Source organism: Bidens hawaiensis, unplaced genomic scaffold (assembly GCF_021521415.1).
Source record: "Bidens hawaiensis isolate Kalapana, Puna unplaced genomic scaffold, B.hawaiensis_p1.1 tig00010732_1, whole genome shotgun sequence".
Taxonomy (NCBI): Eukaryota; Viridiplantae; Streptophyta; class Magnoliopsida; order Asterales; family Asteraceae; genus Bidens; species Bidens hawaiensis.
In genome coordinates, this window is record NW_027491822.1 from 771,878 (window position 1) to 843,966 (window position 72,089).

General features: G+C 36.3%; 6 protein-coding genes and 1 pseudogene across 8 annotated transcripts; all 7 read right to left on the reverse strand.

Annotated features, from left to right (window-relative positions):
* Positions 1 to 14,777: 14,777 nt before the first annotated feature.
* Positions 14,778 to 17,986, reverse strand: LOC143536053 (uncharacterized). Of its 3 annotated transcripts, XR_013135818.1 has the most exons (4): positions 17,156 to 17,986; positions 15,951 to 16,379; positions 15,089 to 15,346; positions 14,778 to 15,010 (listed from the first exon to the last, which is right to left on the reverse strand). XR_013135818.1 is itself a non-coding variant. In XM_077030137.1 (3 exons), the coding sequence occupies exons 1-3, from the start codon at positions 17,763 to 17,765 to the stop codon at positions 15,177 to 15,179; spliced, it is 1,209 nt and encodes a 402-aa protein (XP_076886252.1). In that variant the 5' UTR covers positions 17,766 to 17,986; the 3' UTR covers positions 14,778 to 15,176. The 3 variants fall into 3 exon arrangements, 2 of the variants coding, with proteins under 2 accessions (XP_076886252.1, XP_076886253.1); XM_077030137.1 differs by having other exon boundaries at positions 14,778 to 15,346; XM_077030138.1 differs by lacking the exon at positions 14,778 to 15,010 and having other exon boundaries at positions 15,197 to 15,327; positions 17,156 to 17,985.
* A 2,228-nt stretch (positions 17,987 to 20,214) lies between these two features.
* Positions 20,215 to 23,245, reverse strand: LOC143536054 (replication factor C subunit 3-like). The gene is made up of 8 exons (XM_077030139.1): positions 22,186 to 23,245; positions 22,070 to 22,102; positions 21,281 to 21,458; positions 21,022 to 21,203; positions 20,789 to 20,925; positions 20,607 to 20,702; positions 20,460 to 20,529; positions 20,215 to 20,378 (listed from the first exon to the last, which is right to left on the reverse strand). Exons 1-8 carry the CDS (start codon positions 22,225 to 22,227, stop codon positions 20,235 to 20,237), a joined length of 882 nt encoding a protein of 293 aa, XP_076886254.1. The 5' UTR covers positions 22,228 to 23,245; the 3' UTR covers positions 20,215 to 20,234.
* LOC143536100 (uncharacterized) lies at positions 22,348 to 23,514 on the reverse strand. The gene has a single exon (XM_077030170.1). The coding sequence runs from the start codon at positions 23,512 to 23,514 to the stop codon at positions 22,348 to 22,350; it is 1,167 nt and encodes a 388-aa protein (XP_076886285.1).
* Positions 23,515 to 28,363: 4,849 nt separating this feature from the next.
* On the reverse strand, positions 28,364 to 28,720 carry LOC143536101 (uncharacterized). The gene has a single exon (XM_077030171.1). It carries the CDS (start codon positions 28,718 to 28,720, stop codon positions 28,364 to 28,366), a length of 357 nt encoding a protein of 118 aa, XP_076886286.1.
* A 743-nt stretch (positions 28,721 to 29,463) lies between these two features.
* On the reverse strand, positions 29,464 to 31,176 carry LOC143536077 (phenylcoumaran benzylic ether reductase Pyrc5-like; annotated as a pseudogene).
* A 13,404-nt stretch (positions 31,177 to 44,580) lies between these two features.
* Positions 44,581 to 51,087, reverse strand: LOC143536076 (eugenol synthase 2-like). The gene is made up of 5 exons (XM_077030157.1): positions 50,898 to 51,087; positions 50,663 to 50,797; positions 50,229 to 50,466; positions 44,844 to 45,047; positions 44,581 to 44,758 (listed from the first exon to the last, which is right to left on the reverse strand). The coding sequence occupies exons 1-5, from the start codon at positions 51,078 to 51,080 to the stop codon at positions 44,592 to 44,594; spliced, it is 927 nt and encodes a 308-aa protein (XP_076886272.1). The 5' UTR covers positions 51,081 to 51,087; the 3' UTR covers positions 44,581 to 44,591.
* A 6,037-nt stretch (positions 51,088 to 57,124) lies between these two features.
* Positions 57,125 to 58,792, reverse strand: LOC143536075 (eugenol synthase 2-like). Its single transcript, XM_077030156.1, has 5 exons — positions 58,549 to 58,792; positions 58,336 to 58,470; positions 57,902 to 58,139; positions 57,406 to 57,609; positions 57,125 to 57,319 (listed from the first exon to the last, which is right to left on the reverse strand). The coding sequence occupies exons 1-5, from the start codon at positions 58,729 to 58,731 to the stop codon at positions 57,153 to 57,155; spliced, it is 927 nt and encodes a 308-aa protein (XP_076886271.1). The 5' UTR covers positions 58,732 to 58,792; the 3' UTR covers positions 57,125 to 57,152.
* Positions 58,793 to 72,089: the final 13,297 nt, after the last annotated feature.

Sequence of the window (72,089 nt, forward strand, 5' to 3'; positions counted from 1 at the left end):
AAAATTCACTAATTTTTTTTTTAATTTTTATATTACAATATGGTACTCATATAAAAGATAAAAAGACACTTGTTATTATGGTGAATTTGTTTTTCAATAAAAACGTCGTAAAAAAAGTTATGGACATTTTAAAATGATAGGGAAATTTGGCATGTGTCTTGCATGTGGAGAGAGAAAGTCAACAAATGTGTTATTCCTTTTATGTCTTTTACCTTGTGTTCACACTTGATTTTCCCCCTAAACTAATCTCAACCCTCCATATTCAAAATCAATGGACAAGATTACTTCTTATCCTTCCTACAAAAAGTATATTTCACATTATAACCTAACCCTATATATATATATATAGAAGTATCGTTTGAAAACCCTCTTGAGTTGAGAAAACCCGTGAAATCCCTATGTAACATCGTTTTTTTTTTTTTGTTACATGTAATATATGTTGTTACATTTAATACAAAACATCGAAAATATAAAAAAAATGTTTTGCTATTTTTTTTTTATTTTTTTAGTAATTTTTATATATGTTTTTAGGAGAGAGAAAATGTAAATAAACTTTTACATTTTTTATTAACTTTAATTGTGGATCACAAGATTAAATTTTTAATTAAAAACATGTGGTTAATAATGAATTTCTAGAGTTTTCACAACTCAAATAGATTTTTATTCTAACCTAATATATATATAATGCAAATCACATAAAAGAAAAGTGTCGATTTAACACACCTTCAAAATCATCCACTTTTTTTTGTTTTGTTTTTTTACGTAACGTGTTATCATCTAAAAATATATGATGTTATCATATGTAGATATATATAGCATGTTAAAACAAATTTACATTTAGTTGTGTCACATGACACGGTCTTGAAAGCAAAGATCCGTCTCAAGGAGGAGGAGAAAGCTTTGACGAAGATAATGATAAATTAAACCATCAAAAGAACCGAAAAACTATATTAGTAAATAGTTTTTTTTATTTGCATTGGAAAATTATAAATTAAATTTATTTATATTAAAAAATTACAATGAACTTGAAAAGTTAATAAAACTAACTGAATATGACAAACATAAATAGCTATGCCAATATTTTATTGGAAAATTATAAAAAAAATGAATGGAAATTAATTTATTATGATACTATAACTCTTCATATGTTGACTTGTATAATATAGGAGGCTATGTGCTTCATTTGAAAGTGCTAGAAAAATAAGAAGCTAGGAAATTTAAGGAAAAAATACATGAATGCATGAGGAGTTATCGTGAAGAAGAAAGCTTTAAAGACTCATATGTTGAGTACATATAGAGATGGGTTTCTCCTTTCGATTCCACCACCGTTTCACTCTTTTTATTATTCCCACAAGTTCTAACACTACAATTTAGCTAATGTAACCTCGAGCGTGTGGACTCCGGCAGTACAAAATGCTTCGGCTGTTGTACCCTGAGAAACAGACACGTTGTCTAATGTAGAGGCGCGAAATCTGTTTTAAGGGAAGCGTGTTGAACACGTGTCTCAGCCTCAACCGTCAACATTAGTTTGTTTATTTTTGTAGCAAAGGATCATACAAGAAAATACACATCAAGCTCTCATTGAAGACTACACAAAAGATCGTTCGAGAATACGCGATTCAAGAAGCTTAGTCGATGACCAATGTGATGAAAACACAAGACGAATCTATTACATGAATTACCTGATGAAGACTTATCTTATCTATTTTGAGTATAGAAAAATTGTATATTGTATTCATTTTATTCAATTTTGTATATGGTATTGTACTCCTATATTTCCCATTACTAACGAGAGTATCGTTAGTGTTTATTTTATTTTAATAAAAAGTGAACCATGTCCTATAATATATAAAATAGAGATAAATAAAGCAAACTTAAAAGACAGACAGGATACTTGGCTAACACCCTCACAACTTAGTTTTGTAAGTTTCAAATTTGGATATAAATTTTACAATTGTGTTTTGGTCTCATTGAGTTTAATTTTGAAAGTTGGTAAGTCTTGGTTCGATATTTTTATGTGCTTGAGGTTCAATTTGTAAACAACCAAACCTATGAGATTTATTTTCATAAGTTTATCATTAAATTAAGTCATTTTTTATTAACAATTCGGTATGTTATTAATACTTATGGATGCTCTAAAGTCTAAACAGATCTAAGTGTGACATTTTGGTCCTTATCTCTTGTTAGGTATAAGTTTCTATCAGGCTATCCTTCATGGAGGGGGTAAAGTTGCCCCTCTACGATGTCGCGTTACTATCAATGAGCACTGGGGGCAACAAAGCTTATCCCAGTGTTATACTTTTATGGTTTATTGTCATGAGGGGCTTTAAGCTCTTTTTTTCCAATAAAATTAAAAAGAAAGACAACACTTAAACTAAAATAAAAATAATAAACATACAACCCAATTAAAAACATAAAATAACCGACTTAATTAACTAAAATAAAACTAATACTCGCCGTCCTCATCGTCGTTCACGTCCTCTTCCTCATCGTCGTTCACGTCCTCATCCTCCTCTACGTCCCTGGCCTCCTCTTCGTCCGCGTTCGTGTATTTGGCTAGGATTCTTTCGTTTTTCTTCTCCAAAAAAGCCCGCACATTTGATTGTAGATGAGATAAATCCTTCGTGAGAAACTTGAAATCCTTTTCTCGTTCCCGTTCCAATTGCATTTTTTTTCTCTCATCGTGCATCGATTTATATTCCGCTTGCACTTTTTTCCTCTCTTCGTGCATCCTTTTATTTTCCTCCTTTGTTTCATTTTTAACCTTGACAATCTCGGAAAGTTTAAGCTCCAAATTGTCAAATCCCGAGCTCACTTCGGAACTCATTGAGGAAGTCGTTTTAGACGAAGACCCTCCACCTCTTGTCGGTGCCTTGGCTTTATCTCTTCCTACCGGGCGTTTTAACTCAACCGGTTCATCAAAAAGAAAATCGGCATCTTTATCGTTTAAGTTAAATTGACAACGAGCATCCTACGTGGCTTGAGACGACGATTAATCACCAAAGTAGACGTTGTCTTTGACCGTTTGGACGGTCAGGAAAAACGTGGCGCGATGGGCGCCCACTTTGGTGAGTTTATGCATATCTTCCAAGCTTCCAATACATTAAAATCGGTTTTATTTTCAGCTCAGTGTTGTTTTAAAGCAAATCTATAGCGTCAGCATCGCTCATGCCGCTTCTTCTACCGCTTGTTTCACATCGGCTGCACAAGTTGGCGAAGTTGGTTACTTTTGTTCTCATTATGTTCCATTTGCACTTCGCCGTTGTGGTAGTTACCTCAACCCATTATTTCATAGAACTTTTCACGAATAGTCTCCCAAAACTTAGGGTAAGGTTACCGTTACCTTCGATCGAGTCTTCAGACGAATCAATCCACGCACGGGCCAATGCAACCTCCTCTTCTGGTTCCCACTTCTTCCGATCAATTTTAGTTTTGCTTGTTTCACCTTGAAGTTTTTTTTTTACTTCGTTTTTTTTTTGGCGTGGTAAGAGCTACTTGGGTTTCGGGTACTTGGGTTTTGTGGGGGGTTTTGGTCACTTGGAGTTCGGGGTAATTGTGAAAACATAAAGGGCATTATCGGAGACATATATTGCATTCCCGGTTGTAGTACCATATCAAAGAACGTTTGTGGCGTTTGCGGGGGTGGCATTGTTGGTTGATAACCTTGTTGGTTGGCAAAAAAAAAAGGTTAGTAGGGTCGTTGTTGTTTGCAAGCAAACTGCTCCACCAAATTTGAATGGGATACCACGGGTTCAGGTTAGCATCTTTATATTGGGTGAGAATTTCCTTGTTTCATTGTTAACATTCTCCTTACTTCCATCTTTAGTGGAAGGATTGCTTTGAGAGTTTGCAAGTGTTTCTCTTGACATAGTACAATAAAATTTTAAAGATAAGTTAAATATTCGGGAATTCAAAACATATCTTTTATTTATTATATTGTAGTTTACAAAGTGCACAATATTATTAGAGTTACACTTATTTACAATTACTACGGTTCTTAATGTTTATTTCTTCAAGCGAACGATCAATTTCTTGATTTTGCTTTCCTTCTTGGTATTCTCGTTTGTCTCTTTTTCTTTTTCCTTTTCTTCCATCTCTATTTTTTTCTTAAGCACTTTGGCTATTTTTGTAACATCGAATTGATAATGAGTTGAATCATCTTTGATGTGGTACATTCCTTCTGAGGAATTATAGTTCGTATTTGGACGTTCGTTTTGAGTGTGAGCAAAATAAGGATCTTGGACTATCGGAAATTTAAAATATTCCTGTCCCTGATGATTTTCTTCAGGATAAATCATTACTTCTTTTCCCTTTGTCATTATTGGTTTCTTGGATCTACTAGATCATATTCCATGCATATTCTGATTTGAAATGATCTGAGCTAATGGGATGTTAGTATCGAAGGAATCTGAATCTTCCTCCTTTGTTGTCTGATATGAGTCCTCATCACCATATATAGGGATTGGGAGTAAAGTTGTCCCTATACATCATTTTCCTTTACCTGACGGAGGTTGGAATAATCCTCGACTAAATTGACGATAGGACGTTTGTGCGACATTGTATTAGGGATAGGAGTGTGTTCCTATCTTATCCGTAACAATTTTATTCAATGATTGTATTTTAGATACTTTTAATCAAATACCTATTTTGCTGGAATCAATTATATGTAATAAGATTGAATGTTATCCGTAACATGCTTGATCATTCAATGTTTATATTGGTTGATATTCTTAACTGAATACCAATGATTTTATCATACACTTATTTCTGATCAAAGCCTAGGTATACTCAATACCTAATTCTCTAAGACTGTGACTCTGATATCAACTTATCACACCCTAACTTAGGGCCTAGGTGTAACACCCGTTAGTTAGTATCTGTTTTGTAAATGATGATTTGGTGGGTTTTATGTGAAAAGACGACATTCATGCGAAAATTTTCTAGTCAAACGAATTTCGAAAAACTCGATTTTCAACTTTTTTGAAAAATTCACAGTAGAGATAAAAACATGATCAAACATCACTGAGGAGATATTTTTGCGGAGACAATTTTCACACAAAAAATAACGTGATAGATTTAAATGCAAAAATGTCATATTGGTCAGCCTCGTTACACGTGTCACACTTTTATTGGCGGCCAAAAACTATCAACGCAAAACCAAATGCATCGACGTCAACAGTTTTGGTTAGATTATTTTTAGAAAATTTTCAAAATTCGGATTATTTTGGTTTCTCTCTCGTTTAACCTATTTTGATATTTGTCCTTATTTTATACGTTTGACCAATAATTTCAAAAACCAAGCCTGTTGAATTAGTACATAAACAAAATATATTATTAACTTGTAGACACATATTTATTTCCTTATTTATTTTCGTTCTGCTTAAAAAATAATAGTATCAGAGAAGAGTATCAGATAATCAACAGACTGTAGTCCGACCGGGGGAAATCAAGGTTTGACGCAAAGAGTACGGATTCAAAGGATAGACGCAAACACTCCTGACACCCCCTCACTACCATAAAGCTACCCAATCAACATAAATGTGTTAAGATATATACTTCTTTTTTCTAAATAAAAGTTAATAAATCAAAGTTAATTTGACAAAAAACGTTTTATTTTTTTTTTAAGTTTTGATGTATGTTAAGTATTTATTAATTAGCTCAAGTGCTCAATTGATATTGGAGGGGAAGTGAAGATCTTGAGACCACATGGTATCTTGTGACCTGATCCGTCATTGAAAGGAAATAAGCAAGTTATGAAATTCTAAATCTTAAATATATATTGAAATATCTCTATTTCTTTCAAGTCATCAGATTGTTTTATTTGTAAATGGTGGCTTCTCATGCATTTGACCCGAATTTACAGGTATGGGTCTTATTAAACCCAAATAGCCGTTAAACGGGTTATAACATCTTATTATATTAATTATTAATTTCACTAAATATTTGATATGAAAATCTTATAAAATAGGATATACTAAAAAAGTAATATCTGATTTAAAAAAAGATATCTATAATATATATAAACGAAACCCTAAAATTCTATGTGTCGCGATGTGGTCGCTCCCCCCTTTTATGGAAGCCATCAGATTGTTTGATTTTTAAACGGGGGGCCTCTCATTGATTAACCCAAATTCATGGGTATGGGTCTTACCAAAACCAGGTAGCTCTTAAACGGGTTATAACATCTCATTAAATTAAAAATTAATCTTACCAATTATTTGATATGAAAATCCTATAAAATAAGAATATATTAAAATTTAATATCCAATTTAAAAAGAAAAATGTATTATTTATAATTAATAAACAATTTTATAGTAAAAAAACATAAGTAGGTCATAGGTCACCAAATCCAGATAGCTTTTAAATGGGTTATAACATATCATTTATCTATGAAACCCTTTCATCATCAACCCCTAAGTATAATAAAAGGTCTCACCAAACCTAGATAGCTCTTAAACATGTTATAACATCTCATTATATTAAAAATTAATCTCATTAAATATTTGATATGAAAATCCTATAAAATAGGGAGATACTAAAAATTAATATCCTATTTTATTAAAAAAAGATATTATTTATAATTAAGAAACAATTTTATAATAAAGAAAATAAATGGATAATGGATATCACCAAACCCGGATAGCTTTTAAACCGGATTATAACATATCATTTATTTGTGAAACCGTTTTATTATCAAACCTCAAGTATATTAATTATTAACTTTCTTACAATAAATAAAATTAAAATCCAAATATAAATATATAAATATTAAAAACGAATAATGTAAAACAACCCCGTAATACGGGGGATAAAATCTAGTTATTTATAATTATGAAACAATTTTATAGTAAAAAAATAAGCGGGTCATTGGTCTCATCAAACCCAGATAGCTTTTAAACGGTTTATAGCATCTCATTTATTTGTGAGACCCTTTAATCATCAAACTCTAAGTGTATTATTAATTTCCTTACAATAAATAAAATTAAAATACAAAAAAAATATATGAATATTAGAAACGTAAAATGTAAAACAAACTCCGTAATCAAACCCTAATTTAATTTCTCAATATGGATTTAATTACATTAGCGATTTTTTTTTTCTTTTAAGTTTAACTTAAATGAAAAGTTTCACAAAATAATATCCAAATTATAACAAATGAACATAAACGAGTAAGTATAAAAAATAAAGTAGATAATTCATTCAATGTTTCACTAAAAAATAAACATAACCCAACATACATTAATTAAAACAGGTTCAAGTATATTATTAACGTTTTACAATAAATAAACTAAAATCCAAAAAAAAAATACATTCACAATATTATAAACGACAATTTTAAACAACCCCCGTAATACGGGGGATACAAACTAGTTACTATTATAAACTCGAGCTCAACTCAAAACCGTTCAGTAAACACCGCAACATTCAAGTACTTAGCAACTACCAATATACATAAGAGCATTCCCCACACGGGTATAAGGTAGACCAGGCCCAACACGGGGAGTAACGACCAAGCATAGGCGGTGTGCCCACTAACTGCCCACATATGTAAGGATCCAGACAAACGTACACGATAGCCTGAGGGCCAACGATTATTTTTGCTTATAAAGTTTTAGGGATACTTGGTCCCATGTAAAAGTTTGTTCATGACTCGTTTAAAGAGTAGTAAAAGTTTAAGCGTATTCACCTTTCTATTTTTGATCAGTTTCATGTACTGATTTCTGTCTGCATGTTACCTCGAATCTATAGTACGGAAATAACTTTTGTAAATATCTATACTTGCTTGTGAGTCTAGTTTTCATATCGTATGGTCATGGTTTCAAACCTCGTTAAAACATATAAGTTTATTAACATGTTTAAATTAACATTTTTTTATTAAAATAATGAATGTCAGTTTGATACGGACCATCACATGATGAGACGGTCCGTCTCAACTAGGGTTTGACTTTCTATTGATCTCGTATAAAATTTGTGACAGGGTGTCATATGTGGTTTGTGACGAACCGTCACACTGATGAGACGTTCAGTCTCATCAGTCTAATCAGGCTCATTTGCTTAAAAATCATTTTAAACAGTTTTCCGACATCCGTTTATGTATTCGAAGTTCCCTATTTGACTTATGAAATATGTTAGTATTATGCCAACATAATCTTGTTTAGGTTTGATTTCCGAAGCCTCGTTTGTGGCTTTAACGAGTGAAAACAAACTTTAACGATTGTAGGAACACATTTACCTTGTTTCTATGAGTTGGGGAGCCTAGTAACAACTTAGGAACCACTCTTAGACCTCCGAAATGATTTGGATAGAACTTCTAGCTCCCGGAAAACACCTTCTTGTTCGCTAAATTTGTTTAAACACCTTATAATCTTAAGAACAAGCTTTTTAGGAGCTATGCACTTGATCTAGGATGATAAACTGAAGTTGGAACGGATTACGAACGTCCATGGGTATTTATAATAAAAAGCTTGGAAGTGTGCACAATCCGCTCATGACGCATTATGGCATGCGTTGTTAATTTGTTTGCTGACTAAGTTATGAGACGGTCCGTTTAATGATGAGACGGTGCGTCTCATCATTTTTTCGCGAATAAGACAAACTTGAGACGGGGTGTCTCAAAATTGTAGGCGAGTTAGAAGACCTGTCTCAATAAATATCTTAAATGGATAAGGCTTGCTCAATACAGACCGTCTAATGGATGAGACGGTCTGTCTCATGCTAAGTTTTGTAACAATACAGTTTAGTCCTTGTACTTCAACTTTGCCAAAAATGACTAATTGGTCCCTCAAATTCTTAAGTAGGCAAAATTTGACCGAAACTTTCGGGATGCTACATCCATCACCGTCGCATCACCATCTCCGTCACCATCGCACCACTAGCACATCCTCGTAGGCAAATCGATGAACAAGCGTTTGAAGTTGAAGGTGCTTAGGGGAATGAATTTAATGTTTGAAGGTAATTGATATATTTGGGGTAAGTTGAAGGTGCATGAAGGTGTTTGATATATGTGAGAAAGCCCACCGGAAGCATAGTGAACTTCAAACATTCATTCCCCATTTACAATTATTATTATTTTTCTTCTTTTGATTATTATTCAAGTATAAAATGACTATTATGCCCTTGCCGTTAACAAGTCAACTAACAGTCAACAAACGGAAGGGTGCTAAAAAGCCTGCTAGAAAAACACAAGAACATATATCACTCAATTTAAAAATTGAACCTGCATAGTGCACACACCCAAATAACATAGAGAAACAAATCATAATTTTCTCAATAAAAACAATAAGAAAATTAAAATCTCATCACAACTTACACTATTCCAGAAAGTATTGTTTCCATTTTTTTTCTTTTTAGATTAACGTATGTTAAATTATGTGCAAGATAGGTTGCTTTGTTTTCTTAGAAGTATATATTAATAACTTTTTTAAAAATATATTAAAATACATTGGCAGCTCATAAAGGACTAATTATAAACATGGTATTTTTTACATATTGTACGTAAAAAAAAGGATTTATTTTCACCTGGAGGGTGAAAGTAGAGTAGAGGGTAGACCACATGGGAAATTGATGTCTGTGTATATTGCAGGTCACAGTATCAATGCCCAGGTGGCAGGCAACCAGTCTTCACTGATTGACTTCTCTTCACTTCAACCTTCCATGTTTTTCTTCTTTCTTCACCCTTTTTATACGTTATTATTTCCTCTAAATATTTAATATCACGTAGAGGTGTTAATTTTCGATACCACATTAAAATAATTAGCTTTTTATCATACGCAACTAACTTGTTTAATAACTAGACGTATTACATTTAATTCATTTAACTATAGAGGTCATATTGAGGCGAAATGTTTAACTAGTTTGATTAAAACAAAAGGTTAATTAAATATATGCTACTTGCTTAACTTGATTTTTATAACTAACCAACTCACCTAATTAACACATTTACAACTTGATTATCGCTCATCAACTGGTTTGACAAGTTAAGATAAATAAATTAAATGAGTTGTGTTCGGATTACAAGTGTGTAGGATGCATTAGAGGAATTAATATTCAAATTGGACTAAATAAATCGAAATTTGATTAAACTTCAACTTTGAATCAAATTAATTAGCTACCGATTCAAATTCAACTTTCAAATTTCAATTGATGTCGAATTTGTGACTTTCCAAGCGGAATTCTTAATATGAGTCTCTTATGTTAAATCATATATTTTTTTTCTATTAACTCGAATTAAATTTACTTTCGAATTCAACTCATTTTTTTAAATATAACTAGAATTTAGCTTCTAAATCTTAAAATTTGAATAACCCAATTCCATACACTTGAGTAACTCAAATTTTGATTTGTTGAAAATCCGCATGTCAGGTTGATCTTTTTGACATTGTAGAAATATGGAAAAAGTTCGTGTTAAACAGTTTAAGCCATGATGCTATGTCGTGAACTTTCTCGCTATATCAGACACTTCAATGTTTATTCTATGCTTCTGGCTAGATGTATTCAAGTAAAAACAAGACAATACCATCAAAAACTCCAACATAAGTCGCATGACTTTTTTCATTTTAAAGTTATACATACATTGAATGCATTAATATATCTGTACATTTTTATCATTTCACCAGTTTTTTTTTTATTTTTCTAACAGGTAATATACTTGTTATATATCAATTTTTGTTATCATTTAAAATCTCATAAAACTTTATATAATTTACAAGAACTAGCTTTAAATAATTTTGCAAAACTAGAAAAGAAAAGATTGAAAATGGCAATTAAGTATATTAAGTGAGCCAATATGGGCTCCATTTTAGTCCACACTTTCGGCATTTTGACCAAAGGCCCCAAGAGTGTATAAAAAACTATAACTGAATTTCCGTGATATGAAAAAAGTATTAAATATGAAATTAAAGAAAGAGAATGATTAAGAAAAAGTATATAAATACATTTATTAAATTTAATGGCGGTGAAGAGAATTTAGAGCCAGTGAAGGTTATGCATGGGTCCCAATTAAACGCCATTTTAATACTACTTTTATTAAAGTTTGAAAAAATTATGTATAACCAAACAAAATTTGTACTTGATATTAGGGATGAGCTCGGTACCATATTGGTATCGGTACTGAAAATCTCGATCCCGAAAATCACAAATTTTGGTACCGGTATTTAAGGTAAAATTCGGAAAATACCGGTACCGTACCGTACCGGTACCAATACCGTATCGGTCCCGAAAACTCAAAACCTTGGTACCGACGGTACCAAATCGGTACCGGTACCAATCGATACCATACCGGTTTTTGCTCATCCCTACTTGAAATTGCAAGTTAAACCGGCAATAGCAAAACCAGGGTCACTATTATCCGGCTCGGTTCGGTTCTACGTTAAAGCTTAACCTATAAGGCTATAACTGATATTTCAATTCTTAGTTTTATAAGCAGTTGCTTTTGGCTTTAAATGGTTTAAATGGTTTGATAATTTGGCAATTAAAAATTGTGGTTAAGTTAATTCGGTTAATCATTTATTATCTGCGAATTAGGTGTTGGTGAATTCGAATTAGCGGTTAGCATAAAGCGGGCCGACCCTAAAACCAGGATAAAATAACCTGACTGACTCAAAATCCGAACTGTACGGTCTTACTGGTAAAAGAAAATCCCTTGTAATTGGTTTCGGATTCAAACCTGACCCATTTAACTCTACAAGACCCAATTTTCCCTATGTATTCCATTTCATATATTCACCTCCAATATATTATGACAATTCCACAAATTTACGTCAAATATATCAAAGTTCTCATAACAAATATATAAAACTTGCTTCTATCAAATTATGATAACTTCAATATGACTTGGGCTTGCAAAAAAGTTTCTCTGTATTTCAAAGCCCAGCTACATATAAAGAGATCAAGGGAAGACCCGACAGAAAAACCGGCATAACCCGAGACTGATGTCCTCCGAGTCCGGTTTGGTCCTCGGGTCTCAATATTCACATTGGTTTCGGTCCCTGGCCAGTGCGGTTCCGACCCCTTAGTTACCTAATATTTCAAGCTAATTTCGGTTATTAAAAAGATCCCAATTGTGCATACTTTGGCAAATGTTTAGAAATCAATAAGTTACTTTCATCAGTCAATAACATTTTAGAAAATATTGAGATCCACATATCACGCAATCATATTAAAAATTTATAATTATAAAAAAAAAGAGCAACTTTTGTTATTTCATGAATATCAACTACTCCATGACTTAATATGCATAAAAAAATCTGGGCCTATACCTATATCTATGTAAAAATATATTATATTTTACATATTTTTTAAAAGCAAAGTCTGGACATTTGAGATCACTTTGGCAAATAGACCATCATCTCGCTAGAAGAACAGAAAACGTGGTGATCTGATCCACTCACACAGGAGAAAACCCATAACTGAGAAAATCTGTATCTCAACTTGAAGCAAATTACTACAAGCATGACTCGAACTCACTATCTCCAGTAAGAAAAGCTTATAAAACTTCTTTGACATAGTTTTGATATATAAAAATCTAGTAGCTTATTAAAAATACATAAACAAATTAAGTTAACTTCACACCATTTAAAATTGGTTAAAAATTGAATCAGTGACGTTAACAGAAAACTTGACATTGATTGCAAAGATACATGTATTTAAAAAAAAACTTGAAGATCCATTATACCATGATTTAGTCGAGTGAATATTGAAGGCACAATGAAAAATATTACATTGTTACTTTTTATGATATTAACCCTTAATAAGGCTAATTTTATAAACTTTCACGTAAGTACAACAACAATGCAATAAAACACTTGAAACATGAAAGTTTTGTCTCTCTCACACATGCACAACTGCACAAGTAACCAATGCATAGTAGAAAACCGTATGAACACTTGTTTGTGGTGCTTTAAAAATATGGCGAGAAAGAGAGAGAGAGAATCACGCCTTACGTATTACAGTTGAATTAATAAGCAAATGTGCTATTATGTTCTCACAATTCTCTAGTTAAAACTGTTGGATTTTATAGACCGGTTCGGTTAAGTCAACGCGACCGACCGAGTTATGACCTGTAAGAGTTACACCTTGAGTAACGAGCATAAAATCCGCTTAAATTAGTTAACCGGTATTGACGATATTTAACGGGATTATTATTTATACTATATATATAAATAATAATTTTTTAAGTTTATTTATTAGATAAATAAGATGGAGCGGGCTTTTAAACAAGTTGGGCTTTAGGGCTAGGTTATGTTTTATTATTGATAATTAAGATTATCATTATAATATATATATATAATAATATATACATTAGAATAACCAAGTGGGTCTTTTCTTGGATGACACATTTTGGTTTTCACAAGAAAACAAAACCAAATAACTAGTGCAAGGGCAACCAGTTGTCAAGCAAGGAGCCATCCACCACTGTGCACTACCTGCCCATAGCCACGAGTCTGCAGTTGCTGCTGCCCTCTGATTAACTGTTGCCGCTGCCGCTGTTACGCGCCACCGCCAACGGTTCCCGTGTTCTTTTTGTCACCTAGCGTAACTCGTTAACTCTCGGTGTCTCGACCGGTTATTCATTAACCGAGGTAAACTTAAATATAATTGATTTATAATAATTATATTTAATGGGTTGTTTATATCACTGTGCTAGTATATTTTGTAACCGGATCCTGTCGGGTTTAGTTTCGGTGCTGATTACTCGTTTTATTCCGCTACGCATTTATTAATTAATAAGATTAATTATTATTTGTCATGTTTATTAAACCGGTTTTAATAAATAAAATTTTGACTGATCACCACTAAAACCCAACAAAAACTAGTTAAACTAATTATGTACCGGATGACCTTCTATATGTATGTATATACATTGGAGGATTTAAGTGAGAACGAGTATATATTAAAAAAAACATTTTAAACATTTTAACAAGTTTATAACCGATCAGATTTTACTTCAATGGTTGGAAACTCATGCTTTAAGATTACATTGATAAAACTGATTTTCATATGCAACTTATTTATTCCTGTCTTCACATATCCAATCTATGTGAGTTGTGATCGATATTCTTGATGTCTTCATTCATATGTTCTCTTGAGTCTTGATTCTCCTCTATGATCTATCTATTGTGACCGGACGTTCGCCATAGACAAAACTTTGCTGATAGTTTATGCTGCCAACTTCTGTATGTTGGAACTAGGTCAACGATGTTTTGGCTGCATCATGCACTATATATCGGATTCAATCGAATTCTGATGATTCGTTCTTGATTTAACTCTATTTTCCATAATTATGGTTCTATTATTTCATGCTAATATACTCTATTTCTTAATAATTCCATAAAGAGTATTCATCAGTAAATAAATAGTGTATTAGCAGTATACATGTATTAACCAATACGCATATACAATGAATCGATGCATCATACGTCGAGAACATAGCATACAGAATGAATAAGCACATTTATTTTGGTCACCGAAAATCCCAAGACAAATATCTTTCACTCGCTTGAACTTGAAGCCAACAACGTAAAGATCCGAATTCTCTAACCAAACAATACAAAACAGTTTCCCAAAAGACAAAGCCAAAAAATTTCTTTCTCGAATATGAAAACGAGACAGATTGTTGATTAACGAAGGAAAATAAGTTTGTGTGATTTATGATGAAAAATCTACTAGTTTGCATAAACATATGTGGTTTCGTAAAAGTTTTCTTGGCGTGGCAGAGCAGAATAAACATGAGATATACGGTTTACTCAGCATCCATAATAAACTACACCCTGTTTTATCTTAATTACAAAACTATCATCGTCACGAAGCAGATCCAACGATAATAAAGTGGTTCACAAACAAATCCCAAACCATGCAAAAATTTTCCATCCATCATCATCATGCTTTTATTACTGCCAAAAATGTATGTAAATCCATTTTATTACCTCTGCACATGCATAATATGTACATATATTACCTCCTTATAAGGCTTCAAAGTGAAAATCCATGTAAAAACAACCTCCATGCTAATCTGCATCACTTCCATAAATCTTAATGTTAACAAAACTACATTACGCATATGTGAACTTAAGGCGACATACCAGTTTACCGGATCAAATGATGACGTGGAAGCTGATGTGTCAGATTGTTCTCTGTCTTTACATATCATCTTTGGCATTACCCAACGAGGGTAGTTTTTACTGAACGGAATGTTTGCTTCCGGAAGAATCTGTGGAAGAAGATCCTTTTCCAGTTGAGAGATAAGACCATGCTAAAGCAATACCTCCAAGTGTAATTGCAGAACCAATTGAACCCCAAATCCACCTCTGTCTTCTCTTCCTCCTTAGCCTAAGTCGACGCATCGTTTCTAAATCATACACGATTTAAATTAATAAAAACGATTATTTTAACAAAATAGACATGGACTTTGATACTTTTTAAAAAAAAAAGCATATCCCAAATCAACCAATTAGAGGACAAACAAGCAGAGCCGGCTAAGAAGGCTAAAATTTAGTTGGCACAAAAATCAATGGGTCACAAAACAGCTAATCTGATAATTACACGTGCAAAGTGCCAGCTAGATCCGAGCCAGCAGCTAAAAGAGTTAGCCCGCAGCTAAAGATGCTAAATCTTAGCCGTCGGCTAAGAATTAGCCCCTCTCTTCTATGCCGGCTAATATAACTGGCTCTTTTAGCCACTGGTTAAGATCTAGCCGACACTTTACACGTGTAATTACTAGATTGGCTGTTTTGTGGACCCATTGTACTTTTGCAGGGCCGGGTAAATTCCAGCCGACTTTACTTATTTGGCGTTTTCTGATCGGTTGGTTTTGGATGTCTATTTTTGAAATGCTAAAAGTCGATGCCTATTCTGTTAATTTCTTGGGCCAAATTGGCTACTTTGGTGTTTATTCCTAATTTTTTTGATAATAAGAGACCTGCAAAAAGTAATAGAAGACTGGACTTTCTCACCAACATTTTCTTGATTCCTTTGAGACATTTCATGATTAACAGCTTCATAGTAATGCAGTCTATCCAACAACCTATTTATTTCAAAGGTCTTTGACTGCAACTGGGCTTCCATCTCAACTTCCAGCTCAGCCCTCGCAGTTCCTCGTCCAACAGCATTGTAGACAAATCTGAGAACATTGACCTGATGGCAGAGGTCTTCACCAGGGTCAATGGCTGACTCATCATCCACCAATGTAGGGTCTACAGGAAGAGTTAGCCCAACGAAAGATAATTGTTCCCGGATTCTTCCCCATTGGCTTCTCATGTCATTTAGACGTGTTTCTGCTTGCTTCCGTTTTTCCATCTCTATCAAAAAGCCTGATTTTAATTCTTGTAATTCACCCTGGATCTTGGTTGCAGTGTGTTGAACTCCAGTCTCGGTTGCTAGTTCTGTCGAAATAATGTAAATGAAACCATCACTTAGTGTCTGTAATCTTGTAAAATGGGCATGTTTTTTTAACCTTAATTGCATGTTAATCACAAGAACTTAAGATACATATGATTGGTTCATAGATCTATGAATTGACATAAAGAAAGAGTTGCCATAATATGCTAGAATAGTGCGGAATACAAGTAGAACGATAAGAATGTAAAAATGTGTAATCATGAAAAAATAGTCGATTTGGGTTGATCAAAGTCAAACGAGTGAAAACTCGCACAAAGTGTATTTCTAATGCATATAACGTTAAAACATAATGAAATCATTTATTTCTGTATTTCTAACATTAAAACATAATAAAAACATTTATTTCAAAAACTCATATTATCATTGAAATAATACATTTAACTTTAGTAATTAGTAATAACGGAAACGGGTCAAATGTGTTGATCTAAGTATCTAACTTTAGTATAAAAACTTGGGTTAAACTTAATCATTTAACGGCCAAACAAGAAATTATTATAAAAGAAAGCGGGCCAAATGTGTTGACCAAATGGGTCAAAACTTGCCGAAAGTATACTTAAAATACATATAACATTAAAACCACATAAACTCATTTATTTCAAAAACTTAGATTATCATTGAAATAGTACATCTTTTGTCATCATAAATAACAATTAACACCTACTATTCACAAAAATATAGTATCAGGTCAATCCAAGCCAACCCGTTCAAACCCGTATAAAAAAGCAACTATATTTATATATGTATAAAGAAACCAGATTACCTTCCCAAGCATCATAAAACTCAGCAACTACTGGAGTGTTGGTATTTAAAGACCGCTCTACTGCATGATTACTAGTATCCCCATCAGTGTTGCTTCTAACACTCATTGAATTATGAGGATCAAAAAAATGATCTATCTCACCATCTCGTTCCAACGTATCAGACTTTCTTGAAGCATCATGTTTATCTGCTTTACGCAGCAACTTGACATTTGCATCTTCGACATCACCGGTAACAGTATCCGTGATGCCAAAAATCTGTCGAGATCCAAAATCAAGATTTTCATTACTATAAAAATTGGCATGTTTATCCTTGAGATCACCAGAAACAGCATATGAGATATCAAAAGCCTTGCTAGAATCAATATCCTCCGCCTCTACACTTTTCTTGATCTTTACGGTATTTTCATCTGTGATATCAGAAACAGCTTGATGAAGAACAGTATCATCCTGAGAATAAGTCTTTGAGAGGCACGGTCCGCGCCTCTTGTGGTCAACGATGTAAGGCGATGTGGGAAATGATAAGGGGGAATCTGGAAGCGGAGTCGGTTCGGGAGTAGCGTAAAGTGCAGGTGAAATTTGAGTCCAGTGATGCTTTCTTTCAACAGTCATTGTGGCATTTTGTCATAATCGGCTTTCTATCAGCACCTGAAATTACACTGCTGTTCCTCCTCTCCAGTTTCGGTTCAGGTTTAGATTTCCTTGATGCACCCAGCTTTGAAGCTTTTGGCTCTATCAAAGTATCCAAAGCTACTGTTGTAAATGTAGGCATTGCACCATGAAAAGATCTGCATGATTTCAGATTTTCAAAAAGAATCAAAATGTTGATTTCAAACAGAAACAAAATGAAATCTGTTAATCTGATTGCTTGCACAATATATTCACAATCAACATCTTAGCACTGATCTTAATTAAGGGTGTCAAACCGTGTCGGGTGGAAGTCTGCACCTGAATCGGACCCGTATTATTATTCGTGTCAAAGATTTCAACCTAACACGCACACACATAAATTCGGGTCAACCCGAAGTTTAACCCATTTATGAAAAAAATTAAAAGATTTTTTGAAAAACAAAATGAATATAATTTTGAGCTCTAGCTCAATAGTCATTGGAGGGAAGTAAAGATTTAGGCTGGAGGCTGCAAACTCTCAAGTTCGAATCCGATCCCAACCAGGTTTTACTGCAGTGGCCTTCAGGCGGCGGGCTTTCCCTGAAACAGGAGATAGTGGGCTTAGGCTACCTAGCGGGGGGCTTTATTTGTTGATTGTTCAAAAAATAAAAGAACATAATTTTAAGTCGGTAGAGAAAATGAATAATATGAATATTTTTTCTTGAAAATGCATTGGAAATTGCAAAAACAAAAACAAAGACAAAAATACAATTATAAAAGCTTTTAAAATTTTCTTTTTTTTTTGTCCGTTTGAGTTTCTGATAAACAATTTGCATTGACGTTACATGATCGGAAAATGAAACAATCGAGGAGGCCACTAATAGATTAATCAATTCAATTCATGCATACTACAATTTCATAAACAAACTAATCGAATCTGAAATAATTACACAAGGCGGAAACGAGAAACGAAGAAGATTAAGATTATTATTAATATTCATTCATCCCATGGTGTTGGTGGAGAAAGTTTCCAACAAGACTCCTTCCTGACTCTAGCCAGCCACAAACCTATATCTTTAAACTTACTTTATTAACCACCACTAACTATTAACTCATTTTATTATTATTGTTGTTGTCAAAATAAATTAGATTATTGTTATTGAATATTAAACTTAACTTTTATCGTTACTTAAGCTACTATACTATTAAAACAATACATTTTTCTATAAATAACATATATTTTTATAATTTCTTACTAATAAAATAATTCAATATTAAATTAAATTACATCCAACTTCTAACATTTCTCCTTAATATAATAAATCAAAATTGAATTAAAATAATCACACTTATCGATTCGATCAGTTCCACGTATACTTAACACAAATTTGTTTATATCTTATTATTTGTGTTATTAAACTGTTTTTATTAGTTGTAAGTTTTTTGATCCCGGCAGATTTATGTAAAATAATCCCTTAAATTGGTGATTATTATATAAATCCATAAGGTATGCTATTAAACTATTATTAAATTCATTCTTTTTGTTTGTATTTTTTTAACCACCCATGTATCACACGGGTTCTAACCTAGTTTTCTTTAAAATAATATTTCATTATTAATATCCTCCTCTGATGCTTTTGAAAATTAACAAATAATAGGGGTGTGCATGAAACCCAAAAAACTGAAAGAACCGAAAAACTCAAACCGAAATAAAAACCAACGGTTTGGTTTAATGTTTTTGTAAAAGCCGAACTTATGGTTCGACTTTGGTTTGGTTTTGGTTTTGCATGTAATAAAAACCAAACCAATCCATATATCTAGATTTTCAACGTTTAATTTTTTTATTGAGTTATTTATAAGAATTTAATAAACATGTAACTCAAATATTTTTTCTTAAAAGTGTATAGTAATCATTTACTTACTAATTTACAAAATGGTTTATACCTAATTAGATTTAGTGGGACCAATATATTTTATGTAAAGTTATAGTAGAAGTTGGGAGGTTAGGAGGTATGAAACTATGAACTACACAATGCATTACAACTCATGCAAATGAATCATAGAGATTCTTTGAACCCAGTCTCCATCGAACATGATCATCGGTTTAGTATCAAAGAGTTACAAATTGGTAACATAAACTCACAACTTCATAACAACCAGGGCAACATTATGCTTACACTTGAAAATCAAAGACCAAATAAACGACCCTCTACTTTTTGTTATTCATGCTTCCTTGAGGTTCAATCACTGATGACTATGTAAAGTCTTCCTGTGTATACTCATGAATTTTGCAACAAACTCTGCAGGAGCAGTAAACATATATAAACAACTTTAAAAGCATAAAGTGCTTTAACTTATGCATTCATTTATCATCATAAATAATATAGGATGTATTACTATTTATCTTTATTACCTTCTAACTTTAGTAAAGCACCGGTTCCAGTTGGGAGTCTCTTATCCTGTAGGTTGGCATTAACTTTTGGTCAAAACATATTTGACCAAACCTAACATATAAATAAGGTAAATGAACAAGAACTTTACATAATAACCATGCCAATAATATAATTCCCTTTTGATATTAGCTTCAACTCCCTTGAGGAACTGTTCAATGAGTTTCTGCATAATGGAAACATTGTAACTTCAAATTTTGAAATGATTTTTTTTTTAATTTTATTAAATCAAAGGTTGTAGTTTTACCAGTAGAATAAGTTTTGGATGAACAAATTCCACCAAAAGTTTCTGTAGTTTTGCCCTTGTGAGAACTAGCCTGATAAAAACAAACTTTAATGGTGTTAGCTTGTTATCAAGTTTTTAAAAAGTATAAAATTTATTTTATAAACTTGCCTCTTGTGTGACGGATCAGCTAAAATGCCGGAAGCAAGGTCGATAAGTACCTCTTCCCATCCTATTGCAATTGGCTGATCTTCAACAAATGGATAGCTGCATATGTGGTTGACTTTTAGATTCAGATAAAGAATATTTTTATACATACAAAGCTATTATCTAAATAATATGTGTTATCTTACTTGTGAGACTTGCAGGCTTCAAGAGCCATAATTGCTTTCCTCAAATTCTGTTTGGATTTATTAGCAATCTTTGCAGCAAATTTCATCGGTAAATCAAACTTCTCTTTTCTTGATATCTGAATAAGTACTTCCATGATCTGAGATTTAAAACACGGGAAATCAAATCATATAAAGTTGGAAACTTTAACTGTAGAAACTACATATTTTGTTGTTTTTATATTAGTGGAACTTACTTCGCGAGTTACAAGAGCATCAAGCTTAATAATATGGCACTGAGTTTTCACTGATTCAAGAATGTTGACATCATCTTGACAACAAAGAATCAGTTTACAAACATCTGAATAGCAATCAATTATCCACTTTATTAAGTTTTGACTGCTTTCATCGACTTTGTCAACATCATAAAGCACCATTACTGTAGATAAAACAATAGGATGTCTTTAACTTCAAAAAAGTTGGACCTTTTAAAATAAAATATTAAAATGAATGTACCTGTATAATCTGGCTTTGAATTAACTATACTGGTTTCAGTAGTTACTGCGTGATCACTACCTATTTGTTTGACTGAAGCCATAAGAGCATATCTAGCATTAGATTCCAAGTGCATATTTAGCTCCATATGGTGAGGACTTGATGTTACAGGAACTGCTACTTGGGTCAACCTTGTTTCCTACAAACAATAAGATAAGACGTATATAATCACGCGGAGAGAAATTTGATAAAACCAAGGATGCAAATGAAGATTAAGTATCAATCGTTACACCCTTGATGACTATTAGTGAATTCCTGACACGACACGAACCTAACATGAAATTTGCAGTTTGGGTTTAGCTAAACGGGCCGTGCTTTTGTCTAACTTGGCAGGTTGACCCGTTTAACCCATTTATTTCTCTTTTTCTAAAATGTGTTTATGTAATAACTTCAACTATTTGAGTGTTTTTGTCATCTATTTAAAGTTTAAAAATAAGTTGCCATATGGTGAAAATAGTTGCTTTTAAAAAGATAAACATAATTTGTAAATTTAGAACTTTAACGCATTAATATGCAATTTGTTATAAATAAAATTCTATTTTTGGGTTAAACTGGTTGTATTTGTGTCAACCTGTGAATACACGCCTCGTGTTGGGGTTCATGTGTGTGACACGATTCTCGGGTTCGTGTCTGGTTCGACCCGCGAACACGGCCCGTTTGGCAGCCCTGCATTAAAGACATATAGATCCAAGCTCTTGTATGTTTTGTCTTCAGTATCAAGCCATAAACACATCTTAAAAACTTACACACCTGAATCTGGAAGTATCTTAAATCATGAGATACCTGCAAAAAGAAGCGCAATCTAAAGTATCTGTACACAAATCATAAAGGCTAAAAATTGTTATTCTAAATAAAAATAATATTACATTCCGGGCAGCATCCCCATATATCTCACTTAGTAGAGCCATTGCCAAAGCTTTCTTCCCAAACCCGCGAGGTCCCTTCAAAATAATATGTGGAAATATTTCTTGCGACACCTAAAACGAAACAAGGTAAACATTTAAAACACCAAATTTTTAGACATAATTTCAGAAAATAATGAATGCGCATAATCTACTTACCAGCTGTTTAAGTTGCAGTGCTTGTTGTTTATGGCAAGTGAACTCGTTTAATGATAAAGGCTGATACTTATCCGCCCAAAACCGCCTTAAGTTTTCAACCACAAAAGCTTTCTTAATAAATGAAGCTTCATCAAAGGCTCTTAATCTTTCTGGGGACTTCTTGGAATTTTTACTACATCCTATGCAAGAAAACCAAGTATCTGTATGGCTTTTTCGCCTATTTGCGGTGAACGTACAATAACTCCAGTTCGACTTCCCGTTCACATCTCTTAAATTAAAACCTGCAGTATTATGATTAGAAATGAGGTTCGACTTATAAATCCGAATTGGTTTGGGCTGTTTTTCTATGAACAATTTGGGATCCGGGCCGGGACGATTTTCCAACCCTATAGTCTTGATATTCTGGTCTGACACTGCAGCATGGTCTTGAGAGAAGGAAATGCCATCATCTGGAAGAGAATCTTTGGTATCAAAAACGGGTTCACATCGTGCTGGACTTTTGACCAATTTTGCATTTGCAACCGTCTCATTGATCTCAACTTCTTTGTCTTTCGGTGGGGTAATACTTCTGTGTGATGGAGGCGTTCTACTTCTTCCCTCTCTTCTTTTCAGCCGTTGATCATGCTTTAAGTTTTGATCTTTGTCCCTTGATCTAAGTCTAGGTGCTGATAATGTTCTAGCGTAACTCGGCTTTTCAGAACTTCCAATATTATAAAAGGCAGCAGATTCTTCATCATTATCCGACAGATCATCATCTCTAGTGGGTACGAAAATTGAAACACGCCTCCTACGTTCAGATTTTGAAAAGGGGCTGATACTTCTCCCGGGTGGAAGAGGAAGCGGGCCCGGAGTTGGCGATTTAGAATTCCTATCGCCTTTTCGGGTCTTATAAGGAGATTTGCTGTGTCTTCTTGGAGGATCAAACTTTGAAGAGTGTCTTCTTGTGAGTCTTGATAGATTCAAGTTCCCGGGTCCATCAGAATCCAATTCTGTGGTCTTCTTATTGGATTTAATCCAAGGAGGTTCATGTAACTCAGTTTCGGTATCAGACGGTTCATATCCGCTTTTTCCATGTTTCATGATCGATAACGAATGCTTACGCGACACTCTGTTATATGATTCTGGACTCTCCATATGCAGACAATTAATATGCTAAAAAATAAAAACCCACAAACTCTAGACCAAAATAATAATAGTTACAAGGGAAAATCTGGTTATAAAAAACTTGGTGGACAACAAGAAACATTCGATGTCTACAAAGCAAAGACATCGTTGAAGACAATGTGGGAATTGGGTAGGCACAAGATTCAGGCTTAGAGTTTAAAACTAGTGAATATACAATCAGCATGAACATGCTGTCGTTGGGTAATTGCATAGGTAAAGACAGTATAGTTTTTAATCAGATTCTGGTTTGTCTGTAGCTGTTAAAAAAGGTGCCTTCGGGATATTGTACTATTTTTATGTGATGGTTGAAAACACACATAATTATAAATATATACAGAGGTTTAAATCAGAGTTATAAAAATATATTTAGAAACCATGTTATTCATTGCTTAGTAGAGGTGGGGAAAAAACCGGTTGTATCCGAGATATCGAATGCTCATGTACTAAAAATTGGGCCTCATACAAAATTTTTTTCCCTCAAAATATCGACGATAATTGTAATACGAATAAACAAAACAAAGTTATTTAGTTATTGTAGCAATGACACATATACAAAAAAAAGTTAAGCGATAAACAAAACAAAATTAAACCAGTCGAAAGACCCTTGCCAAAAATGCTTCGTAGCAAAGTTGTTGATCAAAGTCTCACTAATAAGGTTTAAAAGAACTTATATATATACATTTTAAAAAAAAATTCCGTGCGCTTATCGAGACCATACCCTAGATGCTGGCTGAGCACTGTATGGGGTCAAAGACGACCCTGAGATTAGCCTACTTTGTTAATGTAATTGAATCAAATGCCTTTTCTCATTAAACAAAGGAATATAAATAATATTACAAAGGTACACAAAATAGGAAATAAAATCATCCTAACTATATAAAATATATTCACAATATATGTCGTCTAATAGTCCCCCACAGTCGAAGCGGTAGCAGGAGGACGAACGCATAGACTGGATCGAAAACGAGTAAATAGTTCCTTAGGTAATCCTTTGGTGAAGATATCTGCATATTGAAATTCTGCAGGAACATGTAGAACCCGGACATGACCCACCTGAACCTTCTCCCGGACAAAATGAATATCAATTTCAACGTGTTTTGTTCGTTGATGTTGAACCGGGTTACTCGAAAAATAAACGGCAGAGACATTGTCACAATAAATAATGGTGGCCGAACGTGTAGGTATGCCAAGTTCCAATAACAGGTTACGAATCCAACTTGTTTCAGCGACTGTATTAGCTACACCCCGATATTCTGCTTCAGCACTAGAGCGAGAGATCGTAGCTTGACGTTTAGACGACCATGATATCATATTATCACCAAAGTATACACAATAACCCGATGTAGAGCGGCGAGAGTCCGGGCATCCCCCCCAATCCGTATCAGAATACGCAGTAAGAAGCAAAGATTTGGAAGGATGAATATGAAGACCAAACTCAATTGTACCCTTTAGGTAACGAAGAATGCGCTTGAGAAATGCCATGTGGGGCTCACGGGGATCATGCATAAAAAGACAAACCTGCTGAACAACATAAGAGATGTCGGGTCGCGTAAAAGTCAAGTATTGTAAAGCCCTAGCTAGACTACGGTATAACGAACCATCAGCAATCGTCGGATCACTATTAGCACTCAATTTAGAGTGTGTATCGACGGGGAGTGGTAAGTGGGTGACACGTTGTCATATTAGCGCGAGAGAGTATGTCCTGAATGTAAGATGCCCGAGACAAAAATAAGCCCCCATTCTTCTTCTCAACATTAATACCTAAAAAATAATGCAAGTCACCCAAATCAGACATGGCAAACTCCTTGGAAAGCATACCGATGATAGCATTTAGTAAGGCGGTACTGGAAGCGGTAAGTATGATATCGTCCACATAAAGCAATAAGTAGGCCAGATCGTTCCCTTGCCGATAAATAAACAGAGAAGTGTCACTCACACAACTCTTGAACCCACATCGATTAATGAATGAAGCGAACCGATGATACCAGGCCCGAGGCGCCTGCTTTAAACCATACAAAGACTTTTTCTGTTTACAAACATAGTCTGGTTGGTCGGGTCCGTGAAACCAGGCGGTTGAAACATATAAACCGTTTCATGTAGGTCACCATGAAGGAATGCGTTTTTTACATCAAGCTGGTGAATTGGCCAAGCTCGAGAAACAGCAAGGCTTAACACTGTCTGAATCGTAGTAGGCTTAACTACTGGGCTGAAGATCTCATCACAATTAATCCCAACCTGTTGAGTTTTGCCATTAACTACTAAACGTGCTTTGTATCACTGCAAAATCCCATTCGCATGAAATTTATGTTGATATAACCACATACAACAAATAATATGTGCATCGGCCGGCCTAGGTACGAGATCCCAAGTCTCATTGTTCAATAAAGCACTATACTCATCTAGCATGGCGTGTTTCCAATTCGGGTCGGTTAAGGCTTGGGTGTGAGATTTAGGAATTGGTGAAATAGGTAGAGCGGGTTGAGTGTGAAGATCAAGGATGACACGAGGCTTAGCAATGCCATGTTTGGAACGAGTAGCCATGGGATGGTTATTGGCAGAATGTGTTGGGTTTGTGGAAGTGTGTTGGTTGTTTAGTTGGGGCATTGTGGTAGGTGGAGTGGGTGGGATTGTATCTGGTTGGGTCTGAGGAGATGGGTGGGAATTATTGTCGGCCGAAACGGAATCGGGTGTCGGGTCAGTGGCTGGGGTGATGGGGACATGGCGGTGGAAAAGGGTTGTTGAAATAGGGTAGGAGATGGGGATGGATCGAGAAAGGAGTAATATGGAGATGGTTGGTTATGGGTTGAAGCATAAGGAAATGTTTGCTCGTCAAACGTCACGTGTCGGGAAAGAATGACCTTTCCGGTTGTAAGATCGAGACAACGGTATCCCCGATGGTCAGTGGGGTAACCGAGGAACACACACAAGGATGACCGTGGTGCCAGCTTGTGTGGGCGAGTAGCTGTGGTGTTGGGGTAGCACGCACACCCAAAAGTGCGTAAATGGTCGTATGTTGGGTGTCGGTTATAAAGGGAGGCGGTTGGGGTGAGGTTTTTAAGTAGTGGGGTTGGAAGAATGTTACGAAGATAGGTAGATGTGTGGAGTGCTTCGACCCAAAAATTGCAAGGTAAGGAGGCACGAATTAGAAGGGTGAGCATAATTTCGTTGAGGCGCCAGATCATACGTTCAGATTTACCTTTTCGCTGTGAGGTATATGGACATGAGAGACGGAATTGCAGACCGTGGGAGGCTGCAAAAGATTTGAATTGGTGATTGTCGAATTCTCGTCCATTGTCACTTTGAAAAGACTTGATGGAAGTGTGAAATTGGGTTCGAACGAATGCATGAAATTGTGTAAATTTATTGAAAACCTCTGACTTAAATTTAAGAGGATAGACCCATGTAAATTGTGTTAAGTCATCAATAAGAACCATATAATATTTATAACCTGCATGACTTTGTACCGGAGATGTCCACAAATCACAATGAATGATATCAAATGGTAATAACGTATTAGAAACTGAATCAAGAAAAGGTAATTTCCTATGTTTAGAAACATTACATGAATGGCAAACAAAAGACGAACAAAGTTTAGTGCAGGAAATAAATTTATTTGAAACTAAAAAATCCATAACAGGTCTTCCCGGGTGCCCGAGCCGATCATGCCATGATTTGGAAATGGTAGAGGTGAGAAACGTGGATGCTTGTTGACTTGGATTGAATGTATAGAGTGGCCATCACTGTCGTGGCGGGATATAAGCTCCCCAGTCGGGTAATCCTTCAAAGAAAAACCAAACAGGTCAAAATCAACGGAAAGCCAATTGCCGATAGTAAATTGACGGACAGAAAGTAGATTTTTGATAATTTGCGGGGCGTAAAGAATATTATAAAGTTTGAGGTTTTTATTTAGGTGAGGTAAGGTGGTGTGTCCTGATCCGAGAATTGGAACATGGTTGCCATTACCAACAAGAATAGAGTTAATTGAACAAGTTAACGGTTGAGAGATGTTACCTTGATTTGCGGTTATGTGCGATGTTGCTCCTGTGTCCATAACCCAATTATCCTGATTAATATTTATTGCCCTGAAAAGCCTGACCCAAATTAGTGGGTTCAAATCCATTAAAATGTGCCTGTGGACTGGAGTGTGGGTTGTTATTGGATGAAGACCCATGAGAACCTGATCCAATTTGCTGATTTGAAGTCCATGATGGTTGAGCCCAACCAGGTTGGGCGGGGAACGGACAAGGTGGTGGCGGCATGCCCCACCAATTAGGCCAATTGGTTTGTGGTTGGCCAACAAAGTTTGGGCCATAGTTATTTTGGTTTTGTGGACCAAAATTATTTCTGCTTCTATTTGGATTATTGTTCCAGCGGTTATTGCCTCTGCCCCGATTATTCGAACTCCAATTCCCACGAGATGAATTCGGTGCTCGAGAATCAGATTGGCGAGTGCCAGTGTTATTACTCGTGCGTTGACCAGTGGAAGGATTGGAGGCAATAGCAGCTAAGGGAGGGGTATTGGCAGTGGCCAGAGCATCCCGAGCAGCTTGGCGTTGGTGTTCTCGTTCCAACATATCTCGAGCCTCTTCCCATGACGGGGAAGAATTATTAATTATAGTACTAGTAACATCGTATTCAACCGGTAACCTGCGAACGAGTTGAAGAACTAGTCTCTTTTCGGTGACGGGTTGGTCAACGTCCCTGAGTTGATTTGCAAGCTCCTTTAGGCGTTGACAGTAGGCCTCAAGCGACGGCATAGATTTAAGTGTTAGAGTTGTGAACTCATGTTCAAGGGCCCCGGCTCGAGAACTTTTGTTGTTTAAAAAAATTGTAAAAAAATTGCTGCAAGACGTTGCCACGCCTCATAAGCCGTTGATTCGGCTTCAAGAACACGATTTAGGATATCGACATGTAGTGTGCCATAAATCCATTGAAGGACTATGGCGTCAATTTCTGACCATGCAGCAAAAGCTGGATCGGTAGCAGCAGGCGGATCGGTTCCATCAATGTGTGACATAACTTTGTACCCCTTGGCATGGAGTTTAAAAAGTTTGACCCACGAAGAGTAGGTAAACGTTTTTCCGTCGAGGACGTGAACTTTGTTTTGAATGTTTGTGACCGTATACACGGGATGAAGAGTAGTTGGTTTTTCTGCAGGTGGTTGATTGGTGCTCATGGTAGTGAACAGGTTGAAGAAATCGGTCGAAACCGATGAAGAAAGCTAGGGCAGAAATCGGTTGGAACCGATGAAGAATGCTAGGGCCGGCTGAAAAAAAAAACTAGAGAGGCTGTGATACCATGTTAATGTAATTGAATCGAATGCTTTTTCTCATTAAACAAAGGAGTATAAATAATATTACAAAGGTACACAAAATAGGAAATAAGATCATCCTAACTATATAAAATATATTCACAATATATGTCGTCTAATATACTTGAAAACCGAATCGAATCCGAATCGGTTTGAAACCGATTCTGTAGAAACTAGCTTGGAACCAACTGAAACCGTAGGTTCAGGACCGGTTCGCAATTCTCTCTACTAAAACCGGTTAACCGAACCGAAACCGGCCAAAACCGGTTGGTTTCAACCGAACCAAAACCGACCATAAACCAGTTTTGACTTTTGTTGACCAAACCAAACCGGTTTAAGGTTTGAAACCCGTTTTTGCACCTCTATAAATCAGCTGAGTGCGTACGCTCATTACTGTATGCTAATTTTAGTGTCATTAGGTGATTATGGTTTCGGTAGTCGTTTGGCATCTATGGCTTTAAAAGAAACGTACATCCTAATAAATTCCGCTAATTACGCCCTAAAATTTACCCCATATTTATGCCAAGAATCTACAATTCCTCTAAAATCATGAATCTTTTATGTTAACACCCAACCATTACTATATAAAATCCAGTAAACAACATCATTGTGTTTCAACAAGGAAAGGTACAATCATTAACAATGATTGTTCTGATACATGAAAGCAATACTATTTTGCAATTTGAGCAAGATACTCATCAATCGTGGTGTATTTTATCTCTGGATAAAGCTCGCTAGCCTCCACACCAAACGAAGGTTCGATCTCAAAGTTTGTTCCATCTCCATGGAGCCATACAGAATGCATTATGGACAAAAGAATTTTGCTTAACCCAAATGGAGCCTCTGTAATATAGCAACTTATTATTTTCCGGTATATATTTTTTCTTTAAAATCAAATCATTTTAATTAAACGTGTTCTTTGATCCAACTCACCTTGAATATTTTTGAGAACTTGCTCTTCGGGAACATATGTTTTCTCAAGGGTCTTGCCAATCTTGCTTTCCCAAATGGAAACAATTTCATTGAACGACAATGTGTTGCCCGGAGGTCTGAAAATCAATGTCTTGTTCAATGTACGCGGGTCATCAACTGCTTTGATGGTAGTCAAAGCTATATCCTCCTCTTTGACAAATACAACTAGATAGAATAAAACAGCACAAAGTCACTAAGAGATTGGTTCTTAGTAGTCTTTTGGTATGTTCTCTATAATATCAGGTGAATATATCAAATTTGAATAGAAAAAAAGGTTGGAGCTTGGGCTCCCAATATTTATGCCTTTGGTCTTATATGTTTAACTTTGTTTAATTTTTAGATTTTGATAAGGTAAAGTGTGATTGTGATTGTGTCAATTAAAAATCGCATTTCTTTTTTTTTTTTTAACGAAGACCCAGTTTTTAAATCCGCTTTTATGCCTCTAAAAGGTTGAGTCAACTCCAGTTCTATGTACCACTGTCCTTTGCTTTATGACTAACTAATATTACTTGATGCATTAACGAATGTACCTTTCGATTTTCCATCTCCTAGGATGCTTATCTTCTCTTTAGGGGCGGTGTTTGTGTCCATTTGCCCCACGGTTGGGGTAAAAAGTAGCCCGCAAAACCATTGCTTGACACGAAAGTGTGTGGGATATCTGCGGCTTCGACAGCTCTACGAATGCTCGCCTTTCTCCCAAACATGCTCTTCGCTGGTTCGACCGCATTGACATGGTCGACGTCGGTTGTAAACTCCGAAGGTAGAAATCTCTACATAAATAGAGTATAGGTTAATTATGATACTGAGTTAATATAGAGCCAACAGACTCATATATAGTTTTGCACCAACTAAACAAAAACAAATATTTTCATAGTATACAATCAACTAGTCAACTAGATATTTTCGAACAAAACAGAAAGTTACCTTTACATTTCCTGCTTCTTTAATCGCTGCAATGAGCTTGACTTGATCAGCTATCAGTTCATCGTCTATTGTCGAGATCACAACATCGACTTGCTTGATTGCCTTCACTAAACTTTCATGATCATTGATATCTCCCTGAAAATGGTTCATGAAAAACACAAGTTTGCCTCTTAAATGGTCAAGAAAACAAGATTATTGAGATTAATTCACAAAACAAACACACAACTTAAGCCTCTTATTACAATTAGAATTGTGGCACCAAGAGTTTTGAAATTGTCTATGAGCTTGGATTTTTCTGGATGCGTGGTTGTGCTTTCCCTGACCAAAACAAAAGTCGGGTTTCCCTCTTTTGCGCTCGCCTCTACGATGAACTTTCCGATGTACCCGGTCCCTCCTATGATCAAGATCTTGCTTTTCTGTGCCATTGCCGGTGTAGATTGAATACATAGAAACCTTACGTGATTGTTATATTAAATAAAATATAAATTGCATAGAAAGTTGACCGTTGAAAATTGGTGTAGGGTGACAAATGCGACCAATGCTACATCAGCATTTGCTTCCAAAATACTTGTTTAACACATCTCAGCATCTAAAAATTGACATTTATTTAGTATCAACATTGAAACAATTTACATGTATATATATTTTCAACAGTATGCCAATGAGAAGAACAAGAAACAAAGAAAGTGGAGGTGAAACTTGTTTAACTAAAAAAAATAAACAAAGTACAAATTTGGGTTCTTCATCATCCATACTTGTTTAATCTAATAGGACCATTTCTAACTGAAGGTAAGTATCCTAATCTACAACTCCCATATAGATAATGATGGAATTTGGATTAATGGAGTTTGAAAACAAATCAAAGATTTATGTTTTTGTTTATTTAGTAAGAAGTATGAAATCAAAAAGGATACAAAGAACACGCCTATGAGACTACAATTCATGGAGAATTGTAGCTCACCATTACGAAACATCAAGTCTCAGGGGATTCCATTTTTCAGCCTTAACCGTCATTTTTGGGACAAAAGTTTCTCGGCCAATCCAACCGGTTCGACCAGTTATACCGGTGAACTGGTTGCTCGTCCGGTTCGCTGTCCGATCCGGTTATTAAAGCATTCGTATAAACTAATAGAATATTTATATAAATATGATGTGATATCATTCTATGTTCAAAGTATTTAAATATACTATAAATTTTTATAAAAAAATTATGATTTGACCACATTTCCGTGATAGTTTATTGAATAAAATGTATTTTTTATAAAAAAAATTATGATTCTATAAATGAATAAAATGTATATATATGAAAATCAAGGTATTGCACAAACCTTATTGTATGCACAGTAAACTCAAAAGTGGAGGGAATTAAAATGAAAGATGTCGTAATTTGGAGGCATCCATAACAACTTATTTAATAAACGGAAAAGCGATACTAATAAAATCGATAATATGATTGCGACTAATGACAAATACAGATTGGAACATTGTGAAACTTTTCCCCATATCAGCATATCTTGGCTTGGGATGTTCGGGTGACAATGCCCGGATGATTCAAGAAAGAAGTAGCCAAGTAGGCGCTTTGAATTAGTTAAACGTGCATAACACCGCACACACTTAAAAAGGAAAAAAATAACATTTCTAAAGGCACTCAGGAGTCAGGATGAAACTTAAATTGCCTTTAAAAACTCATGGAATTAAAAGACAAATTTAAAACCTATGTCTGCACTCAATTGACACTACAAATAAAAAGCTATTTAATGGCACACAAAAGTGTCACAAGAAACCAAAGAAGTGCTACTAAAGAACCTTGTTGGAATGAGTGACACAAAAAGTGCCACTAGAAGCGCTACCACTAAAGCCTTTTAGTGGCACTTTTGTCGTCTGCCGCTACAAACTTTTGGGCTTTAATGGCACTTTTTTCCGTATGCCATTAAAAACATTTTGGACTTTTAGTGGCATTTATTCGTATGCCATTAAAAACATTTTGGACTTTCAGCGGCACTTTTTTCCGTATGCCATTAAAAACATTTTGGACTTTCAGTGACACTTTTTTTCGTATGCCATTAAAAACATTTTGGACTTTCAGTGGCATGTTTATTTGAACGCCATTTAAAACATATTGAACTTTCAGTGGCATTTTTTCCATATACTATCAAAATCATTTGAACTTTTACTGGCATTTTTTTCGGATGCCATTAAAAACATTTTGGACTTTTAGTGACATTTTTTCCATATGCCATTAAAAACATTTGGACTTTCAGTGGCATTTTTGTTCGTATGCCATTAAAATTTTTTTGAACTTTTAGTGGCATTTTTTCGTATGCCATAAAACATTTTGGACTTTCGGTGGCATTTTTTTGTATGCCATTACAAACTTTTGGGTATTAGTGACACTTTTTTGTCCGCCACTAAACCTTGAACTCTTAGTGACACTATTTTGGTCAACCACAACAAATATTTGGGATCTTAATGGCACCTTTTAACAACATAAAATAAAAACAAAACCATCAAATATAGAAATCATAATATCTTTACCACAATTAAAAGTTCAATCACATTCCAAGTACATATTAAATGTCTAATAGCTCTCAAGTTAAGTCAAAATATCAATCATATAAAAAGTAAAGTAACAAATATTTGAATAAAAACTAAAAACTTCACCACTTGTTAGCCCCTTTCACCATCTTCAATGTTCATACAAGGTACCTAATAAAAAAAATAAAAAATTTTCAATATGTAAATATATAGACACTAAATTGTGTAACCGGCTTAATTATTAATCTAAAATCGATAATAACCTATTAAAATCAACCATATCAACGCTTGCGAGCTAGTCAGGATTGGCTTGTGAAAAAGCTAAGCTAGCCCGAGCCTAAAAATAAGCTTGTTCTATAAACGAGCCCAAGCTTCATTGTCAAGCTCAAGCCGACTCTCGAGCCAAATATTCATATATATATATATATATATATATATATATGGGTGTGTATGTGTATTAATACTCTAAATGGTTACTGTGTGAAAATCCCTAACCTGTTCCTTTCGTTACAATTGGAAAGTAACCGATTTCTCCAACACCAGTTATTAACCGGTTCGGTTCGGTTAACTGGTTAGGATTTGCACCTCGAGTTACAAACAAATTGTATAAAACAAATTACCATTGTTATTTCGTGAAGATGATACTTGGTTAACCGAAGAAATTGTTCCCGGTACCTAAAACATATAAATGAGAAAATGTTAATACATAGATATGTAACCATAAAAAGAATAAACAATAGTTTATGAATGTGAGTACCTTTACGTTCGTATCGCTAAGAACCGAAGACAAGTTTGCATTGGGAATGTGTTCTTGAATGATGTTCAACATAACATTGACAACATTCATTAGTTGATCAATTGTTTGTGAATTTGTTGAAGAATCACCTTTACTTTTTGCGGTCGGCATCCTTCCAACCAATCGAACGTATCCCCTTTTCTCCGGGCCTTTAACTTTTGACTAGCCATCATTTGAAAAATCACCAAGATCTCCGGTTATGCTTGTAGAGTCACTTGCAATAGCTTTTAATGATGCCTAAATACAAAATAATAATGGTAAGTAATTTTGAAAAGACCGAAGCACAAATAATGTTAATAAACTGATGGTTTTCCCAAGTTAATAATTTGATGCATCAAAGAACTATAAGATTTCTAGACTCTAGTAACTAAGCTTTCAAAGTTCGAGAAAGCAAGCATATACTTCATTCTAGGTGATCTTATAAAGTAAGACTAAAATAGACTATGAAAATCATTTATTTTCGAATGGATACATTACCACAACTTCAGCGGCTTCCTTATCAACAATTGTTCCATCTTTACGAGTGTGAGTTTTTATATATAGTTCTCCTCGTGTTGGGTGTACTCCATTATTCTTTATAGCCTGTAATTTATGTTTGATGTTTAGCAAGGGACAAGAAATAAAAAAGAAGACAATAATTTAATTCAAAATAGCTAAAATAATACCTCTTCATGAGAAATTCTAGCAAACGACTTTGTCCCGGTAACATGAGGCTCCTTCATCTTTGACCGGCTCGATCTTTTAGCTTCACATGTACTCTATGGTAAATAGTAAATTAATACATGAAAGTGAATGATTAGTATGAAAATAGACAATTGTACAGAAGATTTCAATTAAATATGTGAATATACTATAAGTTTTAGAAATTGATGATTTGTATGAAGATTTACATATATATATTGTATAAGACATCAAAGTTATAGATCATTCTTACTTGAAATTCCGGAGTGAACCAACGAGTAACAAGTTTTTTAAATTGAGTTGGATCTAGTCTATTTTCATTCTTAGTTTGTTGTGCCACAATTTCATCAACAGACCGGCTTGAATCATATGCACGTGTCTTCAACGAAAGTTTCCACATTCTCCATTTTTTCCCCATGCTATAAAAGATCTATTTCTTAATCTCTTTTGTTTCTTTCGGATGAATAACAAATTTGGACTACAAATAAAAACTATATATATTAGCATATACCTCTTACTTAACGAGTTACTACATATAACTCTTGATAAAAGACTATACCTTAATGAGTGAATACATATATTCTTTCTTTTGCTCGGGAACCTTTCTCCAATCAGAATATTCTATCGATACATGATCGGACATCCTCACAAGTGTCCCAAGGTACTGAACAAGTTCGTTACCTTCATCCCCCACGGGTTGTCCAAACTGGTTAAAGGTGACAACTATTCTTTGACCACTAATCATTTTCCATGTTTCAGCCATTTGGGTATAACCTCTGACATTTTTGGGAGCACCTAAACAAGTTTTAATTAATAAAAAAATGATACAACTTAATGTGTTCAAGTTATATGTACTGTTAGTAGAGATTAATGTTGTTCGTTACGTTAATTTTTAAGTAAGGTGATGGACATGAAAAATAATAAAAAATAAAAAATTCAAAAATAGTTAAAAGCGCTGAACCGTTAGCAAATCCAGCTGGTTTATTTAGCTGTTCGACAAATTTTTTTGTCAAAACCCGTCGAATTGAATCAGTTGTTCTAAAATCGTGATTAGTCATCGATTAAACTCTAATCGACATGCTACTGACTCTATTCACCCAATCGGTAGTCAGTCAAACTGGGTCCAAATCAGTCGATTTTTTGTCAAAATTTTTTAAGTGTTTGAAAATTACATATAAAATTCCAATCAAATTAATTCGTATTAATCACTGGTTGGTAACCGACCAACACATATAGAACTCTACATGTAAGGCCCCGAACCCGGTAACCCTACTTTCGTGTCGGATTTACTCATAAACACAGTCCTTCAATTCAGAGTTTATTAAAACTTTTCGCGGAATATAAAACATCAATCATTTGTTTCAAAACATTAAATCTTTTCTTTGATACCATAACACAAAACACAAAACTTTATATTTAAAACATCTTTACTTCTTTCTTCAGATGCCAGCCGTTCAATCCATGCCGTGTGTCATCCTCATGCTAACTCTATAATCAGCTCACCTGCGTGCATACTAAAAGTCAGCTACGCTGAGTGAGTTCTAGTTAATCAAGCAACTCATCATACAACCACTACATACATCATATGCGTATCCGAAGACACGTAGTCCACTATCTGACCCGCTACTGTTTAACCACTTAATTACCCCTACAGCTTAGCCACTTAATTACAAAGGCACGTATAGGCTTTCCCTATCACGCACTCACGCTATGCCACTTAATAACGAAAGCACGTATAGGCTTTCCCTATCACGCACTCCCGCTATGCCACTTAATAACGAAGGCACGTATAGGCTTTCCCTATCACGCACTCACGCTATGCCACTTAATAACGAAGGCACGTATAGGCTTTCCCTATCACGCACTCACGCTATGCCACTTAATAACGAAGGCACGTATAGGCTTTCCCTACCACGCACTCACGCTATGCCACTTAATAACGAAGGCACGTATAGGCTTTCCCTATCACGCACTCACGCTATGCCACTAACACTCTTACTAGACTCTTGCCACTTCTAACACGCTCTACCTCTACTTGTCTACAACACGCTTCATATCATTTACATAATAAGCAAGTCACATCAACAATCATACACACATAATAACGATGGCACGTACAGGCTTTCCCTATCACGCGCTCACGTTATGCCACTAACACCCTTACTAGACTCTTGCCACTTCTAACACACTCTACCTCTACCTGCCTATATCACACTTCATATCAGTTCGGTATTTACGTAATAAACATGTTACATCATAACATTCATACACACTATCAACCACTTGGAATTTACTATCCTTGGCGATACGTGCAATATCCGAAGATCGTTCACGTACCGACAAGCATTACAAAATATATACCTCGTATAACATCTATAGCATACACTTACCACTTAAGGTAAGTGTATTCACACTTCACATCGAGTATGCACACAGCCCCGAAAACATAACAAGGAAATGTGGCTAGAAACTCACCTGAACTCTGCCTCTTTTTCTGATAGCTGTAAATCCCTTCTTTAACTGAGCTCGGCTGACTGAACAGGTTACACGTATCAATTAACTGTCACTTCTCATAATGTATTTCTATCTTTATATGACTCACAACGAACGGGGGTCCGGGGGCAGCGCCCCTGGCAGCGGGGTCTAGGGGCGGCAGCCCCTAGCAGGGTCCAAGGGGCAGAGCCCCTGGCTGGGGTCGAGCTGCCAGGTCAGCTTGGAAAAATTTTATTTACATTAACTGTCTTAACACATTTTTCATTAGGTTTTTAATTTATTTTCCAAACGAACTTCACTTTAGGCGAAGTTAAACCTTAGGCGAACTTGGCTTCAGGCGAAGTTATCCTTAGGCGAACTTGGCTTCAGGCGAAGTTAAACCTTAGGCGAACTTGGCTTCAGGCGAAGTTAAACCTTAGGCGAACTTGGCTTCAGGCGAAGTTATCCTTAGGCGAACTTGGCTTCAGGCGAAGTTAAACCTTAGGCAAACTTGGCTTCAGGCGAAGTTATCCTTAGGCGAACTTGGCTTCAGGCGAAGTTAAACCTTAGGCGAACTTGGCTTCAGGCGAAGTTACGCTTGAAGGCGAAGTTCATCAGGCGAACTTAATCTTGCAGGCGAAGTTATCGCGCTGCAGATCTGTTTGCCCATAAATCCTTCGTTTCTTAGCCAAATAACTCGATTTTGGTACCCACGGAATCGTATGATCGGCGCCTTCAAATCCCAACCATCAAATCGGCCTAAAATCGACGTTTTAGGGGTCCGATTTGGGCAGTTTGGGTTTCGGGTCCGGTTAACCCATCCAATCCTAACCATTTACAGTAATATTAGCTTTGTTGGATTTGTTCTTACCTTACCAACTCAGATCTATCAACAAAATCTCGGGTCTCGGCTCCGAATCTTGATCGGTTAGAATGTGTGTGTATGTGTGTGTTAGGAGTTTTAGGGTGTAGGGTGAGAATGAAGATATTTTGGGTTTAGGGGATATTTATATCCCTTAAATCCCATTCTCATTTAACCCATCTCAAATAATCCAAGTCCACAACCCGCATCCATTACCCAACACTAGCCCGATTCATACTAACTCCTATTCTGTTATTTATTTCCTGATAACCCGAGTAAACTTTCTCTCTAATATTAAGTAATATAATTAATATTATCTTGAAATTTCGAGATGTTACACTACAAATGGTGAATACTTTATACTTATACTAGTTGATTGAATGTGACCCAAAACCCAACCCGTTTTAACCCGATCAATTCTACCTGAAACCCGAACAACTCACTTATAAACGAATTGGTCTTTGGGTTAATTTCCATTACGCCCCAACTCGACCCAAACAACCCGAACCCCGAAGAGTACCCCTAAACCAACTTTTTGCTTAGAATTACATGAAATGGAGGTTTAAAGGTGTATGTACGATTGTACCCCTAAACAAAACCGTAACCGCTTTTGAATCATGTGTGGATCTAACCAAAACTATTAACTATCCAGCTTGTAATAAAGTTTGTGAATCCATATTGGGAAGTTTAAAGTCAGGGTCAAATTATGTATTTTGTGAAAATTCAAGTGATGATAGTTGTACAAACGTTTGCAATGAAAATAAATGTTCTTCTTCTAACTCAGATTATGAAACCGTTTGTGATGAAATTTTTGTTGAAAAATGTGTCAACGAAAGTAGGCCTGTTGAGGTGAACATATCAAGTTGTTCATCATCAAGTTGTGAGACTGAGGATAATTCAAGTAAAAGCAAAGTTTTTGAAAATGAAAAGACAAGTACTTCGTGTAAATATGTTCCACCAAATAAACGATTATTTTCTCAAACAACCAATCAATTAAGAGATCCTCAGTCATACAACTTCTATGACAACAACTACTATGGTCATTATCAACAAAATTTTGTTGATTCATATTACACAAATGTGTTTTATAATCATGTTCATTTCCAAGGATCACCTTTCACACCACACCAACCACATTATAGTTCAGATGAGTTCTTTGGCACTCCTAGGAGAAAGTGTTGTTTTGTGTGTGGTCACTCTTCTCACCTTGCAATACATTGCAAGCACTGGTTCAAGAAACAGCTTGATATTCAAAGGCGGCTTAGTCAGTCCCCAAAAGGAGCTTTTAGTAGCCCTGATTCAAGGACTGATCAAGCTGATAGTGAAGCCAGTGAAATGGATGTGAGATCCAAAGTAAATAAAGTAAAACAAAAAAAGAAACCTTTTTGAAAAACCAAAAAGGATAAAATCAAAAAGGATCCTAAGACTGTAAAGTTTGAGGATTCACCAAAAACAGTTTCAAAAGCAAGAAAACAAAAGTCCAAAATTGCCAAAACCAAGGAACAAGTTTTTGCTTGGATTCCTAAGGACCGCTCTTCATTAAGTGAGGCTCCAACAAGAAATAAATGGTTTTCAGGAAATAAAATCAAGTTTGGTCAATTTACGGTTGACCTTCTCGGGACAAAAGTATCCCGGGAACCCATGTCTATTTGAACGTTTAGTGCATGCAGGGTCAATCAAGGAGGACTATCAATAGTATTAGGTACTTAGATAGTGATTGCACCCGGCATATGATGGGAGACGAACTCTTGCTATTTGATGCTAAACCATTTGATGGCGGATTCGAGTCTTTCATAAGCGACATGGGAGGACAAGCTTCATGGAAGGGAAGCCTTATTTAAATGGTTCAACAACAACTTTTCGAGCGCTTCTCAAACCAACCTCATCCAACTGCTTCTCTCAAGTGATGGATTCAACATCAGCTGTTGGATCTTGGTTTGAATCTCTTCAACTTTTTCATACAATGTGATAATGCATGCTTAAGATAGTCCATCTGACAACAACTTTGCTGACCTTTTCACAAACCATCGATCATGCTCGATTTGAATTTCGGGTCGAATAGATCGGCATGATCAATTTTGATTAAAACAAATTATTTCTTTTTGTATATAAAATTGTAAATATTTTTCAAATATGTCACAATTTTAGAGGGAGAAAATGAGTTAAGTTTAACTCACCAAAAAGATTTTCAATTCATCTTAAGAAAAGCAAAAACAAATCATTTGATTTACCAAAAAGATTTTATATTACTTTTAAGAAAATCTAAAAGGAATTGTTCCGTTTAGAGGGAGCTCCTGCTTAGAGGGAGTCGGATAATTAAAATTTTCAAATTTTGAGAAATTGATCCAACCATTGGAAAATGATAGTACATTGATATGCAATGATCCTAACGCATGAAAAGAGTAGATCAAAAGTCTACAAGGTCACTCACAGATGTGTAGATAGGCTTGACAAACAAGTAAGTGTCGGGTGATATAAACCTAAATTCTTGCCGGTACTAGTGGATATACGAGTATGAAGCGGTTGCATGATTCCGTGAAGTCATATTAATGAAGGCAGAAATGTAATTATACATGTCATACCCAAGTCTCTCTTTACCTGATCACAGTTGTCTTTGAAATAAGAGTCAATTTTAATTTTCATTTGAGTCAAGAAAAGCCTCATAGAAAGGCAAGAAAAAGGAAAACAAAAGAGTCAAGAAAAGAAAAAGAAAAACAGAAAAACAAAATGAAAAATCAGAAAAAGAGTCCTTTAGGATTTTAACTTCTGCTTTATTTCTTCATTTATTTTAATTCAAGCATTGGACTTTCTCTGTTTGTAGTCATACAAGATCTGATTGTTAAGGCCCTGAATCTTCTGCTTTATTTTAACTTTTCTAGATCGAGTCAAGTGTGCAAAGCACCAAGTGTCAAGTGTACAATGTACAAATTGTCAAGTATATTAATAAGAGTATTGTGAACAACTAAGAAAGATTTAAGTCAAGTTGAGATGTATGTCAACACAAAGTAAGCCCGAGATATGATGGAATCAGTAACATGTCTGATTAAGTGGGGACCACATAAGCACCGTGCCTAATTGTACTTTAAACGTATTACTTTGGCATCAAAACACTTGTCAAGTTAAACAAATGGACTAGTCGGTGATGAAATTGTGACATAATAATATCAAAATGGAAACGCGATCTAGGGCTTTGCAAATCAATATGATTCCATGTTGTGATCTTTCTCACAAAAATATTAAAATCGTTAGAAAATTCTGTAAATATTATTGATATATAATATTAATTTCATCTTTACTCCTATCTTTTATTGTTTATTTTGATTTTGTTTTATTTATGTTTCAACTTCAAAACATTATGTATATATTTTCACTATTTTAAAATATATGAAAATGCCAAAAAGATTTTAAGTTTTTATTATGTTCGTACATATTTTATTAAACCTTGTTTTATTCAAAATAATGTGTTTTGTTGTTAAGATCGTCCATGCAATGTTTGTTGGAAATCTGGGACTTAAAAAAAATATTTACAAGTTGAGGGACTGAAAGTGGGAGGGCCTATGAACGATTTCTTCTTGACCCTCGAGAGGGTCTGTGAGCGAATCTTATCGTTTTAAGTTTTGTGCAGCTATACATGGACAAGTAGATCAAGATCAAGTCTGCTTGGAGTAGCAGATATTGAAGCACTTAAAAGAAAACGAGAACGTGAAAGTTGGTGGTTGAACTTAAAAAGGAACTGATTGATCTGAAGACAAGGAAAGAAACCAGTCGGCTCAAGAAAGTCAACAAAAGAAAATTAGATGTCGAGCCTCTCGCATCTGATGTTTCTAAAATTTGCTGTTGCCGATCATTCCCAGAAATAAGATGGAAATTCAAGTCTACAAGACTAGAAAATAAAGAATTGTTCAAGATCCAATCTGGTTCAAGATCCTGGATCAAGACAAGTACTAAGTTTAAAGAAATAAAGACGAAGCAAAAAACTTGACGAAGGTTCCTCGACATACTCAATCCTAGAGGGAGATTGTAGGGCCAATATTCTATATTGTTTTTAGGATTGTATATGTCATTTTAGTTTGCTTTTAGTCGGTGTAGTACGTACTCGATACGTTTAGTTTGTACGTTTATTTTGTAAGTTTTGAAGAAATGGGGACCCTATAAAAGGTCACCTACCCATTTCTCCACAACAACTCTTCACTACTTCAAGAAAATAAAGTTTCTCTCTCTCCAAAACCTCTCCTCTCATTTTCTCTCTTTTATAATAACAAACTAAGATCCGAGATCCGAGTGTCGTTGGTGATTTCCGCTAACCAACAACACGGATTGATTCGAGTCAAGTCTTGAGATCCATCTAGAGGACCTACAACTTGACTGCTAATGCACATAGTCTTAACATCTGGACCTGAAGAAAGCCGCTTGACAATACCCAGGGCTTGTTTGACTGGTAAATCAGTCAACGGGCCGACAACTTCTTTAACTTTTCAACTATTTCATTCACAACTTTATGAAGATTTTCATAATATGTTAACGGGCCAAAAATCTGTATATAAACAAGAAGTACCAATAACTCTTGTTAACGGGCCAAAAATCCCGTAAAGGCTGCTGCACTGGGCCTGCATTGCTACCCCATCGGCTGCTGCAGCTATATTGAAGCAGCAGATAAAGTCTGCCATTAATTTGTTAGCATTGCTGGCCAAGAAACAAATGCTGTTATAGTTTCCAGCTCAGCAAACAAGATACTTCAGAAAACACATCGATCAACAACATAAACCGGTCTAAAGACTTATCGATCAAGATCCATTTTAAAAGAAACAATCTACCACAATCAAAAATGTGCACACATGAAAACATATCGATATGTGAACTTAAATCTGCTCAAAAGAAAACTCCAGATCCAAAGTCCAAACTCTCAGTTTTGGTTTAAAAAATAAAAACTTATGTTCATCTACAAACGATCACGCTCTTCCAGGCCCGCCTTTGCTCAAACTGTTCCTAAATGCATCATCACCTGCAGACATAAATATGATAATATGAAAAAAAAAATAATAATAATAAAAATTAAGTATCGCAAAGAATACTTACAAATTTATAATATTAATGAGTAATCAAAAAAGAAAGGAATCATCATCGTTTTCTTCATCATCTACTTCACGTTCTATATTAGATGTGATGTCCATGCCATCTTCACCATCATCCCCAACCAGATGCAGGTTAGGGACATCAAATGTGCAATCATTCGAATAAGGACCAACTTGATTATCAACAATTCCTATGTCAAATGCATCTCTTAGTTTTACATATCTGACGACCTCCCAATCTTTATGCTTGGCATCGGTGACATAGAACACCTTATCAGTTATTATATTTACTTTAAATCCCGTGTGGTTGGTTTTTTCATTTGACGCGTTTGTGATAAAAACGAAACCCAATATATGGGAAAAGATAAATATCAAGAAATTATGAATACAATATTAAAACTAAATGCCACTAAAATGTGTCATAAGCAAAGATGGCATACGCAAAGTGCCATTAAAAACCTAAATTAGTGGCACAAGAGCTAAATGCCATTAAAACGCATAACACTAGATTTTCAGTGGCATACACAAAGTGACACTAAAACCATAAATTAGTGGCATTAAAACTAAATGCCACTAAAATGTGTCATAAGCAAAGATGGCATACACAAAATGCCATTAAAACCCTAAATTAGTGGCACAAGAGCTAAATGCCATTAAAAACGCATGACACTAGATTTTTAGTGGCATACACAAAGTGACACTAAAACCATAAATTAGTGGCATTAAAACTAAATGCCACTAAAAAGGTGTTATAAGCAAAGATGTCATACACAAAGTGCCATTAAAAACCTAAATTAGTGGCACAAGAGCTAATTGCTATTAAAAACGCATGACACTAGATTTTCAGTGGCATACGTAAAGTGCCACTAAAATCATAAATTAGTGGCATTAAAACTAAATGTCACTAAAAATGTGTTATAAGCAAAGATGGCATACGCAAAGTGCCATTAAAACCCTAAATTTAGTGGCACAAGAGCTAAATGCCATTAAAAACGTATGCCACTAAATATCATTTTATTTGTAGTGAGAGTTCAATGACCTGGTTCAATCCGAAAAAAATAATTATGCCTACCTAACCCGGTTAAAAATATCTCTTGATAGACATTCGAAATTCATGATTCTTGTGGAAAAAAATTTCTAATGTTAATATCCTAAGATTTCATGTATGCAAACGTAGGCATATACAAGTAGAATTAACAAACTGTAAATATATGCCCAAATGCAACCCCATCATTCAATAGATTTTCTGATCAATAAATTTAAAAAATATCAAGAATATATATAGCAATTAAGATATGGCATGTAAACACCCAACCATTACAAATGTGTAACTTATTTCAAAACCAGAAAACATCATAATGTTTCAACAAGGAAAAGTATAATCATTAAATATGATTATTAAAATACGTTAAAGAGATGCTTTTATGCAATGTGAGCAAGATACTCATCAACCGTGGTGTATTTTATCTCTGGATAAAGCTCGCTAGCCTCCACACCAAACGAAGGTTCAATCTCGAAGTTTGTTGCGTCTCCATTTATCAATACAGAATGCATTAAGGACAAAACAATGCTTAACCCAAACGGAGCCTCTGCACGGCAGCAACATGTTATTTTCCGGTCTATATTTATTTAAGTAGAAAAGTTTTAATAAGCGTGTTCTTTGTTCGAACTCACCTTGGATATTTTTGAGACATTGCTCTTCTTTAACATATGTTTTCTCAAGGGTCTTGCCAATCTTGCTTTCCCAAATGGAAGCAATTTCATTGAACGACAATGTGTTGCCCGGAGGTCTGAGAATCAATGTCTTGTTCAATGTACGCGGGTCATGAACTGCTTTGATGGTAGTCAAAGCTATATCCTCTTCTTTGACAAAAACAACTAGATAGAATACAACAGCACAAAGTCACTAAGAGAGATTGGTTCTTAGTTATAAGAATGATAATAATTTACTGAATGAATATTCTATTAATTGAGATTGCAATTTATAATACAATGATATCCGATAACTTTGGAAGGGAACCAATCTATGGTAACTATTATGCCTAAGAATATGCTGAATACTATAATTACAATATTATGCCTAAGAATATGCTGAATACTATAATTACAAATATTCACACAATATTTGCTAATACACCCCCGCAGTCGAATCGGGAGGTTGTCGGACGTTGAGACTGGATCGAAAATCATCGAACAAAACACGAGGCAAACCCTTGGTAAAGATGTCTGCTATTTGGTACCGGGAGGGGACATGTAACACGCGAACGCACCCCCGTTGTACCTGCTCCCGAACAAAGTGGATGTCCAACTCAATGTGTTTGGTGCGCTGGTGTTGAACCGGGTTACCAGATAAGTAAATAGCACTGACGTTGTCGCAGTAAACCAGGGTGGCCTTTGTTAGCGGTTGATTTAATTCCAGCATCAAGTTTCGGATCCAACAAATTTCAGCAACCACATTGGCAACGCCTCGATACTCGGCTTCGGCACTGGAACGCGAGACGGTTGGTTGTCGTTTGGAGGACCAAGAGAGCAGACTATCACCAAGGTAGACACAGTAACCGGACGTAGACCGCCGAGTGTCGGGGCAACCTGCCCAGTCAGCATCAGTGTATGCCCGAAGAGATATATTGGGAGCAGGAGCCAGCGAGAGACCGTACTCCGTAGTACCCTGTAAATACCTGATTATACGCTTAAGTGCATCCCAATGATGATCAGATGGTGAATGCATGTGCATGCAAATCTGCTGGACGGCATAAGAGATGTCAGGACGAGTGAAGGTAAGATACTGCAGAGCACCTGCCAGACTGCGGTACAGAGTGGGGTCATGAAATGGAGAAGATGATGCGTTCCCAAGTTTGGAGCCGGTGTCAACTGGGTTTGCAACAGGTTTACAAGAATCCATAGCAGCCCGATGGATAATGTCCCGGGCGTAAGACTGCTGAGACAAGAACATGTGATCCCCGTTGCGAGTAACAGAAACACCGAGAAAGTAAGTCAATGGTCCTAAATCCTTCATGGCAAACTCTCCAGATAAAGAACGCAAGAGGCGGGTACGTAAGGCCTCAGAAGATGTAGTGAGGATGATGTCATCTACATATAGAAGTAAGTAGGCGGTGTCCTGTCCATGGTGATAGATAAACAGAGAAGTATCAGACTTGCTCTGTGTGAAACCCTGCAGTAATACAAAATCAGTAAACCTTTGATACCAGGCTCGTGGAGCCTGTTTTAAACCGTAAAGCGATTTGTTGAGCCTGCATACAAAGTTAGGGAAACGTTGATCTCTAAAGCCCATAGGTTGGTGCATGTAGACAGTTTCTTCCAAATTACCGTGAAGAAATGCGTTGGTAACATCCAACTGATTAATGGACCAGGACTTAGAGAGAGCCAATGTAAGGACAAGGCGAATGGTCGTCGGTTTAACCACCGGACTAAAAGTGTCCCCACAGTCAATACCAACCTGCTGACCACGACCATCACAAACTAAACGGGCTTTATACCTCTCCAAACTACCATCCGAACGAAACTTATGTTTAAAAAGCCAAATACACCGAATAACGTTCATATCAGGCCGACGAGGAACTAACTCCCAAGTTTCATTTTTAATAAGTGCACTAAACTCGTCATTCATGGCATGTTGCCATTCAGGCGAGGACAAGGCAACCTGTGGTGAGTTGGGTATAGGAACGACGGTGGTGGTATGAAGGTTAAATGGGTGTTTGGGTTTGTGGATACCGTCCATGGAGCGGGTGCGCATGGTGTGGGCTGGAGGTGGTGGTGGTTCGTTCGGTGGGGCAGTTGAGGTGGGGGTTGGGGACGTATGGGCTAGGGGGAGTTATGGGCATGTTGGGCGTGTGGAGTGTGGGCTGGTTGAGGGGCCGAAGGTGGAGTAGAGGGGGATTGGGCCGTACGGTGGTGAGGTGTAGAGGAGGTGGGCCGGTTTGGGCTTGGGGGGCCAGAAGGAGTATGCGGTAGGGCCGGAGAAGTGAAGGTGAAGTTATCCCACAACAGTGGGTTGGAAGGAGTGTCAAGAAAGTCATAGGAAGTGGGGGCGGAGGGTAGGGTGGTTGCGAACGGGAAGATGGTCTCTTCAAATTGGATATGACGAGACACAAAAATGGTATTAGTGGTGAGGTCTAAACAACGGTACCCACGGTGATGTGGGGGGTAACCGAGAAAGACACAAGGTTTAGAACGGTTGGCGAGTTTGTGAATGGTGGTGGATGGTAGTAACGGATAGCAGAGACACCCGAACACGCGAAGGTGCTCATAAGTGGGGTCGCATCCATATAAGCGGGTGGTAGGAGATAGAAATTGTTGGTGTTTGTTTGGAATAATATTTAATAAATAAGTGGCGGTTTCAAGAGCAAAGTGCCAGTAGGCGGGTGGCATGGAGGATTGAGCAAGGAGTGAGCGTATCATATTGTTAATTGTTCTAATCTTACGCTCAGCCTTGCCGTTTTGAGACGAGGTATAGGGGCAAGAGAAGCGAAAATGCATGCTATTTTGACGACAAAAGTTATGAAACGCGTTGTTGTCATATTCTTTGCCATTATCGCATTGAAACTGTTTTATTTTACCATTGAATTGGGTATTTATGTAGGTGTTAAAAATTGAGAAAACAGAGAATACATGTGATTTGTGGGTGAGGGGAAATGTCCATAGAAAATTAGTGAAGTCATCTAAAAACAAAACATAATACCGGTGGCCCCCGGTGCTAGGCACGGGGGAGGTCCACAGGTCACTGTGTATAATGTCAAACGGCAAACTAGTACGATTACAAGAATCAAAAAATGGAAATCGAACACTTTTACCAAAAACACATGCTTGACATAAAGTGTTGTCATATTTATTAGATATACTAGAAAAAGATAAAGGCAACGATTGCAAAGTTGAGAAGCCCGGGTGCCCAAGGCGTTGATGCCAACGGTCTTGAGTGGTGGCCACAAAAGCTGTAGGGGTGGTTTTGAGCGGGAGAGGAGCAGTCAGTGGGTATAGGTCGCCCGAGCTATTGCATCGTAGGAGGGGCGCCTTGGTCTTGAGATCCTTCACAGTAAAACCGAAAGGGTCAAATTCTATGGACAATAAATTATCAGTAGTAAGTTTGCGGACAGAAATAAGGTTTTTGACAAGATTTGGGGCAAATAGGACATTGTTTAATTTAAATGGTGGGAAGGGAGGTGGGAGGGTTAGGTTGCCTTGGCCAATCACAGGAATGGTCATACCATTTCCGACTACAATAAATTTAGAAGTGCAAGTATTAAAAGAAGACGGGGAGATCGTACCTTGAGGCGTTTTCATATGGCTAGAAGCACCAGTATCCATAACACCATTTGGATCCGGCTGGCTTAGTGACAGAGCATACAAGGCCTGCTGGATGTCAGTAGGAGAAAGAGTGGCGGTGTATGCCTGAGCCGGGGCTGCACCCAAAATGCCAGCCGAGGAGGTATTGGTCCGAGGAGCAGAGGGGTAAGGGCATGGTGTGGTGCCGGGTGGTGGGCTGTGTTGCATAAGCGAACTCCATTGGCTGGCCGTCCACGAATTCGGGAACACAATGTAGGGGTGTTGAGGGTGGTTGGTGTTGGAGCGATCCCCACGGCTGGTACCCCGTCCCCGGTTTCTTGGTCGGCTGTTCCCGCGGCTGCGAGTAGACGAGGAGGCGGCGACAGGAGGTTGTGAGACGGTGGTTGCAGCAAGGGCGGTGGCCGAAGAGGCCGCTGCCCTGGCGGAGACTGATTTCTTCGTGGATTCGGCCATAGTGAGACGGGAGCGACATTCACTGAAATCTGGCAAGGGGTCACGATTCTGTAACACCGTGGAGATGCTCTCATATGCTTCGGTGAGGCCGGCTAGGAGTTGCGAGACCAAACGTTGATTATCAACCGGGGCACCCACACCGTTCAATTGATCGGCCAGGTGTTTGGCATGTTGACAATAGGCAGCCATGTTCGGAAACGATTCAAGGTGTATGTTTGAGAATTGGTGTTGTAGAAGAATTTGACGAGTACTCTTGTTGTCATTGAAGTGGTTTGCGATTGCGAGCCAGGCTTCGTAAGCGGTCTGTCCGGGAATCAGGATAATATGGAGAAGAGGTTTGGAGATGGTGCCATAGATCCACTGCAAAACGAGTGCGTCTAGGCGGGACCAGAGAGCATCAGCCGCAACCTTGGCAGCGAGGGCCTTGGCTATGTCTTCGGCTGACGAGGAAGTAGGTGGGACGGGTGCTGGTGTGCGGGGCAGCAGGTGTTCGTACACCTGATAAGCACGGCAGTGGACTTCGAAGAGAGCGGTCCAGGTGGTGAAGTGTGAGGATTCATCTTCAAGAATGAGAGGGATCATATTCTTGATGTTTGTGACAGCCATTGCGGGGTGAAGGGTGGCGTCCATGGTAGGAAGAAAAAAGAGTTAAAATAGGATCGGAGGTTATGATACCATATAAGAATGATAATAATTTACTGAATGAATATTCTATTAATTGAGATTGCAATTTATAATACAATGATATCCGATAACTTTGGAAGGGAACCAATCTATGGTAACTATTATGCCTAAGAATATGCTGAATACTATAATTACAATATTATGCCTAAGAATATGCTGAATACTATAATTACAAATATTCACACAATATTTGCTAATATTAGTAGGCTTTTGGTATGATCTCTGTATAATGAGATGAACACTTTAGTTTTGATGTCAGTTCGGTCTATCTCGATTATATAAAAACAAGACAGATCTTGGACTCCTATATTTTTTGCACATTCATTTTTTAGGATTTAAATGCGTTTAGTTTCTAGGTAATTATGACAAGAAAATATACTGGAATAGTATTCAGTCTATTCTTTTTACTAATACTAGCTACAACTTATTATGTGTAATACGTCTTTTAGAAATCGTATACAAAACGTGTGCTAATTTTTCTTTTCTTTTTTTTTTTTACAAAAAAGGTCAAAATTTAAAATGCCCTTTATGCTCCCTAAAATGTCGAGTCGACTCTAGTTTGATGTACTGAAGTCCTTTGCTTTATGACTTATACATTATACTTTCCATTAGTGAGTGTACCTTTGGGGTTTCCATCTCCGATGATGGTAATCTTCTCTTTAGGGGCAGTGTATGTGTCCATTTGCCCCACGGTTGGTAAAAAGTAGCCTGCAAAACCATTGCATGACACAAAAGTGTGTGGGATATTTGCGGTTTCGATAGCTCTACGAATGCTCGCCTTTCCCGCAAAGACACTCTTTGCTGGTTCGACCGCATTGACATGGTCAACATCGGTTCCAAATTCCGAAGGTAGAAATCTCTACATAAATATTAAAATTACAGGTTAATTATGACACTGAGTGGATCCAGAGCTAGCAGACTCATACTTGCATCAACTAAACAATAACAAATAAGCTATAAAGAATCCAACTTATTAGGTTATAAGATGACTAGAAATGGTCAAATTATACAATCAACTAGTCAACTAGATATGTTTGAACAAAACAGAAAGTTACCTTTACATTTCCTGCTTCTTTAATTGCTGCAATGAGCTTGACTTGATCAGCTATCAGCTTACCGCCTACTGCCGAGATCACAACATCGACTTGCTTGATTGCCTTCACTAAACTTTCATGATCATTGATGTCTCCCTTAAAATGGTTCATGAAAAACATAAGTTTTTGCTTCACAAATGCCACAAGTTTTTAATTCATAAAACCATCACACCAAGTAAATTAGGGCTCTACTTACAATCAAAATTGTGGCATCGAGAGTTTTGAAATTGTCTATGAGCTTCGATTTTTCCGGATGTGTGGTTGTGCCTTCTCTGACCAAAACAAAAGTCGGGTTTCCCTCTTTCACGCTCGCCTCTACAATGAACTTTCCGATGTACCCGGTTCCTCCGATGATCAAGATCTTGCTTTTCTGTGCCATTGAGGTATTGCCGAAACTGATATATGGTGTAGAGAATATATCGAAAACTTTATGTGACTTTTATTAATTATAAATATACATTTGGTGAAGTTGTCAATTTATGAAGCTTTTTAAGGTTGCCATTTGCCAATAGAATGATAAAGTTGACCGTTGAAAATTGGTTGAGGGTGACAAATGCAACCAATAATATCTAGATTCTAGAAAGAACATGTTTGACTTAATTAATGTTTGTAATTTTGTATTTGTAAGCGACACTATGAGTAATATTTATGAACTAGTACTTTACCCGTCTGATAAAGGGAAGAATTAATAACGTGAAAAATGTAATGCCTATATTAATTATGATAAAGCTGTCAATTTACGAAAGTTTAAAATCCAGAATTCAAGATATGTGAACCGTTTGTGTAAGTATTTTTCTTATATACATTATAAAACAAAAACCTTTGTGTAAACAATGTAACATAGCACACAAATAAACCAATAAGTTTACGGAGCAAAGAAAAAAACAAAAACAAATTAAAAAAACCGAATTGTTAACGTATAAAGTAATAAAAGATCACATATAGCGTATTTGTTGATGTAATAGTGCTCTTTAAGACTTTTATGTCTTCAATGCTACAAACATAAATTCAAACATGCGACAAGAGTTCAAAGTTAAAATAATGTCTTTGACAGGTCACATGATCAAAACATGTTTACATAAACTTGGGCCATTTAAAAGAAGTTTTAGTTTCGTTCAGGTCAAAAAGTTTGACATCAATCAAACAGGTATGTTTTTTTAAAATTAATCGTTAAGGCCTATTGACTAATTTGAGATGATCCAAATAAACCCTGAAAACTTACTAAATGGCTTGAAATTAACAAACCCGACATAACAGGTGACTAGAAATTAACATTTAACAATAATAACACACTATTTCACTAACATTATGCAGAATATCCATTTCATATTAAAAAACACATGTATATAACAATGTTCAGTTTGCATCTTTGATTTGGGAAACAGAGAGTGGATACATATTTTCGACATTAAGTGGTAAATGATTGGTTATCACATTTATTCAAGTTTTTCACTCAAAAAAAAAAAAGAAATATGTTCATGTTTATTATTTTTAGGGACACCGATGTATAAATCAAACACATTTGATGTTAGATTTATATCTATACTTTTTATTTGAACGGTTGTATTGATTAAATAAAACAAAGAATCAGTAGGCACCATGGCTCAATACATCAATACAAAAAGTGTAGCAGCACCCCTTTTAAACAACATAACTAAAAAACCTGCAGTGGATTTTGAAACCACTCTTCCCAAACAATAGCATTCCATTTTAATCTAACTGTAATCCAGTTAAAAGTTTGTAACTGAAAGTCTTCAAGTAGTATATGCAATTGTGAATCAGACGTACTTGGTAGTTTTTAGTTTTCACAATCTGCACCATTGCAATGTAACACAATCAACCTGATTGACGTGCACCCCCACACGTTAGACCACTCTAAACATCTTTTGCTACCAGTCATGACCAAAATACGTGATCCGTCCTCTCTTCCTCTAAAGAGCACATCTTGCAATTAGTAGACAGAAGTGATACTCCAACTGAACATCAAGATTTTTACTAGCCGTGATCTGTCTTGTAACAGCCGGCCTCTACATGAAACATAACCATTAGTAATGGGATGGGTTGGGCGGGCCAGGTAAAAGGGAATAGCAAATAGGCCTGCTTAGCAATTTCCACAGTTTTAACTCAGTGATTACAAAATGACCTGCACATTGCTCCGAATTCAATTACTATGTGTTGCACGCTGTTGTAAACACAATAATACATAAACCAAAATCAACTTATACACAAACCAAACGTACTACTGGTAAAACTTACCATCGAGCAAACAACTTGAACCAAAACATATTGTTAGATATACATAAGGAACCGAAAACACATAGACATACACCGATACCGATGCAAATAAAAAGTGAACCAATGAACTGAAAACTGATTGATACTTGATTGATACTTGATGTTGATGATCTGATGATGAAGTTGTACTATACTCAAAAACATGGTAAAGCAATAAAAACATTAGAAACAGAATTATTTGAAGATTTTATCCATTCGAGTATATCATTAACAACTTTGTTGATTGAGAACCTATATTCATGGACAATATTTGATCAAGGTGTCAAAGTTTAGTGTCTAGGTTGAATTGTGTGCACTATTGGACCGGTCAGTTTGTTGAAGCTTAGGTGTCTGCTAAAATAATAGTTAATTGAAACACATCTTAGTTATCTCAGCATCTTCTTGGCATTGTGTTAAGATAATCTTCTTGACAATTTGAATTGCTGCATAACCAAATGGTATATCTTTGCAAAACAATATATATTCATAATTTCAATAAATAATGAAGCCATTATATTGTAAATTTAGAGCAATATGTTGGGTTAATCTTGACGGGTCAAATCGGGTTGGATACGGGTCGGAAGGAAATTCAAGTTTAGAGGGTCAAGTTATTAGGAAGTTATTTATTTAAGTCACTTGTTTATTTTTAATTGTAAGTAAAGTAGTGGGTCATGTTTTTCAGTTTTTAGTCATGGGCTACTGCAACATGTTTATGCTACGTGTGCGTAAATGGGCCTATTTATACAGCAGCTAGGGTTAGGAAAGTAAGCAAGCGTCTTCTTTGTTTAGTTCAGTATGTATTTCAATTAATCAAGAAAGAGTCGATCATCAGTTTTGATCAAGTTGTTGTGTGTTATCTGCTGCAATAAAGGACTTGTGCCATCAATTGGTATCAGAGCGCCTAGGGTTGTGATGTTCGGTTTATTTGTACATATTTTAGTATGTTAATTTAGTCGTTTTACTCGTTTAGTTTAGGAACTTTGGTATTTCATACGTGTTTATTGTGTTTCAGGTCACAGGTACTTAACGCACTTAATTTGGACCTGTACGAGCACGTAACGAACACCCGGGATGTCCAGCACGCAAACCGAGCTAAATGGGAATGACATGAAAAGTCTTTTTCAAAACCTAGCATTAAGGGCGTTACGACGAGGCATTTATTGAGAGTTGCTGAGTGAAGCCACCCATCGCGTAGCGCGATGGGTGTGGGAGGCAGGGCATTGCGCTACGTGATGCCCTTCATTTTGGACTGCGTTGACTTTTGTTCCATCGCGTAGCGCGATGGACCAGGAGAGGAGACCATCGCGCTACGCGATGGTCCCCAAAATCGTGAAAGTTAGGGTTTTTTTTCCATATATTACGTTTTGACAACCCTAGACGCCATTATACTATCCAGACGATTTTCAGAGCAGAAGAGAGGAGAACCATCACTTCCAATCATCTCAAGGTCCCGTACATGATCCTATCCATCATAACCGAAGCCTAGAGATGCCGAGACGCGGCTAGATCCTTCGAGTCATACCCGGGATGTATAGTTTGTAATCTTTCAGTTATTTTCTCATGTACTAGAACGATTGATTGTAATTATTTTGATGTTAATATATGAGTATTGATGTCTATTATTATTGTGCACAACGTCAGTTTAGGTTTATTTCGATCAGAACGATTAGTGTGCCAGTTGCTATGATAATTGCTTATAGGATTGTTTTGATCTGTTAATTGCGAGAAAGCATATGTTTGCCCTTAGTTGAGTCACACTGGCAGGGACCGTTTGATAACCGGTGCCGCGTGTTAGGGAGCGTGGATGCCTAAGGTTTAACCGGTTAGTCAGTCTGTAGTTGACACAGGATAGTTTATCTGTTAAGTTGCATGAGATTGCTGTTTGATTGCTTACTTGGATTCCCGGGTGTGATTTGCTTTGTTGACTGATTGAATCTTTGATTATTTGTTAGTTTACTATAAAACGAAACTGTTTGCTAGTGTGATCAGCACTTTACTTGAACTACTTCATAATGTTAGGAATTGATTTCACTTCACATTGACCACATACTCCTTGTGTTCGACACCCTACTTACCCTAGCTTGCTTAGGTGATTAGGACACTGAATTAATTGTTTTTTACTAGATAGAAACAGTCTAGCATCAGGTTGCATCTGGTTCGAAGGAAGTCCGGCGGGTTTCATGTGAAAAATCGCAAGAAAGAAAGAAGAACTGATTGAAATCAGCAAAGAAAGAAGAAAGAAAAGAAAGAAAGATGGGCTGATCGATAAGCAAGAAAGAGAAGGAGAAAGATAGACTAACAAGAAAGAAGACCGAGAAAGAGAAAGAAAAACAAGATAAAAGAATGGCAGGAAACACAGGTCCGTTGGCAATTCGTGAGCTAGGTAACGTACCACTTCAATGTCCCAAATTAACCGAAACTAACTACACTTCATGGTCAATTTTGGTTGAGACGGTACTTAAGGCATACGGTTTATGGGATGCCGTGGATCCTGTAACCGAAGCAGCTGTGGATGAGAGAAAGAATTACACCACGAAAGCAATTATCTTCCAAACCTTATCCGAAGATATCATCCTACAAGTTACCAAGCATAAGGATGCAAAAGATGTTTGGGAAGCAATTCGGGTTCGGTATTTAGGAGCCGACCGAGTTTAAAGGCAAAGCTGCAATCTCTAAGGATAAAATTGGAGATGTTGAAGATGAAGAAGAACGAGACTATCAATGATTTCTCAAGTAAGATAAGTGCTATAGTGGCTAAGTTCAAAAGCCTCGGTTCAAATCTTGAAGAAGAAGTAATCGTAAGAAGGTTTCTTACCTCGATGCCAAAGAAGTTCCTACCAATTGTATCCCCTATTGAGCAATATTCCGATATTGAAACCATGAGTTTTTGAAGAAGTTGTTGGAAGATTAAGAGCATATGAAGAAAATCAAACTCATTTGATTACCAACCCAACAATGCAACATAAACATAAAATGAACCAATATTAATATATCACAATAATGCTTGATACTGAATTGAAATATAATATTTAATTTCAATGGTTCACATATTCTCAAAGCAAGTATTTCTGTCCGTGCGTTATGACGGATCACATTAAACGCATTATATGTTCAAAAGCTTTAATGTTCATGCGTGGAGGGTGATTTAGGATAGGTTACCTGTCAGGAGTAATTTGTGTAGTAGGGGAATCGATGTTCCATCTATATTATGTCCTTTATGAGAAGTGGAAACAGAGTGTTATGTGTTTGGTGATAGCTCTTCGTCAGGCGAGATTTGGAGGGTTGGCGGTAGATGGTTGGAGGTGACTGGCCAAGTTATAAAATGCCCGAGGAGATGTTTTCTTGGTTGGATTTTGTGTCGTATAGTAAGCAAAGGAAAGTATAATTGAAGCGATTACTTTCTCAATTTGGTGGTTCGTTTGGAGGAAACAAAATGATATTGTTTTTAACAAAAAGTGAACTCACCAAGGAGCCTTTGGTTGATTCGATTATACCCTTGGTGCTTTTATGGGTTTCGAATAGAACCGTTAGTTTTCAAATTAGTTGGACTAGTGGTTTAAACACTTGCTCCGTGTTATGTAATTTTGGTTTTTCCCAGCTAAATTCTTTTTAATCGGTGACTTTTAGTTATATTATTCTGGCTTCTTGGTCTGTCTAAAAAAAGATACGATATGAAAACACCCAACCATTACAAAAGTGTAATGTTAAACGTAAACAATATTTTCTTGACGTTCAAGGGCGATTCGGTTTTGATCTCATGGGGTGGCTTGGAGGAGATCGGAATAACAATTAAATTAATTGTTATCATTATCCTATTTATTTGTTTATGTTTAAATTCTAAAATAATTGTTTTGGTCTTATCTCTTTGTTTCGAGATATGACAGGAAGTTCATAATTGGTTTATGAGTCAATTTGTTGGGTAGTATATAAACCCAGGAGTCTTAGTTCATTTGCATGTTCAGTTTGTTTTTTGTTTGTTTTGTGAGTCGAAATAATTAATAAGAAAGAGTCGCTTGAGTTAAGCAAATTTGGAGTTCTTGTTTCGGTTTGATTCGTGATCCATTTGTGAAAGTTTAACATGTAAGTTATTCAAAATCCACAAAACAGCATCACAGTGTTTCAACTAGGAAAAGTATAATCATTAAAAATGATTATTGTGATACATGAAAGAGATACTTTATGCAATTTTAGCAAGATACTCAGCAACCGTGGTGTATTTTATCTCCGGATAAAGCTCGCTAGCCTCCACACCAAAGGAAGGTTCGATCTCAAAGTTTGTTCCATCTCCATTGATCAATACAGAATGTGTTATGGACAAAAGAATGCATAACCCAAATGGAGCCTCTGCAAGATAGCAAGTTATTAATTTCCGGCAAATATTTTTTTGAGTCAACTCGTTTTAATTAAACTTGTTGTTTGATCGAACTGACCTTGGATATTTTTGAGAACTTGATCTTCAGGAACATATGTTTTCTCGAGGGTCTTGCCAATCTTGCTTTCCCAAATGGAAACAATATCATTAAACGACAATGTGTTGCCAGGAGGTCTGAAAATCAATGTCTTGTTCAATGTACGCGGGTCATCAACTGCTTTGATGGTAGTCAAAGCTATATCCTCTTCTTTGACAAAGACAGCTGGATAGAATACAAAACATAAAGACATTAGCAGATTCGCTCTTAGCCATATGGTATGATATCTATACAATGAAATGAATATATCAGATTTAATGTTAGTTCTGTCTGGACTATCAAAAAACAAGTTGGAGCTTGCACCCCTATATATATGCCTTCAGTTTTTAGGATATAACCACAATATTTGTGCCAGTTTTTCCTTTTCAAAATGAGGGGCAAATTTTAAATCCACTTTAGTTCTATGCATTCCACTCCTTTGCTTTATAACTAAAGCATTATGCATTAATGCGCATACCTTTGGGGTTTCCATCTCCGAGGATGGTAATCTTCTCTCTAGGGGCGGTGTATGTGTCCATTTGCCCCAAGTTTGGTAAAAAATAGCCTGCAAAACCATTGCAGGCAACGAAAGTGTGCGGGATATCTGCGGCTTCGACAGCTCTACGAATGCTTGCCTTTCCTGCAAAGATGCTCTTCGCTGGTTCGACAGCATTGACATGATCAACATCAGTTCCAAATTCTGAAGGAAGAAATCTCTACATAAATATTGAAAGTATAGATTAACTATGACACTAAGTAGATCTAGACCCAGTAGACTCATACTTGCAGCAACTAAACAAAAATAAATAAGCTACAAAAAATCCAACTTATAAGGTTATAAGAGGATTAGAAATGGTCAAATTATACAATCAACTAGTCAACTAGATATGTTTGAACAAAACAGAAAGTTACCTTTACATTTCCTGCTTCTTTAATTGCTGCAATGAGCTTGACTTGATCAGCTATCAGTTCACCGCCTACTGTCGAGATCACAACATCGACTTGCTTGATTGCCTTCACTAAACTTTCATGATCATTGATATCTCCCTGAAAATGGTTCATGAAAAACAGAAGATTATTGAGATTAATTCATAAACAAACACACAAGTTAAAGGCTCTTATTACAATTAGAATTGTGGCACCGAGTGTTTTGAAATTGTCTATGAGCTTCGATTTTTCTGGATGTGTGGTTGTGCTTTCCCTGACCAAAACATAAGTCGGGTTTCCCTCTTTCGTGCTCGCCTCTACGATGAACTTTCCGATGTACCCGGTCCCTCCGATGATCAAGATCTTGCTTTTCTGTGCCATTGAGATATTGCCGGCCTGAAAAACTAATTGAGTTGATCGATTTTACTTTTTCAAAGAGAAAAGAGCTATGGAAACTGATATATGGTATAGATAGTATATATAGAAAACATCATGTGATTATTATATTAAATAAAAATATACTATTGGTGAGTAGTTGCCAATGATGAAGCTTTTTTTAAGGTTGCCACAATGCATAGAATGATAAGGTTGAACGTTAATTGTTTAAGATTAGTGGAGGGTGACAAAATGCAACCATCTAGAAAGAAACATGATTTAGAAAATATTAAAAAATTAAGAAAATAGTATGAGCAATGGATTTGTAATCTTGTATCTGAAAGGCTGATATTTATGAATGTGTGTATAGCGACTTGAATTTTTAAGTAGTTTACGTGTCAGGCGTGTTCCTGACGGCCGTCGTGTATTCATACGTGAATGTTCCCATACTAATAAAAATCTACCTCTACCTATTCTAATAAAGTAAAATAATTATGGATAATTGTTATGTTTTGGTTAATTTTCATAATTTTTCCCTCCAAAACTAATATACCATAATATATGTAATAAATCAATAATTATTTATTTTTCTTTTACACTATATTTATATAATATATATATATATATATATATATATATATATATTTATGAATATAAATATTAACATACTATTTTACTATATATTTCAAAATATTTGGTGAATTCCAAAAATCAACAACAAATCATGTTTCTCAAATGAAAATTGTTTCGGGTTTTTTTGTGGAAGTTAAATTTGATTTTATGAGTCAAAAGTTGGCAAAATAGATTATTTGGTACAAGTTAACTACATTCAGGTCAAAATTTGTTACGGGCCAAAAATGAAAATTTTGAGTATTTTTAAAAGTTTGAGAATGCAAAATAGATTTATCGTCAAATTTGTTATGGGTTCAAAGTGTTGACTTTAAAATGTCAAAAGTATGAAAGTTAGAATTTTAAACATGATTCGGGTTTCAAGTTTATTTTTAAAGGCATTTTTTTAAATAATCAAAAGTTTCGGGATTTGATAAATTGACTATTTTCCCCTCAACTATTAAAATTTAAGAAAAGATTGCGAACACTTTTGACATGCCACCCCCACGCCTATCAATGCTTATAACTTTTATCAAATTTGAAATATTTATATCAACATTAATTTTTCCTTCAAATGGTGATCAGAATGTTGTATGGAAAGCATGTCATGCAAAACTATGCTCAAATGAAACAAAATATTCACAAAATTGAATGGGTTAAAATCTTATTTTTTATCTTGTCATTATGACAAAGTCGAGAAACCCTCTGAAACTTATCAAAAAAATTTTTATGGTGTAGCTTAGAAAAACATAGTTCTTAAAGAACATTCATTGCTACAATTTAATGTCCTATTTTCCTTTGGTGGGTGGCAAATTGATAAATATATCAATAAAGTAACACCTCTTTTGTATTTAGACTGAGTGATTAGAACTACTATCGTATGAGAAGTCTTATTTTCGAAATTGGTTCATAACCAAAATTCTTTCAATTATACATATATGATGCCGAGAATGAATTTTTCAATAGAAAGAAGCATTCTTGGGTACGATTTTGCACGAACATTTTTTTTATTAAGTTCATTTAAAAAAATCATTTTGTGATATAAATAAAATAAATTTATGTACACATTGTATAGATATAAGTATAGCTGTAATACATTTTTTTTTCATATACGCTATGTAATTATTTGTTTTATTTATAATTATATAATTTGAATTATCCCGTGTGTGACATGGGCTCTAAAACTAGTTAAAAATATATAGCAAATATATTATTTTTCTAAAGTGAACATGATCTGAAATAGTTTTCTTTTTATATATGTTTTTTCAAGTTGTATTTGTTTATTTATTTTTTTTCTTTTTCTAATAGGCCATTCTTTTAAACAAAAAGTCAATACTCAATAACATTAATAAATTTACTTTTTGGTCTTTGATTCAATTTTGTAACATACCATTTGGTTCCATAAATGATTATTATATACGTTTAATTACGAATTAATTATTTAAAATGCCTTTTATATAACAATAGTAAAATACAAGAATCTGCGTTATCACGTAGAATGCACGACATTCAAGTGATTCCACATGTTTGTAATTAAACAATGATTATTTTAGATATCATCGATTTGTTTGTAATACAATACTGCTCTTTAGTCGTTGAAAGGAAAAAAGGAAACTTCAGAGATACTACCGGGAGAATAATATAATGTAATTTTCCTGCAACTTTTTTTAACAAGGGACATATTAAACAAACATGCATGACTAGCACTTTAGTAAAAACAAAAAATATATATATAAACATAAGTAATTTTTTTAACCACTTGATTCACTTAAAACTGAATTTTCTTTTCTGATTAACACAGAAAAAAACGATGTTAAAGATAACATCGTTTCATTTCTTTGCTCGTTAGACCAAAACACCACTTCATTCCAATACTTGTATATCGACAACTTCTTTATTCGAGGCCTTCATTTCCGTCCCATCAAACACTGAACAAGATCTTCAGGTCGTTTAGAACTTGGAGGGTATATGTATAACCTTGAAGGAACCGAAGATAATTAAAGGAACATCAACCGATCACAAGAATACCAGCTACAGTACCTATTATCCAAAAATGAATTCTTCTAGTAGTATGAGCCATTTCCGCCACTTCCCTCCACATTTCATCAAGTGGTCATGCTAGAGATATAAACAGTCATGAATAATTATGTGATGAGATCCTTCCGAATGGGCTAAGAGAAAGAATACCTAGAATGATTAGTCTATTATTTTAGTTCTCTCTTGTTTTCTTAATTGAAGACATAATTGGAAAATAAAACAGTAAGTACAAAAATGAGTAATAACCCCTAGTAGAGGCTGGTACGATTCAATTCAACATTTTGTACGTTTGGGTTTGATTGTGTCGTAGCTCTATAATTCGGATTAGGTTTATTGTTGTATGAACTACATTGCTGATATTGACCCCAAAAAAGAAACGGTAGGTGCAGCTAGGCCGTGAACAACCAGCCATCGCACTGTAAAAATTGGATAGGTTTGATCTATGGTCATTGAGGCCTCCTAAAAAGATCTACTAAATTCATCAAGTTGTTCCAGAGAATCAAAATGGCCGGTGATTAATGGAATTCTTGTCGGTTCTATGTGAAATACTCGTTTGGCCGAGGGCTTCCAAACACATCGTAAGCTAAACAGTGCTGACGAATAACCAACCCGCAATGAATAGGGAAGGTATAGTAATGTTATGAATGACCCAATAGCGAATATTGGTAATAATATCAGCAAAGGAACGTTCTCCCGTGCTTCTAGACATGCTGAGCTCCACATATTCTTGTACAGTAAAAAGGAGATCGATCCTGTAAAAGATTGGATCAGTAAATGTAAATTCACTGAAAAAAATCTTTGTGAGATCGTCAATATTGCACCGAGGGCGTCTTTAGAGTATACGGAATCAGTATAGCTCCTTCTTCTGACACAGCAATGCACTTTCAATAAGTATTGGAAAACGGTGCTAAATAATTTCTTTCTTCCTTGTTGTTTGTCGATGTAAAATAATATCCAATTCAATAGAAAATTATTGAATTTCAAATAATCTATTTCTCGCCATTATGAGTTTAGGGCTGTAAAATAAGGATAGAGTAAAATGTGAATCTGATAAATGAGTTTCTAATAATTCATGAAATGATTAGAATATTACCGCAAATGTAGTTGTATAAGCGCTTTTTGTTTGTAGGTCCCGAAACCGCCGGATCCGACAACGAACGGCTTTGTTCTTGTTAAGTGCTCGAGACGGGTGCGGTGAAACAAACGACCGAACATAAATAATATAACGATAAAATAAAGGAACGATCTCGTTATCGGTTGAAAGATTAATAATATGATAAACGAACCGACCCCACCCAAGGTGAGCTCCCCTTAGGTGGGTGAAAACACCATACAAAACACACACACAAATAAAGACAACAAGTCTCATTTATAGCTAAAATAAAACATTCTAGAAGCTTTCTTCCATTGAAGCTAAACGAGCGCTGAAGTCCTCATTTCGTGTCCGATTTTCTCGCCGACATAAATTATTAACTTGACCGTAAATATATAATAGGTTTCATACTTTGATATCGCAAGTCACATTTTTGGCCTTACAATCACCCCCTTGACTTGTGATATCAACTTTATCAAATCGTGTCTCGCATCTTCATAAGTCACCCGATAAACCGAAGCCTCTTTGTTTCACTTCACCCCCTCAAAGTATGACCCTTCTATATTTAATGTTGAAGGAGTTCTCGCTTGCATATATGCATGAGATGAGCTCGAATTTCCACAAATCAATCTCAAATTACCGGCTTCATCGATCAAATGAACAAAACTTATTATTTCGTTCGAAGTTTACCTTTCGGATCCAACTTCTTGAATGCCTTAGAAATAACGAGCTTCGAACACGGTTAAACAAGACGAAAACCCGAACAAATTTGACTTTCTTCAGTTTGGTAACTCAAAAAATAAACGACTTCTTGGCACCAGAAATCGTTCCAAATAAAAGCATTTCGTAAAACAAGAAATCAGCAGCCCAGGTTGACAAGCATGAGGTTAGACTAGCAGCCCACAAGTGTTTGCATTGGGCCCAAGCAGCCCAATATAAAAGAAACAATAATAAGACCCAAGAAAATAAATACATCCAAAATTAAATCACATGGCCCACTAACAAAATAGCCAATGTCAACTTGAAAGCCCATTTTAAATTGAAGTTTCAGCCAACTTACCGAAACCCTATCAGCATCTTAGATTAGCCGCCAGTTATCTCCACTCATACGCACCTGTGATTATCTCTGCCGGAAAACATTACTCCGACAGTCCGGCCAATCATCTTCCAAACACCTTCATCGTCGTATCTTGAAGCCGTCATCGTCCACCACTAGGACTCACCATGCTCTGTCATATTTGTTTACCGGAGAACCGCAATCCAAAACATCTCCTAACATCCACGCCATCTCATAAACCACCCAAACGCCACTAGATCTGGTTTAAAAACTTCTTGGAAAACATTTCTCCGACGTGACATCCAAGAAAACCGAGACCACCATAGTCGGGTAGAGTGAAGCATGCACCAGAAAGATTGGTCATGCCACCTATGGCGCCGCATCTCTGACTTGACCCGCCGCTGCTGGCAGTGGCGTGAGTTGCCGGTGGTCTCTCTCTCTTGAATACTTGAGGTTACCCTGCCCGTAAACAGTGCACTCATCGCCGGAAAGCCAACATCCGCTTTCTGGTGAACCATAACCTCCGCCCTTAAACGGGGCTGAAAGTCCAGATCTACAACCCGAGACGAACTTCAAGCACTTTTATTTTCTCAGATCTTCAAACTTTATTTCCAAACTTCTAACTTTATTTTCAAAACTTCAACAGATTTTAACGTCTCGGTTCAGGTAATAGCGGAAATAGAACCCGAATATCAAGAACAAAGGTGAATCATAAGATTCGACCCGCTCTGATACCAATTGTAGGTCCCGAAACCGCCGGATCCGACAACGAACGACTTTGTTCTTGATAAGTGCTCAAGACGGGTGCGGTGAAACAAACGACCGAACATAAATAATATAACGATATAATAAAGGAACGGTCTCGTTATCGGTTGAAAGATTAATGATATGATAAACGAACCGACCCCACCCAAGGTGAGCTCCCCTTGGGTGGGTGAAAACACCATACAAAACACACACACAAATGAAGACAACAAGTCTCATTTATAGCTAAAATAAAACATTCTATAAGCTTTCTTCCGTTGAAGCTAAACGCGCACGCTGAAGTCCTTGTTTCGTGTCCGATTTTCTCGCCGACATAAATTATTAACTTGACCGTAAATACATAACGAGTTTCGTACTTTGATATCGCAAGTCACATTTTTGGCCTTACATTGTTGGAATCTATTTTTATCTTTTAAGGAATTGGTTAGTCGTCCAGTAACAAGGAATAATAGGAAATTTTCTTAGATAAACGAAAAAGAACAACGAATGAAATAATTGGAATCACTAATGCATGCATTGTTGTATTAGATCGAAATCTGAAATCTGAAGGTTCTTTTTTGACCAACTACAAAGAAGCGGATTTCTAATAGGAAAGATATAAACTAGAACTTCTAAAGCAAAAGAGAATATAAATGACTAGTCTATATAGTTGAACCAAAACACCTATTTTTTTAAGTGATCGTTTGATCATTTTTTGTTCTCATTCATTCAAGATATTATATGCAAGATATTATATGAGTGAACCTATTACGAAATCTAATTAGTTAAAATGACACTACTACAAAAACTGGCATTTGCTACGGCTAGATCTGTAGCTAATCCATAGCAAACAGCCCTTTTGCTACGAATTTGCTATGAATTTGGTTCGTTGGTACAAGTCTCGTAGCTAAATTCTTTGGTAGGAGTTTTAGCAACGAAATCATACTTTGCGACCATTTTAGCTACAAAAAGAGACGTCGCTATTTTAGCTATGCTTGCTACGAGTGTTGCTAGAGTAACATTTGCTATGAATCTTTAGCTACAAATTGTTGGCTACAAAATTTTGCTACGTTTTTTAGCTATGAAATTTTGCTATGGCTTTATAGCCACGGAATTTTGCTACGGTTTTTCATTTATGGAATCTTACTATGTGTTTTTTAGTTACGGAGTTTGCTATGATTTTTGCTACCCATTTAGCTATGTACAAGTTTTGTATGTTTTTTGCAACAAACATAGCTACAACTTTGGCAAGACTTTGCCATGAAATTTATAAGATTTTAGCTACAAATTTAGCTACTGACTTTGTATGGAATTTATCATTTTTATATTCCTTTTTTGTCACACCCCGACCAAAGGCGGCGGAACATGCCGAGGTGTAACGATTGTCCATAAGCACATGACACTAATTAAAGTGACAGTATTTAATAAACTCATTTCATTTCACAACATCGAAAATGTCACATAACAATTATCCATAAAATAACCATAAACAAGATATCACAAAATATGGCAAATTTGATATTGTTCATTTTTACTAATATCTTAAGGTCTTTGATGTCGTTTTCTTCACAATCATAAATCAACCAAGATGCAAACCCGCAACATTTCATATAATAAAGTTTGTCAACACAAAGGTTGGTGTGCAATTCATAAGTTTAATCATATTAGTATATAATAAAGATAGCCACAAAACTTGCATACAAAACGATAAATAAAAGTGGTAATTTGGATAAATAGATATCGCTAAACACATTAGCGACACCTAGCTATAAGGGGATGCCAAATAGTCTAGGATTTTATAGTTGTCGTTAATTGCATTACGTTAACGACACCTTGCTATAAGGGGATGCCAAATAGTCTAGGATTTTATACTTCCACCAACCAAAAGCGATAAACACATAGGCATATAAGCATAGAACACCAAATCGAGCAATTATTTAGGTAAAGTATACAACTACGTTTGTGGTTTAAGATTCAAATATAAAGTATTTTGTTGAATAAGTATGAAATGTCACCCCCAAAATAAAAGATTGAAAATGGGGTATGAAGTACTCACCTTCAAGTAGTAAACTTGAAAGATGATAATTTGGAGATTTGTCAGAACGACGAGTTTAACGCACAATGCCTAAAAAAAAAAGAAGTCTTGAATTTAGAAAGGTTGTCTAGAAGGTCTTTAAACAAAATAAATGTTGTGAAATGTAAATAATTAAAGTTCAAGGTTTAAAATGTAACTATTTAAGAATTTATAATAATAATCCTTTCAAAATGTAAGTTTGCTCGAAACCGGGTTAAATTATCTAACCTTAATATTTACTCAACCTATGTTAAGTAATAAGGTGGGTAAAATGCAAGAATGCAAATCCCTTTGGAATAAAGATACTAAAACGTTTTTTTTTTATCGAGTGTTCGGGTTGTCGGTTCGGGTCTTGATAATTGGTCAAACCCAAAGTCAACTTTCCAAAATATTGAATGTTATGAGATAACTCAATAAAATTTAATAAGACTTAACCAAGTATGTAGTTTCATTGTTTTAGAACTAACAACGCACATTAAGCGAGTGTTCGGTTTTGTCGGTCCAAACTTTGTTATGAGATCAAGTTGGATCAAACATTTCCAAGTACTTAAGAAAATATTTAAAAATCAATTTGTAACTATTTTTAAAGAAATATACAAGTCTTGATGGCTAAAAAAAACACACTTGTGTGTCTTAAGCGAGTAAGAATCGGTTTGGTTTCCACATGTCCAACCACTAAAGAACTTGTATAATAATGTACAAATAAAAAAAATACTTTAAGTTTTACAACCAAAAGTTAACAATAAAGTCTTTAAACAAAAGTTCGGTTTTCGGTTCGGATCGTGTTTCGGGTTAAGACCGAGGTAAGATTCTACAAACCCATAACCATAGAATTTGTAAAAATGATTTTAGAAACTTAGATCTAACAATAAGCATGTTTAAACAATTATTTAACAAAACTAGTAACAAAGTTCGGTTTACGGTTTAGAGCTATTTACGGTTAAACCGAAGCATAGACTCTTAAAAACCCATAACCATAGAACTTGTAAACATGACCAACAAACTAAAATAAGCAAGATTAATATGTATGAACAAGTTATATAGATGTATATATATCAAGGACACAAAGTCCTCCATGAAGCCTTGCCTTATGAGGTCCGAAACCTCACCGACCGGAATCGAAGAAGTAACTACCAAAGGTAAACAAGGGGTGTATATTATATATATGTTGCACAACCATAAACAAGTATTAATAAGGCTACATAAATTAATTAAGATGAAAGACTAAAAACCTTCAAGAACACTTAAGAAAATAACCTTAAATCTTTAATGTTTGAGAGAGTTTTTTTTTTGGAGTTGTAGCAAGAGAAAATGAAAAGGAAAGGTGGTGTGTATATAGGGTAATGTTGGTAGTCAAATATAGGTGTGAGACACAAGAGTTTTCATGCAAAATGGATCAAGACAAAAACACAAAACAAAAAAAATAATAATAATAAAATAAATAAATAAAAATAAAAATAAAGGTATGATGTTTACAAGACCCAACAAGTGTGAAACAATATTGTAACATAAATCCATCATTTTAATTATAACATAAGCTTCGGTTTACAAATCGGATCGGTTTACATAATAAACAGATTTAAAAACAAATACAAACAAGACCCGAAATTGACGAATGTCACATTTTTAATATTTTCATCTAAACATTATATTCACGTTTTGTAAAATATAAGAAATCATACAAAAAATAAATTCTTAAACTAAATGTAAGACGAGAATAAATTATCCGAAAAGCTATACAATAAATATTCAAAATTTATTTCACCAACATAAACTCATATCTTCACTTGGTAGTACTTTTCATTACTAGTTTCGTGACAAGTGAGGTTTCTCGTTCAATTCAACATTTAGTGTTGTATTTTCTTCATTTTTTCCATCATAGCATGTTTCTTTGTATTTTCCATTCCGACTCCGCTATTTTTCTCCAATGTTGCACCTGTAATTGTTAAAGTCACAAATTATCCTTAACAACACATCATGTTTAGTTTCTAATATAAAGACACTATTATTACAATATTTAACAAATAACAAGCAAATATAACTCAATTTAAGCTATTATATCCAAGTATGAACCATTTATACTCGTTTTGATAAATTCAAAGGAGAAAAAATCAGAAACAATGACTTATAATCTGTTTTGACCCGCTATAAGCAAATATAGCAAGCCATAACACAAATATGAAATTTTATTGCACATTACAAACAAATATAACTTAATGAAGAAACGTGGATCGACTCACTGGTAGACGATCTACTTTCCTCGGGTGTGATTATGTTATTTCACCGACGGTTCTCTGGAATCTGGATTCTTCCACCTACAAAATGAACAGCACCGTAAACTTACCCCTCAGAAAGGGACAGAGGGGTCCTCTTTGGGGTAACCCTCCGGTGTGAGAATAAGAGTTTGTAGGAGAAGATGATAATCTGAGAGTAAGGAAATTGGAGTGTATTGCTTAATATAGCTGAATACTGTGTAATAGGGCATACCTCTCCTTGTGGAGTTGAGGTGGTATTTATAGTGCTAGGGTTTCCAATGATTGGGCTCAGACCCAATTAGGGCCTTTTTGGCCTCCTCCTATTGCTTTGCGCCACGTGTCCTTGGGACACCTGGTGCTTTTTCATTGATTAATTGCACATGGGTTTTGCTGAGTTGTCCACCTTTCATTGGCAGCTGTCAACATCAGCATATTCTTATTCCTTAAAAAGATACCTTCTGGAAGGTTGTCTGACGTGCACAATCAAGGTTGCCCTAATCCTGATTTGGATAAGGACGAGGTTGATTATGTGCATGTGTGATATGCGCCTATCCTGAGGATGCGCGAGGTCTTCTCTTTATTCTCACGCGCAGATGTTTCATGCGCAGATGTGATATGCGCCACGCGCGGATGCGCCACGCGCAGATGTGATATGCGTGAACATATATGGTGCGTGAGCATGTGATACGCGTGAGCATATGATATGCATGAGCATATGTGATATGCGCCATGTGCATAGGTTTTGGCTTTGTGCCTTCATAATGTCTTGATTTCAAGCCTCTTGTCTATATCTTGTGGGTTGACCCGCCTCGCTCGGTGTCGAGGCGGGTACATACCTCTTCAAGCCCCCCCAGTCTAATGTGTGTCTTGTCTCGCGCGAGCGAGGTAAGATAGATATTAGACTTAATAGTTTGCTCTTTTAATAGGGTTTTGTCTTTTCTTCTTATTACTCATCGGTGCGCGAAATTCTATCCTTTTGGTTGAAAACGAATCGTCCCTGTACGTGGTTGGTTGTTGCTGACATGCATCAGTGATGGAGACGTGTCAGACTTTTCGTGTGCTCGAGGTGCTACAGTTGCCTTTCATGTCCCCTCACATAGTGTCAGGAACACGTGTCGCGCTCGCATTGGTCCGTACCTGCGAGTGGTGGCGCGTGAACTCTGGCAGCACCTGTATCGTTTCTTTTCGTGTCCCCTCACACAGTGTTAGGGACACGTGTCGCGCTCGCGTTGGCTTACACCTGCGAGTGGGGGCGCGTGAAGTCCGATCAGTACCAAATTTTCTCTCCTGGGCCTATAAAAGCAAGCCCTTAGAGTTTTTATTCTTCATCTTCTTTGTTGTTTATCCAGAGCTTTGTATTCCGATAGATTTCCGTTCTTCAGAAGCAACTTGTGCCTGACTCTGTTGTATGTCTGATAGCCCAGACAACACAACCTCCCCCAGCAATCGCCGTGTGAAATCGCTAGTAATGTCTACGTTGAAGAAGACCGGCAAGGGGAAGAGGGCTACTGAGGCCTCATCGGAGGAGGTAGGGAAGACCAAGGCAGTGAAGAAGTGGGATGAGATCCCCTGTAAATTGAGGCAGTCCGATTTTGACAGCCTTATCGCCTCTCAGGGTTTTCTCTCTGAGTATGGCTGCATGCTGCCGGCGGCCGGGCAAACGGCGGCGGACCCGCCCACCGGCTATATATCCCTTTATTGCCATTTTTTCACCCACTGCAACCTTCGTCTCCCTATGACAAGGTTTGTGGGTGCGCTGCTTAAATTTTATGGGATTCATATATCCCAAGTCCATCCGTTTGGACTCGTGCGCATGACTCACTTTGAGTTCATGTGCAAATCTCAGCGCGAGGAGCCCACCCCTCGGCGCTTTCAGTTTTTTTATAAGCCCAAGATCCAAGATTCTTGGTTCTCATTTATTCCTCGCAGTTAGAAGGTCAAGTGCTGCACTGTTTCCTTCAAGAGCCTTCATGACTGGTCTGAGAGATTTTTTTACATTAAGGCTGGTGTGATCCCCATCCGCATGACCATGCGCGCGATCTCTTCTGCGCCTGCGGATGTGGGTGTCTTCAAGAACCCAACTGGCGCCTGGGTTAAAAAGTTGACTGCCGAACCATCCCCCGCCAAGAACATTTGCGAGGAGGCGCTGGTGGGGGTTGGTATGAGCAGGAGGTGGGCCGACAGCGCGACTGAGCCCGTTATCCAAGTTGACGGCTTGTGTAAGTTAACTCATTGTATTACTTCTGCGCGAATATAATTCGTTTTGCTGATATCATTTGACTTGTTTTGTGCAGTCAGCAAGGAGTATGTCCACGCCGCCTATGATGAGCATATGGAGGGTGGCTCCGTCGCGCTGGGCGCTGGGGAGGTTGGCTTCCCCGATCACTTCGATGACATGTTCATCCATGTTGATCTGGGATTTCTCTTTGACAGCGATGCGCCTGGTAAGCCTTTGTACTTATGCTTATGCCTTTATAATACCAGATTTGGCTAACCTTTCTGTTGCGTGTATTGTAGACGCGCTTGAGAACTACGAGCTGGAGCTCGCGGAAGAGGAGGAGGAGGAGGAGGAGGAGGCTGAGGTGCCCCAACTAAAGCGTAAGGCTAAAGGGAAAACTGGCGCAGGGGCCAGTAAGAAACAGAAAAAAGATGATGCCCCTGTTGTTCAGGATCCTCCTACTCAGGCGAAGGGACTTGAGAAAACCCAAGAGTTTACCTCCAAGTTTTCCTTGTCTTCCCTGCCTCAAAAAGTGGGCAGACCTCCTGTCCACACGAGGTATGCTGCCGCTACCTCCTCCCTTCGCGCGGCGGAAAAGGGAAGCGGCGTTGCGCCTGCCGTTTCCTCTTCGACAGGTATACTTTGCTTATCCTTTATGGTTCTATGAGCGCGATTCTGATACAATTACTAATGAATCTTTGCTCACTTAAATGTTTGTAGAGCCGGCGACCTTGGTGGATCAACCTCAGGCGCAACAAGGTGCCGAGGCTGCGCCGGAGGTCGCTTCGAAGTCCCCTGTTTTACCCTCAAAAAAGGGGAGAATGGACTTCATGGCGATGTTTAACTCGCGAACGGCGTTGCGCCAAGGTATGTATTGCACTTTTATTTTCTGAGTTTTTTCTTTTTAGATCAAGTCAGAACCATTTCTTGTTGTTGATTTTTTCATAGGAGTCATTGCTGGCGTACAAGCTGCTGGCGGCACTGATGGCGCCGGTGCCAGCGCCGTTGGTTCTGCTCCTGCTCCTTCAAGCACTGAATCTCCCCTCATCGGGATTACTAAGGAGCAGGAGGCCGTTTTACGCGCCGATCTGGCGGCATCGAGACCTCCCTCACCTCCTGCGCGCAGCCCTCCTCGCGAGACTGGTTTTGGTTCTTCCAGGTCGCAGGAGAAAAGGCATGTTTCAGAGGAAGATGAGGAGGTTCAACTTGAAGACTCCGACGGCGGCCGCGCCAGCCCTGCAGCGCCACGAGATTTCGCGGCGCAGTCTTCTCGTGGG

Coding starts and splice junctions, on each gene's coding strand:
- LOC143536075 (XM_077030156.1), bottom strand. CDS start 58,731: ATGGCACAGAAAAGCAAGATCTTGATCATCGGAGGGACCGGGTACATC. Junction 58,471..58,548: donor TCGGTGCCACAATTCTAATT/GTAATAAGAGCC, acceptor AACCATTTTCAG/GGAGATATCAATGATCATGA. Junction 57,320..57,405: donor AGTTCTCAAAAATATCCAAG/GTCAGTTCGATC, acceptor GCTATCTTGCAG/AGGCTCCATTTGGGTTATGC.
- LOC143536054 (XM_077030139.1), bottom strand. CDS start 22,227: ATGGCTCTACTAAGTGAGATATATGGGGATGCTGCCCGGAAT. Junction 21,459..22,069: donor TAAGATACTTCCAGATTCAG/GTGTGTAAGTTT, acceptor TATTGTTTGTAG/GAAACAAGGTTGACCCAAGT. Junction 21,204..21,280: donor TTCAAAGCCAGATTATACAG/GTACATTCATTT, acceptor TTTTATCTACAG/TAATGGTGCTTTATGATGTT.
- LOC143536053 (XM_077030137.1), bottom strand. CDS start 17,765: ATGACTGTTGAAAGAAAGCATCACTGGACTCAAATTTCACCTGCACTT. Junction 16,380..17,155: donor GTTTTATGATGCTTGGGAAG/GTAATCTGGTTT, acceptor TTATTTCGACAG/AACTAGCAACCGAGACTGGA. Junction 15,347..15,950: donor AAGGAATCAAGAAAATGTTG/GTGAGAAAGTCC, acceptor TGTATGATTTAG/AAACGATGCGTCGACTTAGG.
- LOC143536101 (XM_077030171.1), bottom strand. CDS start 28,720: ATGAGCACCAATCAACCACCTGCAGAAAAACCAACTACTCTTCATCCC.
- LOC143536076 (XM_077030157.1), bottom strand. CDS start 51,080: ATGGCACAGAAAAGCAAGATCTTGATCATCGGAGGAACCGGGTACATC. Junction 50,467..50,662: donor AAGAAGCAGGAAATGTAAAG/GTAACTTTCTGT, acceptor ATATTTATGTAG/AGATTTCTACCTTCGGAATT. Junction 44,759..44,843: donor ATGTCTCAAAAATATCCAAG/GTGAGTTCGAAC, acceptor GCTGCCGTGCAG/AGGCTCCGTTTGGGTTAAGC.
- LOC143536100 (XM_077030170.1), bottom strand. CDS start 23,514: ATGGAGAGTCCAGAATCATATAACAGAGTGTCGCGTAAGCATTCGTTA.